Source organism: Takifugu flavidus, chromosome 1 (genome assembly GCF_003711565.1).
Source record: "Takifugu flavidus isolate HTHZ2018 chromosome 1, ASM371156v2, whole genome shotgun sequence".
NCBI lineage: Eukaryota > Metazoa > Chordata > Actinopteri > Tetraodontiformes > Tetraodontidae > Takifugu > Takifugu flavidus.
In genome coordinates this window covers 14207465-14276716 of record NC_079520.1, presented here as the reverse complement: position 1 = coordinate 14276716, position 69252 = coordinate 14207465, and the positions used below count along the sequence as shown (strand labels likewise).

Here is a 69252-nt window from a genome sequence, read left to right as displayed (position 1 = left end):
TGCCAATGCCCGTGCGCATACAGCAGCTAGCTGCAAGCATTTATTTCGCTCTGGAGCAAGTTGGGACTAATGGAAGGTCTAAGGCCGCTCAGAGACAAACCAGCGGTGGAACGGTTGAATTCCCCCAGCGCAGCTCATCGGCAGCCCCCCCTTCCTCTGCTCATGTTTCTTTAGAGCTTGAAGAAATTCATGATAGGAGTCCTACAGACAATTCTCTCAATTCCACGGGTGTTGTTTGTAAGAACACTCATTTGGTTATCCGTCGCCATGACAGCAGCTCGCCGGCAGACACACCCAGCAATCTTAGCCCTGCGGCTGTTACGATGAAGGAAGGAGCACAGATGTTGAAAGTGCATGACGTAACATTACAGCCTGGTACTAACAGCATCATGTTCACAGCTCCAGTAAGTGTATATTCTGAGGGGCATTTAAAATATAGGGATTTTTTTACTACAATTTTCCTCTTTTATTTTCTTAAACTAAAACATGTCCTGTCTTTAGTGTGGACAACCAGGCGTTTACATGCTGCGCCAGCTGTACGCATCAGTCGGCCATGTACAGTTTGTACTCCCTCATATTTACCCATCTGTCCAGTACGAAGTCTATTCTCAGGAGCCTCAACTCACCGTGGAACCTCTCTCAGGTCCGTCTCAAAGCATTTAACCACTAACAACAGCTTTTTTCATAGTTGCAGCTCTAATAGCCTCTTATTCATAGTTATAAATTGCATATCAGTGTGTGTTTCTTGCTCAGGTGGTTGTTTCTTGTTTTCAGAGCCGCTGTTGGCTGGTCTGCCTCAGACTGTGAAATTCACTGTATTGATGGGCCATTACAGTTTAAAGAAAGGAGATGCTCTGCAGTTCAGTAACACAGAAACCATGCCCATCCTGCCCTCCAGCAGCTGCACTGCACACATCAGGAACCCTGCAGCTGGTTCGTGCACCTTTTAAAGCCTGATATAAATGTCTTTGTAACAAAAATTCCACAGTCAAATTGTATTCTGTGCTTCAGAAATGAGGATTTTTACACATTTCTTCATCTAATTTGTTATAATCAACTGAATGGAGGTGTTTCATGTACACTAAATGCTTGTAAAATTAGATTCTTTTAGACATCTGCATACATAAAACATATGTCGTGAAAGTTCTCATGTCTTACTTCTCTGACTCGGTTAGTTTTGGTGGGTGAAAGTGTCCTGTCCATCCAGTCATCTGAAAAGGTGACCAGTATCAGCCTACCTCTCACCCCTCCTTACCACACTCTGGAGTTTAAGCTTGAGGTTCTGTGTGTCATCCCATCTGGAAGTGACCAGCCTAACAATGAGAGGCTGACTAATGGAGAGGTTCGGCATAGACCACGCAGCTACAGTCATCCCAGCACACCCATGACTGCAATCGACCAGACGGTAGGAATCTGTTTAATGTGTGTTTTTCAAGATTACATGCACATTACGTAACATGAAATATTATTTGAAGGAGGACCTAAAGAGTCATTATTGTGTTTCATTTTGTTTGGGTACAAAGACTCGTAAAGATATACGATTAATAAATTAAATAGACATAGTGTTCAGGTTTCAAAATTAAATAATCTTGCCCCTCTGAAGCTCATGTCCACCACAATATTAATCACCGTGCTTTTTTGTCAAGCAACTTTTGTCATTCATTCGGTAATTTTTGAGAGGTAGATGGACCTCATTAATTGTGGAATCTGAAGAATCTCTCTTAAAATTACAAAATGAGCCACGACACATTTTTCCAATTAGAAAATGTGGTCTGCTTCTATACTTCAGATGGTAATAATATAAGTTTAAATTTAAAACCAACATCGGTATTCCAGTCATATATTGGTTTCATGTTGATAAACTGGCTGTGACCTCTTCTGCTTGTCCTCAGATGTCAATTGACTGTCCGTGGTCGATCTACTCCACACTACTTGCACTTACCTTCTACGTACCCTTCAAAACCAAACACTCACTTCTTTCAGCTGGTAACAGGTCAGCTGACATTTTCGTCTGACATTTTAATTGAATAAATCTCAAAGGTTGTGCCCTCTTGTGTTTGTGTTGTTAATAATCTGGCAAAACACTGACTTGAAACATTTGGTTTGACACCACAGGAAGTATATCCAGGTGTGTGTACAGAATGTGTCTGACATCAACTTCAAACTGGCAGATATGAAGCTGTCAGAGAAGCAACATGCATCCCTGGAGCTGAGGTCTCTCAACATCAAAAAGTCACAGGTGACAACACAGAACACGTCTGGCGCTCGGTGTCTCTGTAAAGCTCCATCGTTTCTGAACTAATGTCAGTCTCCTCCCCTCTTGTTACAGCTTTTGTGCAGCAAACACAGTGTGTTCTGTTTGTGGGAGGTGAGGTGGAAGGACAACCTGCCCTCCTGTCTTCAGTGTGTTTTCTCCACTGATTTCTCTCCACTCAATCAAGATGTCTCTCTTTTCAAACTCTTCCACCATCAGTTCCAACTTGAGAGAGTCACTGTAGGTCCATTTAAATTCCCATTTGTTTTTTCTCCAAAAGATTATTGGCGCTGTAATGTTGTTTCTTGTGACGTTGTTTCCGTCAGACGTTGTACAGCGTGCGAGCAGAGATCCTGCCTCCTGCTGGTGAACAGCACTGTCGCTGTGGGTTACTTTGTAAACTGGAGGTGTTCATAAAACGGCTGTCTGAACCTGCAGAGGGAGAGATGGCAGAAGAGAGCAAGACTGACCTTGATGGCCTCAAAACAACCAAACTAATGTATCAAGGTGAGCTTCTGTCTCCCATTGGTGAATGAAAAATTGAAAACTGCCTGTAAAGTCCTTTGTTTGTCACTATGACTGATATGGAAGGTCAGGTATGAGGAAATGCAATATGCTATGGCTGTCTGTGAAATAAAACAATTTCATTTCCAGAAGCAAGCCTTTCGACCTCCTTGTCAGTTCATTTTATCTTTTAGTTGTTGGCTGAATTTCAAACTTGAGCACTAATTTTCACATACCGGTACGTAATGTTGAGTATTTCTCTTCCTTATTGAGTCTCTGATAACAGCAAACTAGTTTTAAAAATAGCTTTAATTTTAGTTTTGTCTTTGGAGACTTCTTTTAAACCAGCACCATAGCAATTTCAACATTAACCTTAAATATCCTTGTGAAAATCATCTTAATACTTTAGATATAAATGCATTGCGTTGTAAATGCCAGCATTCTGAATGATCTCTGAAGCACGAGGCATCCTGATGTGGAATTGCTCTTAAATCTTTTATTATGCAGTGACTCAGTTTGAAGTTTGGAGAGATATGATACTTAAAACCATCTATTTACTGAAGGAGTTTGGCATTCTGCTGCCGTTGATGGGGCCACTTTAGCCTAAATGTGGTTTGGGAAAACCTGGCCAGATGTTACGCTTCAGAGGGAAATGAGAAGTATTTTCCAGAAGTTGCTGCATTGAGGCCCTTGCTGTCATTGCAACCTCTCACGGGTGCTTTGTGAATCAGCATGTCCTTGTTTCTGTTCGTCTCCTCAGTGGCTGATAGCAACAGTAACTGGGCCGTGTGTGGGAAGAGCTCAGGGTTGGTGTCGATGCCAGTGGCAACTGGATCCAGTCAAAAGATGCAGATTGAGGTGATGCCTCTGTTTGCCGGGCACCTCCCCTACCCCAGGATAAAGGTTCTGAAGTACCTGCCTCACACCGCTGGTGTTTTCAACCAGCCAGACCCTGGTAAGCTCCACCTCAGGCTTTGTAAATTGTTGCCTTGTTGAGAAAAGAAAAAAGTCCATTCCAACAACAAATAAAACTGAAGCTGAAACCTCTGCCGAACGTCTTCAGACAGCTGCATGGAGAACGACAGTTTGTCCCTGCTGGATGACCAGGTGGACACGGCAAGCATCCGCAGCCGGGGCAGTGTGCACTCTGTGGGCAGTAGCGACCACCAGCAGAAGGGGATAGCCATGCCGCGGTTGGACTCGTTCGGCCCTGGAGAGGTCTTCAACCACAGCCACATGCAGCAGGTCCTGGTGCTGCCTGCCACCGATGACCACATCATGGAGGTCAACGCCACATGATGGTGCCTCTACAGTGCTGAACTGGGACCTTAAATGGACTCTACTGTTCTCTTGGAGCTTGAGTCCCTGAGTCCATGGCGGACACTGCTGTATCTTACCAGAATGGCTCACATTACTGGAGACATTATAAGATTACAGACTAGACTGTGAAAAGGCAATTCCATCTCCTGATAAACATTAAATGAAGATTTTTCTTTGCCATACTTTGTACATATGTTATATCACTGGATTTATCTTTATTTACACACACAAACACACACAAGCGCTGTATTAATGCATATAATAGCGTATCAGTGCGTACTGGTGGAAGTAGAACACAACCGAGGCTCAGCTGTGTTCCATGAATGGAAACTTTATTTAAGAAATGTATATTTTAATGATTAAATATAATGTTTAAATTTAAAATAATTTAGCATTTACTTTCTGAACAGGTAAAGGTCACATTAGCTGGAACAATCAGCCTCATAAAGCCACACTTGTTCAGATTTTAAAAAAGAAAAAAGGAATGTAAGTCTACTTGTGACTAAATAAAGCTGAAATAGCATCATATGGTACATCAGAGTTTAGCACCACACATTTTGGTACAGTAAACTGTGACCTGGCATAAAGCTTCACCGCAGTGTAGGTAGGCCAGATGGTGTCAGTGTAGTGGCACAGAGTTCATCAAGACTACAATAATGCCACACAAACAACTTTCTGATAACAGATTTATGATAACAGAGCACACACAGTTTGTAGTGGCAGCAAGATCATCTGCACACCAGACTCAAGGGTTTTATTTCCTGAGAATTCCAGCAAACGTTTAATAGTAACTGTAATTTTTGCACAGGAGCAGGTTAAATAAAATAAACTTCTAAAATGATGATAATAAGCCCAGCACTGGCTGACAAATGGACTGTGGAAATGTCATATTGAAATAATTAAAAATGACAGTTACCTTTTAACACAACTTTTGTGATCATTACGAGATTGATTAAGCACGACTTGTCAGTTCACGGTCAGTCAGATTTAGGCCTTTTATTTTTCAGGTTTGTTTCTTAATATAAAGACATATACAGAATAGTATTTTATAATTCATTATAAATTATTTATTATTTACATATGTCATCCATAAAAATGACCCTGGCAGAGTTCCCCTCAATAATGTTACTGTAAAAATGTATTTTATGGAATATGATAAAACAAAATGCATTGCTGTAAACTGAATTCTATAAATTTTACTACAAATTTGCTGGTTTTATTTGAACAAAACATTTTTTCACTCGTCTACGGAGTAATTCGAGCCCTCACAAAGCTCATGACTGCACACAGCAAAGTTTGTGAGCAGAAAATGCAACAAGCGTCTCTTGTGGGGGGGTTGCACACAAACTGATAACATGAGCTGTATTTGACGGCGTCGTTGAAGGACAGTTGAGGGGAGAACAGATCAAAGTGATGCGTGCATATGGCAGATTTAACAACTGCGTGAGCGATCTGTCTGTTGGAAGCTGGAATTCCACGGACCAGCATTCAGCTCCAGATCAGCACGACACCTGCTTCTGCAATTATTTTTATAAGAGACGGGTGAATGCTGATCTACACTTGGGATTTTAAACTGTCATTCTCATCTCTGACTAAAGTTGTTTCTATTTTAAAACATCCAACTGGTCCACTGACAGCAAGAGCAGAATGGAACCCTGGGGGTGCCACCTTTTAGATAGTGGCGGGAGCCAGATAACTATATTAGAGCTTCTTTTTCAAAGGTCTCTAATACGGTAAAGCATCATTTATTCTCCAGTAACTTAGTTTCATTACCTTGACTTGGAGCAGAGATGATTACGAGCAGTCAGTCATTGGTCTGATGAACTCCAGGACTCACGCAAACTTTATCTTAGTCGTTTGTGGGGAACCTCCTGCTGGTGGCTGCTGGGTGAAGGAGGAGGAGGAGGAGGCTCGGAGATAGGACAGAACAAGAAGGAGTATCCGGGAATCCTGGAGTTTGTCTCCATTTCACATCTTCACATCCTGTGTGCTCACAGAACTCACACCAGAACCTCTCATTTCTGCCCCGACCATAAATCTCCCACATATCCCTCACATGCTATGGAAGGACAATTGAGATTGCTTCCTAACAGGCATCTAAGGAGTTCAGTAAAATTTAAAGTTACACATGACATTAAGCCTTGTGTGCATCAAGAATGTTAAATCTCCAAGGGTTTATTTGGAAAAGGGAATATTTTCGTAGAGATTATTAGTCCCATTTGCCAATCGTTATTTTAACAGGTGAAATCGCACAAAAATCTGCAAAAGGAGTGACGTCACAAATATGACACACTTTTATGACTGAAATCCAGGTCAAATTAAATTAATAGATGGAGGAAAGACGCATGGATTAAGCAGGGCTGATCTGAGAACTGGGCCTGGCTCTAACTCTCTCCGCCCCCATACTCACCTTAATCCGGTGTGACCGTCGGGCCGCAGCTCATTATCGCGCACTGCGCTGCAGCTGTGCGCAGGAACAATTCACGGTTTAAACACACGCACTGTGGATGATCCGAGCCAAAACACCCGGACAAAACATGACGCCAACCATGAGGCTTGTGGTCGCGCTCGCGGCCTGTTTGCTGGTGAGCGGCCTCTCACATGTGGAGGAGATGAGGAACCAGGAGCGGCTCTTCCTCCGATCTTTGGGGCTTTCTTCGCGGCCGCGGGCTTTACGGAACAGTCAGCCGTGGCGCAAAGTACCGTCCGCGCTCTGGAGAATGTTCCAGAGGTCAGAAAACGGCCAGACCCGCAACGACCCCTGCACGGTGCCCGAGTATGGAGTCCGTGGCAACATCATCCGATACGTGCAGGACCAGGGTAGGAAACGGCGAGCAAATGTCCCATACTCGGTGCTGAATGAATGAAAACGAAATAAATGCACTGACGACAGTGAGTTTAAATGTATATCGCACATTTTTTTCTAATTAAACATAAAATTTCAAGGTAGGAAAGTCTGAAGAGAGTAATATTCAGATTTTAGCATAAATGGCACTTTCAAAAGAAACTTACTTGTGACAAATTCTGGTTTATGCTTCTAAATTGAAATATGATCAACCTACAAGTGATTAAGATGAAAGCTGTTAAGCTTGCCTGTATCACAGCATGGTAATCTTAATTCTACCTTCTGTGTGTGGTGTTGTGCTGCAGGCCGGCTGGTGTCTGCTTGGAGTCGTAGCTGCCAGATTTACCAGGAGAAGCAGCTTTTCTTCAACATGTCTGTGATGCAGCCGGTGGAACTGCTGTCGCTGGCTCAGCTGGAAATCAAGCTCTACTGGCAGCCGCTGCGGGCTGCAGAGATCCTGCAGGGGCCGTGGGCCCTGGATGTGTCTCTGTATAAGGTGATTCGAGCGGCGCTGAGGGGCACCGATCCCCAGAGCAACCGCAGACTGCTACTGTCCCAGTCTGTCCAGCTTCAAATCGAGCCCACTTCTATCACGATGGATCTGACCTCACTGGCAGAAGGCTGGCGCAAAATGGGTGGCAACTTTGGCTTGCTTTTAGAACTGAGGCCTCTCAGCACTGATCCGGAGGAGCTTCTCCCTCTCCGCTCCAGCAACGCGCTCCCGGTAGAACCGGCCTTTAAAATGCCGCTGATCCAGGCCTTGTTGGTGGTCGTATCCCTCAACCCACACCAGTGTCACTCCAGACGGAGAAGAAGCGCCGTCCACCTGCCTGTTACACCGAGCAACGTGTGCAAGGCCCGACGCCTCTACATCGACTTCAAAGATGTGGGCTGGCAGGACTGGATCATCGCACCTCAGGGCTACATGGCTAACTACTGCCACGGCGAATGTCCGTTTCCCCTCAGTGACAGCCTGAACGGCACCAACCATGCTATCCTGCAGACATTGGTGCACTCCCTGGACCCCCACGGCACGCCGCAACCCTGCTGCGTCCCCATCCGTCTCTCTCCCATCTCTATGCTCTACTACGACAACAATGACAATGTGGTGCTGCGGCATTACCAGGACATGGTGGTGGATGAGTGCGGGTGTCGATGAGCTGCTCCGCACTTTGTATTAATCCTTTATGATCAGCTGTGCACATCTGCATTTGATCTGTTTGGTACATTTATTTTTCAGTGTGTAATTTTAAAAGTAAAATGAGATTTTATATGAAATGGGGCACATTTTAATATCGAGATAGGAGGTAATAAAAGCATGTTTAGCATCGTCCATGGGGTCATTGACTGTACAAAAGAAACCAGCTAATAGACTAAAAGGTTTGCGGGGTTTCCTCTTAAAAGGGTTCACTGACACAGACCAGCTTCTGTGTTATCTACTGAAGGAAGAATCGGCTGTTATCTCATCTTTGTAGATAATGTTTCCCACCTCCGTCACCATGATTTACCACACCAGCTGGGAGAGGACAACAGGATATTGTCCCTTGTTTTAGAACATCAACCACGGGTCTCTTGTTTCTCAGATCTATCGAGGGCTGTGATTAAGTGTTGTGTTCCAGAGTTCATCACCAGACACCCACTGTCACCCAGGTCGTTTGCCCACCATCAGCTAAATGGGAGACTGGTTGGCACTGAAGGCTCATTTTGAGTCTAGAACATTAAATACTATTTGTGGTTTAGCAATGAATAGCAGCTGTCACTGTTTTTATGGTCCCCTATGCAGTGGAATAAATGGGGGGGAAAAACAAACAATCTGTTAGAATACTGCGTGTTAGATGATTTGGTTACCTGTTAAATAATGGTCTGAAACATACAGCGAGTGTTGCCCAGAAATGGTTTAAATGGAGAGCGCCAGACTGATTCTGGATGCTCATCGATTCAAAGATGCGTTTACCACTGATTTGAGGGCAAATTTGGGCCGGGATTTACTGCACCTTATTTTGATGGATCAACACCTCTTCAAGAAGGAAAACAGTCAACCCTTGAGGATCTATTCCCCCTATATAACTTTCTGTCACTCCCTCTTTCTCACTCTGTTGCTCACCCACCCACATATAGAGTGGTGCAAATATGAATTGTTTACTCTTAAACTTTGGGTTTGTTCCTATGGAATGAACACTGTCCTAATAGGAAAAAACATTTTATACACAAACATTGCTTAGATTATTCAATACACATTATTGCCATTAATTCCTATACACAAAAACAATCTAAAATTCAATCCTGGATTGAATTACCGAGTTATTATGACCCTACAATATACTGGGAACATACACAAAGATATGCACATTTGTTTGATTGCCTTCCAAATTCTAGCTTTATGTCCAAATGTTTGAATTTCTCTGCTCTCCCCTACAAATCTACAATTGCCATGAATTATTCTTTGTTTTACTGTTATGTAAATACTATATTTGTTCTATAAATAAAATGTATGAGTTATCGATGAGTACAGGGGTGTTCCATTGACATCGTTTCGAGCCGATTTTTTCCGCCTTCCTTCGTTCGCGGTTCGGTCATTTCCGGCTACTTCCGTCAGCCGCCTTCACGTCCTGGTGAGATCAGTTGTGATCATTGTTGTTGTTGCCGGTGACGCGTCGGAGGTGTAGCCTGACGCGGGCACTTACGTGTCGGCCAGAATAAAAGTGCAGCTTCGGAGGCCCTGGAGCGACGACGAGCGCCTGTATCGGTAAGGACGAAGCGTTTCCGGTGCTTCTGGAGATGCGGCGCGGGTGTAGAGGGTGTCGGTCTTTTTGGGGCCAACCCGGAGGAAACAAAGAGATCATGGCGCCGCGGTGCGTTTAGAGCTGGATGGAGGGAGGGAAGCTGCGGTTATTGCCGGGAATCATGACAGAAATATCGCCTTCTCCTCGAACCAGAGTAAGAGTCTGGAAAATAGAAAGGACGGAAGGACTCTGTGTTTCTGATCCCAAATGATTAAATTATGTCACACTGTCCATTATCTACGCAAAGATTTGCGCTGTTTTTCTTCTTTACCAGCGCGTTGAAACCACTGACCATTAGTCCCGTTAAATAACTACACGTTAATTACAGAATATACATCTCTGTAAGCACCTCCATACATCATATATAATGTCACTCTCGTGGCGATCATTTCACTTCAGTGGCCATTACACACCACTGAAAGCATGAAACAGTCTTAAAGAATGCACAGGCGTGCGTTCAGTTGTGTTTTGGCCGCAGTTATTTGGTTGTTGGTCTCCTGGGACGCGCGCGGTCGCTGTGCGCTGAGGGGGCGTTGTCGGGCCATGTGGCTCCGCTGTCACACACCGACCATCCCATGATAGTGATTTTTGAAAAGCAGAGGGAGAAACGTGTAAAGCCAATCATGCGGCAGTGAGTGGCTACGCACAGTGTGAGATCACAGTGAGCGCGTCCATGATGAGCGCCCAGCGCGCATCCTGAAGCGATCACAGCAGCGTGCGCAAAACACCCGAGGCCCCAACGCTTCATTGGTGCCTATTGTAAGGTTTTAATCTAAAATGAGCCACGACGTTTAAAGGGCGTGAAGCCCGGTTCGCCGCGCTCTTACTGTAAATGGGAACCTACGAGGTGACAATTTAAATGAGTTCTGATTTATTTTGGTTCTCTTTGTCTTCCTGTGAAGTTGTTGTGCTCGTTCTCTTGTTAATTCTCTATTATAAACGCCGAACAACAATAAGAAAATAAAAATAAAACTCACCAGCTTCACATTTATCTTAAAGTATGTTTTTTTTTGTCGCCAGCGGAAGTCCTGGGGTGTTTATGAGATCTCATTAGTATTGGTATTCCCAAAAGCGTCATTTGTGTTAGTTTTTAAAAGAAGATTTATTTATATTCAGATTACCCAACACGCACCCTTGTGGAGAGACTTGGAACAGCATCTCTTTCCTCTCACTTTAGCGTCTGAGCTGAAATGGCAGTGCCGCGCACACTGTGCCAGGAAAGGTCAGTTTTAACAGTTTCTCCCAACATCTTCACCCCTAGTTTAACAAATGAAGATGGAGTCGGCAGTGGAGGAGGCTCAGCAGGGGGTGGAGACTGCTGCGACTGAGACAGCGAGCCAGCAGATCACACCAGCACAGATCGCTGCTTTGGCACAGGTAACAGATGGTGAGCAGCATTACAGCGATAGCTGTCAAAGATAAAGTGGTACCACAATTACTTCTGAATTTTAGGTATCCATGGCGACAGGCCATGCCTCAGCAACAGGTCCCACAGTAACACTGGTGCAGCTCCCAAACGGACAGACGGTTCAGGTCCACGGGGTCATTCAGGCTGCACAGCCCTCTGTTATCCAGTCCCCACAGGTCCAGGCCGTGCAGGTGGAACACACAAACACATATGAATCCAAAAGAATGCCTGTCGACAGAGGAGCACTGTTCTGTTTTCTGTTTTGCATGTTTCATTGTTGTTGTTTTTCCCAGATCTCCACAGTAGCAGAAAGTGAGGATTCACAGGAGTCAGTCGATAGTGTGACTGACTCTCAGAAGCGTAGAGAAATCCTGTCACGACGCCCCTCATACAGGTGATTATTGTGTTGTGTTCTAAATGGACTAATGTGTTTTCCCATGGATCACTGAGCCATGGTGCTGGGGTGCGCTGGAGCCAGATATGGGCCCTGGGCCTGCAGTAACACCACCCTAAAGCTGCACTGGTTTCACAAGTGACTCGTGTTGTGGTTCCATCAACAGGAAAATCCTGAACGACCTTTCATCCGACGCCCCCGCTGTCCCTCGCATCGAGGAGGAGAAAGCCGAGGAGGATTCATCGGCTGCGGCCGCCCCATCAATCACGACCGTCACGGTCCCCACACCCATTTACCAAACCAGCAGCGGACAGTACAGTGGGTGAACTCTGTGATGTCCACTACTGACACTCAAATGCCTCCTTGTCTTCGTTGGGTTCTTGAAAGCTTTGACTGGTTGTCCCCCTTCTCCCCACCATTCATCCCATTAATTGCACAGTTGCAATCACGCAGGGAGGGGCCATCCAGTTGGCTAATAATGGTACGGACGGAGTCCAGGGCCTTCCTACGCTCACCATGACCAGTGCAGCAGCAGCCCATCCCGGGGCCACAATACTCCAATACGCACAGACAAGTGATGGCCAGCAGATACTGGTTCCCAGTAACCAGGTCGTGGTTCAAGGTGAGTGGGATTTCATTGTAGGCTATAGCATATATGCTAACAGGAATGAAGCTGGTAACATCTGGCTTTACTTTTAAAGAAGCATTTTCTTCCTCATTTTAATGATTTGAGATATGTCTACAACAGGGTTCCCCTATATGGGGTGTTTCCTGAAATAATTAGGGCAAAATCAATATTTTTTGGGTTCAATGAGGAATACAAAACGTAAATAATTGATTAGCATAACTGATGTCACAAAGTGTAAAATATTGTTAGTATTTTGTACAATAATTTCTATAGCTAAGGATTCGTTAAAGTGTCTTTCCACAAGTTTAAGAGTAGTAAAGTAGACCAAACCAGGCATGGAGAACAAGAACAAGTGAAGAATGAAGAATAGAGATAGAATACAAATGGAATCAAAAATACTAATGAGCAGTGGGAACCTCTTGTTACTAAACAATGACATCATGGGATGGCTATCCCAGAAGGCAGCCAGTGAGCCTGGCTTCTTCCCCTCTGTGGCTTTTTCTGACCATCATTCATGAATTGGTGGTTGTCTGACAGGTTTCTCCTCCATTTACCCGACAAGTGACAGAGATTAACTGCACACTTGTGCGGCGGGCAGGGAAAGTACCAAAAGGCACATCTGTTGCGCATGTGTTGACATTGGACATCACAGCTGGCATGAACTTGCTGAACTCATGTCCCATGTGCACCCAACTCCAGCACCGCCCCCCTCCCCCATCTAACGCCCTGTGAATTGGAGGAAAACAATGAAGAGATTCATGTAAAGCTAGTAAACTCACAGAATAATGTGGCATAAGCATAAAACTCATAATAAGAAATGTTCTGAATGTTAATTATGGTTGACTAGATCATCACTTTCTTCACTTCACCTCAGATGTGTGACCTTGTTCACGGGGTGAACAGTGTCATGAAACCCCACAGTGGTTGATGTCTGCCAGATCCTAATTTACACTAAAAAAGCGAGCAGACATGGGGATGCTGGCACGTGTTGCAGGTGATGCTGATGCACTTGAGCTTAGTGGGATCATCAATATCACCTTTCACAGCTGCTGCTGGTGACGTCCAGGCTTATCAGATCCGAGCAGCCCCTGCCAGCACCATTGCCCCGGGAGTTGTCATGGCCTCATCCCCTGCTCTGCCCACCCAAGGTGCTACTGAGGAAGTCACCCGCAAACGGGAAGTTCGCCTGATGAAGAACAGGTATTATAAGAGTCTTCCTCCTCCGGTGTAGCTGTTTAACATGTGCAACAGACAGTTTAGGGATCGTTTGATTAAAACGAATCGGTCACACTGACCACCTTCAAACTCAAACCCGAGTAAAGGTTAGAACCTGTAGATTGATCCTGAAATATAAGTGGTGTCCTGCCCTTTCTGCAGAGAGGCGGCCCGAGAATGTCGCAGGAAGAAGAAGGAGTACGTCAAGTGTCTGGAGAATCGCGTCGCCGTCCTGGAGAACCAAAACAAGACACTAATCGAAGAACTGAAAGCCCTCAAAGACCTTTATTGTCATAAATCTGAATAGGTCGTGTCCGGATACACAAGCTGGGCAAAGTAGCACTTCAGTTTATCTTATTTATTTATCCACTGCCGGTGCGATTCTGCCTGCTGGGCCTTTCTTTTCAATCCTGTTCTCCAGTTTCGCTGCCACTACCTCCCCTTCAGTGTTAATACAGCAGGTTTAAAATTTACTGTGATGATCAGCCTTTGTCTTTCAGGGCCGGTCACAGATATCACGGATTCGGGCAAGATGACAATATCAGGACTAGCTGAGCCTAATTTGGAGTGGAATATAAGTGGCTAATGCGGCACTCGTAGTGGCAGCAGTAGTGTGGGAGTTCTAAAAACTCAGTGTCACGACTTCTAATTTGCAAAGTAATGTCAGGAAGCAGCGATGCTGCGGAGGTGGCGAGCTGTACCACTGACTCCCTTCTATCTGACTGCATCCAGGTTAACTACACTTATAATAATAGAATGTTTCTAAAATCCATAATGTGCACTTCGAAATTGAAAACAAAGTCCATCTTGACATTATTACAAATGTACATGCAGATGGGTAACAAAGCACAACATGTCTTCTCTTTCTAATATGTCAGATTTTGTTATTGATATAAATAGAACATGGCCTTTATATGTCAGACACAAGTTACTTGCACTTGAAGATGTGAAAGGCGAAATCTAAAATAGTTTGTAGCACCAGTGCCGACAGAGGTCAATAATCCTATGACAAGCTAAATCTCAAGACCCAACCATCCCAGGTGCTGACGGAGCGGCTCGGCTCATACGATTGTATATTTGCAGTGATGAAGCAAGTAAGATTTTGTTTTTAATTTTATTGCCTTTTTAAAAATCGGTTCAGAACATAAAGGGACTTTGTAGTTTCTGCTGCGTTGCTCTGGATCAGGAGCTGTCCCCCCCCCCCCCCACACACACACACACACGTTTCAGCTCTGATGATCCCGATGGCAGAACTGGGCGGTGTGTTTGCTCCTGTGTTCCTAATAAGGGTCTATCTGACATGCTTCCTCCAGAGCGTTCACGACTTGTATTGCTGTTGTGAAGAGGTCCTTCCTCACCTAGAAACGCCTTTAGTTGGTGTCTGTGGTCTTCCAATCCCTCCGGTCTTGTTGAGCTTGTCGCTAAGTTCTTTTCTTTTATCGGTTGAACCAAACTGTCACTTTGTCCTTCGTGGATGAAAAAAGTGCAATAATGAGATTAACTGCATATAATGTCGGACCGTCTTCGACATTTAAATAAGAGATAGTTACACTTAATAACTTGAGTATGTTGCCGAATCAGAACAGCAATAGTTAAGATTTTTCTCGGCGTGACGGAGCAAAGGGTTTTTCAAAGTTCAAAAATCACATTTTTAATACGGTACTTTAATTGTAAAATGGGAAACTGTTAATTAGATGCCATTATTTTCTATCATTTTTCATTCTTGATTGTTTTACAAGTGAGTTTTGTCTGCCATGTGTTCAGATATGAACTGCTGAGTCATTTTAGACATGTTTTGTGGAATCTCTAATGTAGTTTTAAACTACAGATAAATGGTTACGATCCACAATGTATATTAACATAACAGGTAGTATGCACTTTTTTTATTTTTTATATACCATTGTACATAGCCACTACTGTGTTTACATTGTGTCTTTATTTGATATCAAAAATGATAAATGACTTTATGGGATGTATGAAATGAATTTCCATATTTGTAAAGAAGATAAATAGAGGATAATATATGTATATCTGTGTATTCAGCAGGCTGAACTCTATCATGGCAGCTAACTGTAGGAGACAAAGCCGTTGCTGGACATGTTGAGGATGCACACCGGGGTGCTGCTCTCTGCACCAAACAGTGTGTGTTTGTGTTTGTGTGTGACCCAGAAGACACATCTGTAAAGAGCATTTTACAGTTTATATTTCAAGCACGGTAAAAATGCTTTTAACTATATTTTTCTCATTGACTGGAGTTTACTGTGTGTGACTGCATAAGTTTGTCATATTTTAAATGTTCCTTTCCTTTTAATATTTTTTTTTATCTTCCTGCAAATGAAAGCAGAACTCTTCTGTTCATAGGAGCCTGTTGTGTTTACTTACTGAGAATTGGATTTATTCATTACATTTTTCTTACATTGATAATCGCTCCTCAATGACTGGCTCATTAAACTGGGACTTGAGTTCAATCCTGTCTGAAGTTTTGTACCTGAAGTTCACTCATCTCAGTTTAAAAGCTGAAATAGGTGTGATTTTTGTGATTTTTTCCCTCCCATCTTTATTTTCCTTGTGTAAATGGCTGATACAAAAATAGCGCTGTAAATATATTTAATCTGTTGAAGTCGACTCTGATTGACGGCTCCTTCATCCAATGACCTGCAGCAATACCTGCGATTGTGAGTTTTCAGCCAATGGAAACGTCGGTTTTGTGTAAAGTGGGCGGGCCGTAGCGCCTCCCCAGTTGAATAACGCCTTTTGTGAAGTGTGACTCCGCCTCAACAGATGGCTTCCTCCGCGGCCAGCTAGTCCCTGGAACTGTGACGGGGTGGAGGCACCGATGGGCCGTCCGGGTTAACAACGGGAGTTTGCTCTCTTTTAAAACAAACGACAAGGACAGTACCTGGCCGACATCTGGGGAATTCTTGCATATTTGGATTTTTACCATTTTTATCGTGAGGCTGGAGACACCTCTGACTAGATCCGGATAAACAGTGTTCCGAGTTGCACATCTGCGATTCTGTTGGGAAAGTATCATGGGACATATTTGCCACAATTCTGCGACTGGAGGTTCTAACAAGTTTATGTAGTACGGTTGCAACTCTTAAATCATATTAATTGGAATCAGTGGGCATTATGGAAGAGTTTAGGAGAGGAGCTAACTAAAGCTAGCTTGCTTTAATGCCAGTTAGCCAACTAGCAGCGAAACTTTAGCATCTCGAATGAATGAATTAGCGACCACCGGCAAGTCTCTCCTCGGTGCTTTTACCCGTCATGTATTCTCTATACTGACAAGTTCCTCCCGGATTTAGTCTGACTAACTCTTTGATTGCTAAACTCCATATCTACAAATGGACAGACTTGTGGTTGTGTCCCGGCTCTGCTGACAGCCCGGGGATGTCTAAATGAAGCTAGTTCTTGGCCAGCTGCAACACTTGCACTCTTTGGACGTGTCCGCAACAGTGTGAAGTTTACAGCCGCTTTCGGAATGGGGAACACGGTGTCATGCTGCGTGTCGCCCGAATCCAGCCCCAAATTACCATCCAGGCTGACGGCGGAGCGGCTGGAGGAGTTACAGGCCAGCAGCGAAGTTAGCGACGACACCACGGTGCCCTACCTGCAGCACATCAGCGACCGGGAGGTCCCCGACGGTGGGTGTCCTCGCTGGATCCTAAAGAGTTCGCATTACACACGATTGGGCTTTGCCAGGGTTTGACTCGCAGCAGAAGAGCGTTTGATCGTTCTCCAAATGGGCGATGACGTCCCCATCCCAGAATAACAAAAGTGCACCAAAGAATGCCACTGATATTAAAGTCATCGGAAACATCCAGAATAACCGGCTCCACAACAAACCGAGCTCAGATCACCTCTAGCAGGACTATTTCATGTTAAGGCGTGTAACTTTTAGTTCTCTGGATACCCAGCGGCTGATAGTCGGTGTGTGTCAGTTCATTATATATTATATTATACATCTTCCCATGGCGACAGACATTGTAAAGTACAATGCAATACAGAAGAAGTACGTTCAAGTGAGGACTTCATCTGTAATGTAGATGCCAGCTCAGGCCCAGTGGCCGACATTCATTCCATTCTTGCTGCTGCAGACATTAGTGCTGGAGCTGGCTGAGCAGAGCAGCTGTTGACTGGGTGAGGGTCAGAATGAGAGCAAACATCCTCCTCGCGTTCCTCCGTGTCTTCATATGTCTGACTGCACAAATGCTGCTGCTGCTGCTGTCCTGCACAGTCGCCTGGTCTTTGTTCCAGTCATAACGCTAAGAAGCATACAGTAAGACATGAACTGGTACGGATATCTCGTGTTTGGCTGTTTGCTCGGTTCTACAAAATCATCGTTAGAAGAAAAGTAAATTGGCTGCCAGGAAGACTTGAAAGAACATGCTGACCTGATCTGTACTGGTCTTTGTTTGGATTGTCAGAAAGGTTTTAACTGTAATATTTCTTTGACATACTTTAAATTCTTCTGCACATGCGCATTGTTTTGACCTTGACAGAACTGGCTCTTGAGTCCAACCCATCCGACCACGCCAGAGCAAACACCATCTTCCTCAACAAGTCCCAAACAGACGGTAATTCATCTGAGAGGAGCAGGCTGTCCTGCATGTACCCATCTCTTTAAATGTCTTCTTTTTTTTAATGTCACAGTACGAGATAAGAGGAGAAGCAATCACACAAATCACGTGAGTCATATGAGAACGTTCCCCTAATATTTGCTTTGTATCAATGGTAAATTATTCTGCCAAGTGATGTTTAAACGTATCTACTTTAAATGAAGACGTATGGCTTTAAATCTCTGCTCTGCCAGATGCTCTGGCAGGGTCTTCAAAGCTGAACAATCTGACTTTACCTTTTATTGATAATATGATTTCACTGTCTGAAGGTCTCCCCGGGTCTGCTGTCACGGAAATACAGCTCCTGCTCCACAATCTTTATAGACGACAACACAGTCAGCCAGCCAAACCTCAAAAACACTATCAAATGGTGAGGAACTCTAAACTCAATTCATTGATAAAAACCTTTGCCTCAGCAATATATTAACCCATCCACATGGAGGTGACCTTTTTTTTTTTTAATCACTTTAGGACAGCTAAACTTTAAACTGACCCTCTTTAAACAGTATGTGTAAATACTTTGTTGCATGAAATCACCATTTATTTGCCTCTCCTGTTGAATCTTTCCAGTGTCACATTAGCCATTTATTACCACATCAAGAACAGGTGGGTGTGTTTATAACGTCAGCCCGAACTGATTCTGCTGTTAAGAGTGTTGACAGATGTTTCCCACGTTCTCAGGGACTCAGACAGGTCATTGGACATCTTTGATGAAAAGTTGCACCCTTTATCAGTGAGTAAGATCGGATCATGTAAGCTTAAATTTGTCTCCTATTTTCATTGTTGCAGCATAAAAATGATGGCAAAATAAATACAAATGTGCACGTGTTCTAATCCAGAGGGAATATCTCCAGCAGGGCTTCATATAAGAAGCTACGTATGAATACAGTATTGAGTGATGTGTTAGACATGAGGTCATTCCATCAGCAGCTCTGCTTCCTCAAGATATGATTTTAGTTTAACGGAGAACTTGGCCACTAGGCCAACATCGTCCCCTAATGTTTTTACATTTTAACTTTCAAACAAGTCTTTGTGTTTTTTTCAATGCATTATTCAAAAGACAAATTGAAAAATATCTGTCTTGAAAGGTTTTTCTTTTTTGCCGTATTGTTTTACTCGTGATATAAAGAGACCACATAATAATCAGATCTGTGGTTAATAATTGTAATCTCCACCTGTGCTTATTCTGGGATAAAGCCTGCATACCTGAGAGTGACCCTGCTAAGCTGTAGGTTGTAGTTGTCACATCTTTCAGATGTCCCTGTTATCTGCCCACAGAAGGAGCCAGTGTCGGATGACTACTCCAGCGTGGACCCTGAACACAGGCTGATCTACCGCTTTGTCAGAACACTCTTCAGTGCTGCTCAGCTGACTGCAGAATGTGCCATTGTTACTCTCGTAAGTTTAAATGTCTAATGTTCCTTTTCCCACTGAGTACTTCATTAGATTAATTAAAGTTTTAGCCCCACTGCAGTAAATCTGTGTACCCAGTCACAGTAACGTACAACTGCACTATCACGACCCACCACTAGATGGCAGTAATATCTTGCAAAATGTCTTCAGGCTCTGACAGAGCTCTTCATATGAACTAAAACAGTGATGCTGATCAAAAGAATTCAATAACAGACAGAATTTTTGTAAGCATTTAAATTGTTTTTTTAAGTGCTTCTGGAATAAATACACACCCATGTGCTTTTGACTTGCATGAGAAAAAAACCTTGAGAGAACAGTTAAGTGAACACTTGGCCCACTTATACCTACAGATTATATTTCATTATGACCTTCATATAACCTGAAGGTTTCTTCAGGTCATGCAAGACTAATAAGGGATGGTATTATCCTGGATTTATTCCATATTAACTGTGGCATTAAACATTTTCTTTCAAGGTGTATTTGGAACGTCTTCTGACCTACGCTGAGCTGGATATCTGCCCTGCCAACTGGAAGCGCATCGTTCTGGGAGCCATCTTGCTGGCTTCCAAAGTTTGGGATGATCAGGCTGTGTGGAATGTTGACTACTGTCAGATCCTTAAGGACATCACAGTGGAGGACATGTGAGTTTATTTTCTGTAAGTTTGAAAAAGGGTTAAAAGAGTTTGCCACCTGAATGGAAGATACACCCCATGTTCTTCATTGGAAATAACTCTTATGATAAATCCACAAAGAGAGGCCAGCCGCTGCTCTTGTAGCAGCCAGGCTTTATTTCCCACAATTGCCTTTCCTCGGAACATATGTGCAGCAGAGATTGAAAGTCCATTCTTCCTTTTGTGATATACAGAGCTGTGTTTGCTGCCTGCCTGCCTGCCTGTATGGTCCCTGTCAGCACGCCAGTGGTCTCTGCCTCATTCATTTCTACCTGACCTGCACTCTCTCTGCCTTGTTTTCATTGCTGCCATTGAAGTGCTTTTGTGAGCCTGGTTGGGCCTGGATGGAGGGATGAGATGAAGGGAAAAGAGATAGCAAGGGTCAGAGAGAAATGCAAGGGGAAGGTCTCAAGTGCTCTCGATGCTTCTACATAATGGCCCGAGCTCTCGTCCACTCCATTAGTTGCCCCGGGAAACCAGACATCACACACACATACGTGCACGCTCTCCACCTTTAGCTGACCAACAAAGATGTTAGAGAAGCTGTCTCCATGGCAACCACTCCCCTTTCTCATTGCTGTTATGATAAAGAGAAAAAAATGATGGAGGCTGTCTGGGTAAAATGAGCCCTGGTGCTTCTGATTTCAGCAACCGTCCGTCGCTCGTTCGTTTTAGCCACATTCAGGGACTTTTATGGCTGAAAATCAGGAATCCCAACATTTGTTTTTCATTCTAAGCTGTGCAGTGCAACGCCAACTACAGATGCGCTCATGGATCTGGTTTAGTCTCTTTATGGATCCGGTTTAGTCACATTATAGACGGCAGGGCTTTATTTACCAAAGCATCCCTGCCGTCATCTACAATTGAAGCGCAGCTCTGTGGATGCTTATTATTCTCTCTGATGTCCTCTTACAATTATGAGTGAGAGTAATAATCTGTAAAATCCTGCCCGTAAAGAGAATCCACACAAATACACAGATCTTCAAAGTCTAAATTCACCTCCCATGTCATCAGCTATTATCTGTAGCCCAAAGATGGTTTGTTTTTGTTTTTCAAAATAAGAACAAGTGAAGAGGTCACTAAATGGCAACATGCAATACCAGAAGTGTCTAAACAGCATCTAACTGTGTTACCTAATCCGCTTCTTTCCAGTAAATGTTTCTAACTTCAGTCTGCGTTTTCAATAACTCCCCAGTTAAGAACACGCTGTCAGTTTCTTTATAGCTCACATTAATGAGGCATTTTTGTTTCTTTTTAAACTTTTAATTAAGTGTCTTCATCACTCTTCTTCCCATATCAGCAATATCTTTGAATATGAAACTGAATGTGTCTTCACCCCTCCATCCATCCTGCACAGCCATGTGTGGTCCTGCTCAGATGTTCTTTCCTCCTCCAGGAATGAGATGGAGCGCCACTTCCTGGAGCTGCTTCAGTTCAACATCAACGTGCCGGCCAGCATCTATGCCAAGTATTACTTTGATCTGCGACAGCTGGCTGATGACAACAACCTCAACTTCCCACTGGAGCCTCTGAACAACCAGCGTGCCCAGAAGCTGGAGGTGAGCGCCCCTCCTCACACCGCTGCACATTCAGGTCCCCCTTAACCTGTCCGCACTATTTTCCCTGAGCTCAGGTTTGACACCCGGCCCGCTGACCAAAGAAATCTGATAACTGGGAGTAATCAGATAATAATGTGATCCTGTGCGTTTACATGCACCTCGGAAGTCATTTCTCAGCATCCAACAGCTGCTGTTACCTGTATGATCACATTATGCTGTTGACAGGGTGACGGGACAAATCAGATGTTTGTGGGCCAGATCTGTGTTTTGAGGGTCATGAAAACGGGTCCACTAATACTGTGATCACCTCATATTTTCAGAAGAAATACAATGTTGTCATAGGGAGGCGTTAGTTTTGAATGCATTCATACACAAACTGCAAGAATTTAATCTAAAGACCCAACTGAGGTGTGCAAAGTTCATGTGTCGAGTGTTGTTGCCGTTCTTTTGACCATCTCTAATAATATATGTGTGTTATTGTCCATTCAGGCCATCTCCAGACTGTGTGAGGACAAGTACAAGGACCTCAGTCGAGCGGCCATGAGACGATCCCTCAGCGCTGACAACCTGATCGGCGTGCGCCACTCTAACGCCGTGCTGTCCTAGTCCAAACCGAATCCCACCCAGGCCCGGATGGGGGCAGGGAGTCGTCACCACGGCAGCAGTCTTTGATCATCACACTCTTTAATCTGATCGGGCCAAACGTAGCAGCTGCAGTGCTGCGTGATTCGATTTCAGCTCCAGATCACAGTATTGTTGCACATCAGCACACTTTTGAAATTTGTCTCTTTTGTCCAGGACAGAGTTGTTTTGCTTCAGTTAGTGTTTGTCCAACAGACACTCGTCATCCGTATGTTTAGGTCTTCTCTGCCCCCCCCCTCCAGAACATGGGTTTCCTCACATGGTCACAAGATCATAGACTATTGTTTATGTTTAATCAGTACAGGTCACAATTTATTTGATTTATTTGTTTAATGACAAGATTTTTAATTATCTTTGGGCTTTTTACCCTGTAGATTGTTTTTATATTTGTAAAAATCTTTCAAACAGGATTGTTTTTCCCCTTTGGGAGGAAAACAAAAACAAAAACCTGAATGTTGAGGCTCTGGTGTAACAACTTTAAACTGACTGGAGAAAAAGACCTTGCACACATAACCTGTTTGGAAGTGTCACCTGGATATTCCTCCTGTGTGGGGGATAAAGAGGGTGCAGAAAGTGAAATACTACCATAGTATGTGTATGTCTGTAGTGAAACACAAGGGATTCGTGGCCCCCTGTGTTTTATAAAGAACAAGAATTTGTCTATAGAAGAATCTGTCACTGTTTAGGGAGGTCACGTTCAGTCTGTAAATTGGTGGATCATCCAGTTTCTATTTGTGGTATTTATAAAAAAAACAAAAAAAACAGTGCTGACCTTTAATTCAGGTGAACAAACTGTCTCAGACGAACCGCTACTGAACATTTCTAGACTGTTGTTGAGGTCTAATTTTGTAGTGACATAATTTAGGTTAACTAGTTTAACATTGTGATCCTCAGACTCTGTCAGGTTCTATCTGAAGCCCAGCTATGATGGTTCCAGACTCCACCAAACAGCTTTGAAACAAAATGACATGGATGTTGTGGGGGAGACTCCTGGATGCTCTCCTCAGGTTAAAGTTTGCTTACTGTGTAGGCTGTGAACAAAAACTTGCATATTCACATTTAAAAAAAAACACTAACTATGTAAACATGACACATGTTTTCCTTAAGATTGTGGCTGTTGCACTCGCTGTAGCGTCACTCAGAGGTCAATTTTCCAGCCAATTATCAAGAACATCTCCTCTTCTTGACTGCTATAGCCCTTTGGGGTCATTGGGAGATTGCTGAAGAATGTCCCATCCTACCTTATGTGAGCACTCGGGGGTTCTGTACCTTGCTCAAGGGTACCTCAGCAATGCTCTGAAGATGTCCTGGCACCTCCCCCTGCTACAGAACCCCATTATTAAGGCTTGGTCCTTACTGGGGCACCAGAGAACCCTGCTTCTCAGCCCAGTCAAGAAAATCTTTTAAAATCAATATTCAGTTTTCCAGCGTTTGGCATTTAGAGCTGATGATGTCACGGACTAAGTCATAGACTGTATTTTTATACTGTGGAAGCTGTTCGAAAGGGGCAAATGTTTTCGTCTGATATGAAGCACAAATATGTGGTCATTACCAGTTTTTAAAAAAAATAATGATAATAATCTGATCTCACAAAAGTTTTAACTGAAGTTTCCACCTGAGCTGCTGTCTTCATCAACGTTCAATTTGCAGAGAAAAAAATAAATGTTTTATTATGTTGATCATTTGTATTCTGGTCATTCGGCTGGTAAATGTGTTTCAGGGGTGCAGAAACAGATTTGAGCTGATTCTGCATGCTGCAATTCATACAATTGACTCTGCTCCCCAGTAACTCTAGACATATTTAGACATATTGAATGTTTCCTCATAGGTTGAAAGTGGTCTGTGCATTCTAAATCTCTTAAACATTGAAGCTACCTATGCTGTAGAAATCAGAACATAGGACAAATGCACTACAATTGAGATTTCTTTTAATTCAGCAGCATGAACAAAAAAAGCTACAGTGTTTTTGTTTTTTTAGTGTTGGAAATCTACCAATACAAAACCAGAGATTGCCCATCAGTCACTCAGGCGTTCTCACTCACACACAGCAGTCCGACTGCGTGTCACCCACTGCTCTAAATAACACAATTACAACAACATGCAGGCCCTTACCGGAGGAAAGGAGCTTTGAACTGGCTTCATTTGGAACGTTTCAGACAGTCAGGACACATTTGGTCGGTAATGCGACTGAACCCACGAAGGACCTTTTCTTTCATGTTACATTTACAGTGAATTTCCATCTTTTGGGGCTTCTGCCACAAACACAAATAATATGTCTCCTTTGTAGGAGGAGATGCACCACTTTCTGTTATCAAGGCACCTAAAAACAAATAATGACAATAAACCACATTCTCCACATTGTCCGTGCCTTGCGAAACTTTGCACTCACTTTTTTGAAAAGTTGTAAAATGGTGCTTGTTTATGATAAAGTGCTTAAAATGAAATCCAACTGCGTGTATAGTGATGGAGAACATATAATGTAATGGTCAATTTATGAAAAACCTTCCCATAAACAAATTGACCTCCAAACAGCAGTTCAAAAGAGATCATTCTTGAGATAAAACGTCTTCTAAATAATACTAATAGATTTCCTGTCAGCCATTTTACTTATCTTTTAAACGGATCCATTAATCATATAAAATAGAAATGCTATGAAACGCGATTAGTCTTATAACAGTATATGTTGCTGAAATAATCAGAAACGTAAAACTGTCTGTATATGATTCCGAGTTATTCGCACTTTGTACCAGCAGGTGGTGCTAAAGGTCACGAGTGCTGCAGCTCGGTGAGGTCTGCAAATGTAAAAATAATATCAGTAGTTTTGTCATTCTTAGACACCTTTCAAATATGGGGAAACTTCAAAAGACATAATTTTTATTTTTTGACCTTCCAATGCTACAAAAACACCAGATAGCACACTCACACAACCACAGGAAACATTTATATACACCTTTATACAGTTTAGCTCACACTTGTTACTCTACGTCGGCTTCTGCCATTGGCGTGGGTGGCAATACTAAACATTTGACCCTGTAAGCCATTTTCCCCCCTTTTGTTTTAGAGAAAGAAATATAAGGTTCACAAATATGTATTTTACCTCCGTGGTCCAACAGAAAAGGGTTTTACATTAGTATTCTGACTGTTTGGATGCTTACGTTTCTTCCCAAATACGTGACTATACATAATATCATTCCACTTCCTACTCTGCCACCCACTTTATATATGGGAAGACACGGATTTATGGTAGAACCCTGCTGTCAGCCCAGTTCCTGTGTGTCCAGTTAAAGCAGTACTGGCTTCGCTGTACATCGACGGGGGCGCAGTGGCCGTCTGCAGCCAGCAGGGGCAACAATGAGCCACAAACCTCCTCCATGACTCCAGGGTTTTTCCTGACCAAATCCAGACTCCTGAGGTGATGCCCACAACTAAACACATGAAGTACTTGAGCATGAAGATGGCGTAGTCTGGGCCCATACCCAGGAGCTGCTGCTCAGTCAGGCAGGAGCATGCCAAGGTCTCCTCCCAGCCTGGCCGGTAGTGCTGTTCATAGACCAGACAGGCCACCACCACGGTGGCGGGGACCGTATATAGAACTGTGAAAAGTCCAATGCGGATCATCAGCCGCTCCAGTTTGTCTGTCTTGGTGCCACCCTGCTTGATGATGCTTCGAATACGGAATAGCGAAATGAAACCAGCGAGTAAGAAAAACGAGCCAGTGAAGAGGTAAACAACGAGAGGTGCGAGTACGAATCCCCTCAGGCTTTCCAGGCTCTGGTTCCCAACATAACAGATTCCAGCCACGGGATCCGCATCCACAGAGCTCATAGCCAGAATGATGATGGTTTTGAGACTTGGAATGAGCCAGGCGGCAAGGTGGAAGTACTGGGCATATCCTGCAATAGCCTCGCTGCCCCACTTCAACCCAGCAGCCAGAAACCAGGTGAAGGACAGCACCACCCACCAGATAGAACTGGCCATCCCAAAGAAATACACCAACAGGAAGACAGGGTGCAGAGAGCGGGACCGGTGGTGTCGTACAGGAGGTACAACTGGTCTTCATGCACGCTGCTGCTGGAGCCACAGGCCACCTGCTCATGGCCGGCCACCAGGCGAATGATGTAGCCCAACGACACAAAGAGGTAACAGCCAGCCAGGAAGATGATGGGCCTCTCTGGGTACTGGAACCGTTCCATGTCAATAAGGAAGGTAGCAACAGTTGTTAAGGTGGAGATGAAGCACAACAATGACCAAAGTCCAATCCAGAGGCTGGTGAAGGCACGTTCGTCCGCTGAGAAGAAGGGCTGGTGGCAGGGCTGGGCACAGTTGGGTACCGGGCCGGCGTGAGTGTGGTGGTAGGATGTGAGGGACTCCCTCTTGATGGGGACCAGGGGCGCTCGACAGCGGCACTCTCGGTCACACTGATGCGGGCTTAGGGTTCTGGTCTGAACTTTGGGGGTGGGTTTTGGAAAGGTTGAAGCTAGGGTGGTGGACTCAGTGTTGTTCTGGTCCATGCACAGAACCTCATCACCAAGTTGGGGCAGCTTCTCGCAGCTCATTCTCTCCGGCCACTCAAAGCCATATTGGCTCATCAGAGGAGAACAGCCCTGCTTGGCCCGTTCACACACAGACCGGCAGGGAGGCAGCGGCTTGCGGTAGTCTGGCAGGCAGATTGGGGTGTACATGCTGCACAGGAAGAAGAGCAGGTCCGGAGAGCAGCGGATACGGACCAGGGGCCAGAACTGGTGTACCTCTAGGCCCACCTCCTCCTGGGTATCATGGTTAAACTGGTTGGGCATGTAGGTCAGGTTGTAGCCAATGTCCTTGCACATGGGCACAGTTATAGGCTCACACACAAGATCTTTAGACGCTCCAAAAGTGAGACCAGGAACCAGCAGCAGCAGCACTGCCGTCGTGGATGCCACACAGTGAATCATTTTTAAAAAAAAATAAAAATAATTTTAAGTTAAGTTAAATTCATTACAAAAAAGACGGTGAATAAGAAATGTGGGTGAAAACACACATCATGATATAAAATCTCATGTCAGAATCTTGAATAAAATCTTCCCTCTGGTCCAGAGTTTCATTCTGTTTAAAAAGTCAGTCTTTTTAAAGCTTAAAATAATCAAGTTGAACAGTAAATCCAGGTTGTCCATAAAAGACCTTGCGCTACAGGCAAAGCTCCAAGGTAAATCATTCACTGGAGCTGCTGCAACATGACGGAGAAAGTTCCTCTTCGGCGGTCACCTTCCAGTGAATTTAACGAGGCTGGAACATTTTAACCAGTCCCGTTTGTTTCCGATGGCTACAAACGCAAGAAAACTAATCTAAATAAATTCACGTTGTGATACAAAAACATCCAGCAGCGCAAAAAGTGTACAATCCCCTTGTCTTTATTCTATTTTACTCCATCTGAGGCAGGAAAACCACAAATGTACCAACTGCTTCTTCTGTGCGTAAAATGGTCGATAAACGCCATAAAACAGAAGTTCGTAAAGATGATGATAATAATAATCCAGTGTAAAGACCGAACTGTCACGCACAGCAGCGCGCGACGTCTATCTTCACTGAGCGCGAGGACGGAATAAAGTAGGCTCCTGAGCGCCTCCTCGCCGCACGCGCTGCTGCGTTCAAGTACTGTCGGACACGTCGTATAGAAGTGTCTGAGAATTTTCAAAATGAAATGTTTGTATCTTGGGTAATACAAGTATATTTTCTAATTCTGTAATTGTGAAATTCAACCGTAACACCTATTCAAATTTGTACATTTGCGATTCAAATATAAAGTGTACATTTAAATCGCAATTTCAAGCTAAATTCAGAGAGGAAAATGTTAAAAGTGGTGAAAAGGGATTGAACGAAACACTGCAAATTCTTGCTAAATTACCGTTTTGTGAAACTAGTAAACTCGCCCACTTACAGCACCTGAATGCATCACTGATCCAGCACAGGCATGATGAAATTTGATGCATTTATGGAGATAAGGGTCTCTTCCTTATCTGGCGCGCGCACACACACAAACACACACACGCCCGCAGACACACACACACACACGAATTTTAAGTACTAAATATTTAAGCATAAAGCATTTAACTATTGAGTGTGACAAGACAAGTAGTCATGTCTTCAACAGTGCATAACTTGGATATACCCTGTTTGAAGATGTAAGACAAAGAACTACCATGAATTAGATTTAAGTAATCCATAAGTGACTGATAAGTCTAAGACTGAGAAATAAATTTTCATTAGGTTTTCAAATCTATATTGCTTAGTTACTGGTCTTGTGATGTTCCTTATACGTCAAAGTACACACGCACACACACACACGCACACTTCACATGGGACAAGGGTATAAATCTTAGTTGGGGACAAAGGTCTCGAAGCGTGTGTGTTTATCTGTTTACTCAATGAATCCACCAAGGCAAATATTTCTGGATTTTCTTAAGTCGTGAAACCAGGCAACGGGGAGTTTATTCGGATGATTTCAGAACTAATATGCTTACACATATAGTTCATACTGAATATAATCATCAGTGGGTTTTTTTCTGTACAACTGACCTATTTGACTAAAACAATAACAACATTCACACACGGTCTCTCAGGAATGTTTTTGTAAGGCAACAATGTTAAAGGCAGCACATTCATGCAACAGCCAGGGTGAGAATAAAGCCTTCCATCAGATAGAGGACATACTGAGCACTATATGCAACCTCTTTATGTGCACACAATAAAGAAAACATGGAACTCTTTTCTTTGGCAGTTTTAAGCAGTTTGTGGATTTTCTCATGACTACTTCAACCACCAAGTTGTTGCTCAAACATTCTGCTGATGGCTCAAATCAGTTGGACACAACTTTCCCTCAATAATCTGAAAACAACACAAAAATCTATGTTCCTTTATTTGTCGTGGGCGGTCTTAACATGTGTAAAAATGTACGATTGGTTAATGGAAACAGAAACATCTCTGATTCATATGACAAAGGGCATCAAACGAACGTCTGGATTTCCCTGCATAAAACTGCTGGACATTTAACTACATATTGTAATAAAACAAATGGATTGAAAGGGAGAAGACACTTTAATACTGCCAAAAGCACATCTGTTCAAGCCAACCTCCCTCCTAAAAGCCTGGATGTGGCCGAATAAAACCATGAGCAATTAAGTGACTGGGAACACTGGGGCCCCTGCACCTCTTGTCTCTTTCTGTCCTCTGTCCTCTTTTTCTTCCTTAAACTGTCTTTTGTTTTCATTTTTGTTGGCATTTTTGCTCCATCGTTGTTGGGCTCCTAAATGAATCCTGACTGGTCCGCAGGCCACTGGAGAAGCACAAAGGACTTCGTTCTCTTTGCTACAGTTGATCCATTGTGGCCGTCCCACAATGCACTAATTGGCTGTGACAATTAAGCACGGTGGACACTCAGCTTCAATTTGCCTGCTGCTTGACGTGCATCTCAGCAAATGATTAAGCCTCTGTGGTCTCTTGTCACACAGACAATATGCATATTCACTGAAGCACGTTTACATGCACATTTTAATCACTTAAGGTACTATTTTCCCTGTGGTTATCTGAGGTTGAAGTCCCAACAGGACATTTAGAAGCAAACCAACAGATCCTTGTCTGTCATGTCTGTCCCCTCTCCAGTTTTGATGTTTGCTGTGAATCAAGCTCGTCTCAGATGTAGCAGAACCGCACGGCTGTTTTGCTGTTCCAACGTCGTCACTTTCTTCTGTGTTGCATCAGTTATATTTGAAGATATTGTTGGCACCTGATTTGGTCCTCATGTTGATGACATACCGTTTGAACAGAGGTTACCCATAATGTTCAGGGTTGCAGCCTTAGTTTAAAAGCATCTTTCAAGCTGTGGTGATATGTTTATGTCTCCCCTTTCAATCCGTCCACATTGCCCTTTCCTCCCTTCACATTTAAGCGAATCCTGCTTAAGGTTTCTTCACTTATTCAGAAGCTTTATAAACAAAGCTGAAATGGATTGAACTATCAAGAAAAATGTAATATGTGGGGGGAAATATGGGGCCGAGACATTTATAGTTCAGCAAAATAGAACTTTACCAACAAAGAAACTAACAAACACAACAACAAAATGCCATATTATGTTTGTTTTTATTGGCATTAGCAGACAGCAAACAAGGTTCAATAAATTCAGGCATGAGGAAGGGCTCAAGAACAAAACATGTCAACTTCCGGTACTTGTGTATGAGTTTGGCTGTATTTAAGTGACAAACATAATTTAAATATACATCAAAAAGTGCAAAAGAAATGAGGTCCAGTGCCATGCTGCATTTAAATACTGTCCAATACATTTTCCTCCCGGCATTTCAAGTAAAATCATACTGTGATGATCATCAAGTGGCTGCAGAGAAAAATCCAGCACGATTCGATGTCTCCTGCTGGTCGTAAGTTACTTTTATCACCTGTCAACTCAGTAAAAGATCACAACACACTGGAGCTTGTTGGTGGCTTCAGCAGAAACACTCTTTAACATTTACATACTTCGAATTTAAAAGTGTGCTTGTTGTGAGATTAAAAGAACATACTGCATAAAACAAATAAAAATCAAAAACAATCAGATGTACAGTACAAATCTGCTACTATTGCTACATAGAGGCAAAGGTACTTCCAATAACCTTGACGGTTGTTGTGTGTCAAGCGCTGCCAACTGGTGTGCAACATCAACAACCAAGGATGAGGAACGGTCTCACGGGAAGTATAAAAGGTGGGTTTGGTTCCAAGATATGAAAGTACCAGTATTTCCTCATGTTTGCCGTTTTCGGCTCTAAATGAAGGAAAACTATCTCTGAAACCTGCTCTTGGTGCAGAAACTAATAAATTAAGCACATACAAATGAATAGATAAGCAAAAAAAAAAAGGCATTTTCACAATTTAAAGGATAAAAATGAGATTCAACACCTGCAGTTTGTGTGTGTCACTGAGATACTGAACCTCAACCAGGCGCCGCATCCTAATGTGCTTCAGTATCACCGTTTATTACTCATGATGAGCAGGTGGCACCTAGCTGCCAATAAGGTGTGACCAGATCACTTCTGGTCCATTTGACCAAATACGATTCCACTCATTTTATTATAATGTGGTAAAACTATTAGAGGGACAATAAATGATGGACAAGTGCATTTAGCCTCGGTCTACAGCATCCTACATGCATTATAAACATGAATAACTGTCAGTCTGATCCCAGTTTCCCTGATGCCAACAGCCATGTGCTGATCAGAGCAGCCTTTTTTCAGTAAATTCCCTTTAATAACAAAGAATCAGAGCAGGAATGGAGAGTTGTTTAGAGATAAAAGGTGCAGCAGCAGAGAACAGAAAATTAAAAACAGCTCAACGCCAACCAATAAGAAAGAGAAATGGATCTAAAACAAATGGGTGGATGAAGAATTACCACGGTAACTTTGAGAAGGGAACTTTCTTTGGAAGACAGTTTTTAGGGTTTTTTGCACGGCCAACGATGCTCGGGCAAAATAGGTTTTGTCCAACTACGCCTACACTCTGATCACATCGTGAAGGTTTTTTTGGGAAATCTGCTGTGACATAAAGAAGCGGAACGATAAACACTGGCAGTACAACTAAAGATGAACATTTTCCTCAGAAGCTTTCCTGCCTCCCTCCTTCAAGAGTTACAGGCTAAACGTTAACGTCTTCATCTCTTAGAGGATATGGAGTTATGGGGAGTCCTAACATTACTGGTCACAACTGAAGATACTGTATCTTAAAATGCAATTTCACTGTAACCGCCATGAGTGGACGACATCTAAATCTTTGTGGGGGTCACATGAGAGTGACGAGCGGGGTGATAATTAGTCAGGATTCTCAACATTTAGTCCCAAAGTTAAAGAGCAACGCTGAAACGATCGATTAGTGGTACACATGTTTTTAGAGTGTGGCAACACTTGTAGTAATTACTGCCATTTTGTTCATTTAGCACAGAGATATTCAGAACGATCTAAATATGGACTCCATCTCGCTCCAATGTTGCTTTAAACTAAAGCAGACAAGGAATTTTATTTCATGATGAATTTTTGCCAGTAGGTGCCAGCAAATCCAACAAAGCAGACTTTTAACTTACATGTTAAGTTAAAAAAAAGCTGTAATCTCATAATAAAAGGACAGTGGAAGAGAATAAAACTTCTCCCAAATGAAATTCGACCTATTATCAGTGCTGACTTTGCTTGTTGTGGTTGTGGGACGAGGAACTGCGTGAAGAGATCATGACATTTCATCCGGTCTTGCCAGCCGGCTGCAGCAGCTCTTCAGTTGTTTGGTGGGTAAAGACGAGAACACCAACCTGATGTAGCATCGGCTGCTCCATCCTGAAGTCCCCCCCCAACCCTCTGTCATTAATCCGGGCACTTTGTCCAGCGTGGCCACCTGTCTTTTCCTTTCGCAGCGTGTTTGTGTGTGCTCAGGTGTCTTGGTACGGCAGGTAGAAGCCGTCGTCATCAGCTGACCGGAAGGACGACGGCCTCTTGTGGTGGAGTTCTCGGTGAACGCAGCGAGGACACGGCTGAGCTTTCTGCCGACACTCGGCGTGGAACACGGCGCCACATCCACCGCACCTGCAAAGACAGCAGGTCGACCCCGTTACCTGTTGTCATCAGGGTTCAGCGGGTAAAACCCCAACCCTGACTCCCAACAGGTGAGCAGCAGTTGGCAGCAGCAGGCTGGGGCGCGGATGAAGGACAGTGGATCTTTAACGTTAACACTCATTACAATTATTCCTCATTTTCTGGCGGAGGATCAGTCAACAGCGTCCAGCTCATCTTCAGTACAACAGATAAGGCCGGGGTCATCAAACTTCTTTTTAAGGTTTAAAACACGACGTGCGAAGGCGTCCGTGTGCCGGGGAGTGATGACATGTATCCCACTGGCCGTATCGCTCAGCTCCAGACCTCCAGCTCTTATCTCACCGCTACTTTGCTGTAACCGTGCTTCACTGATGTCGGCATGACTGTGGGTCATGTCAGCCATGGGTGGAGGGTGATCACGGAGGACAGACCGTCTCATTGTCACATCAGCTTGTCTCATTATCAAACAACAGATAAAGCTCTGCAGCAGAAATCAACACTCTGAGCACACAGGCTTGTCTGTTCGCCATGTTCTTCCCGCGACGGTTTACGTCCGCTCCAAAAAATAATCACCCTTAACACAATTTTTTTTAACTGAATTAGGAATAGAGCGATTAGGAATGATTTGTGAGAATCACTACCTTTTGATGGAGCTCTCCTGGAAGGGGTAGAGGACCTGACCGTTGTGGCAGAGCTCACAGATGAAGCCTTTCTCCCGACACAGGCTGCAGCTGAAAACGTGGGAGCTGGCAAACTTGATTACCTTGGACAGGTAGGGAGCCAGTTTCCCATCAATCACCTGCAAGGAGCAGGAAGGATGCAGATGAGTGATGGGACTGCACATCTGTGCCACAACTGCAGGGTCAAAAGCAGATGATGTGAGCGGAATCTTTGTTAAGTCCTGTGGTCTTCAACATCTGTCCAGATGACTGAGCACACCTGAGTCACCTCTCGCTTTCTCACACTGTACCAGATCATTTGCATGATAGAGTTTTATTCAATCTGCACTGGGATGTCCTTGGACATCACACTTCAATCAGAGAGTTGACAAATACCAATTCAACTCGTCAATCCAATTAACATCAACTGTTCTGATAAATCTTTTCAGCCCATGAAAATAGATTTCCTCTGCATAAAAGGTTTGTAATTTCTTAGTAAAATGCCATATTTTGTGTGACCTCTTAAATTCAAGCTTAGAGGCTGCATTTCAAGTTTGTGACAGATCTATTTGAAATCTGCTGTGAAAGAGCGAGACTGTGAGACAGAACAAGAGTCTACTTTCAGACACAAGTGCCTCCACCTGGCAGAGCCCCCAACCTCCCAATTATATCATCCTTCTGTTACCTGACAATGATAAAAGCACGAGAACACGAGACTGAGACGACGGAACCTCGGGCAAACACACCGAATAACTAAAACGGTGAATCATCACCGGAGGGCAACAAGCTTAAACCAACATTAATATCAGAAACTTGCTCCCACATAAGGAATTAAACCATATTATACTGGGAAAATGGCCACAAATGATTAACTGGTAATGTTAGTCAAAGTTTGTTTTTTTAAAATCACCATTTTCAAATGCACTTGATCATAATTATGATAACAGGTTTGTGTTCACACCTCCAGCCAGCGCAGCCAGGACCAGTCTAAGCTCTCTGATCCAGCCCAGTCCACATGACGAATGGAGTTGCTGATGAAAGCTGACAGGCTCAGTAATTAAGGCCTCTATAATTTGACTGGGCACAATCAAACAACTGGCAGAACAGCTCTGGTGGCTGACTGGTACTCCAGAGAGATGGAGGGAAAAGGCTCACAAAGACTGATGGCAACAACGTGACAGTGACTGAACACAGAAAAATGAAGTCATTTCCAACCAGAGTCAGTTGCTCTGCAGCTGATTAGCACATCTCTCTTCCTCTCTAGAAAAAGGCGTTAATCAAATTCCAATATCCCTGTTGTTACCGCTGGCTACTAATTTAAATGGTTTTATTCCCGGTACAACACACAAACGACCAGCATGTGAATTCCTCACATCCATGAACAATGAAGCGAAATATCAGCATTGTTTTGAGTGTCAGAGGCAATCTGTTGCAAAGCTGCACTATTAAGCGTCCGTTTGCCAAGAAGCAATTAGTTTAAAGTTTCAGTGCACAGATAACAATGTTGAAAACATATTTTCTTTTTACATTATAAACAGTTTTTAAAAGGTTTAACCATCATGGTAGAGTGAAGTGTTGTTACTCCTGTATAAACCTTAAGCACTTTATGAAATTCTGCTTTATACGATATAGTTTGCCTTTAGTTCTCCTTATTTTCCACTTGTACTTAGAAGCTTCTTCCACACTGGTAGTGACATCCTGGTAAATGAATCAATGAAGTGGAGGGTCGGTGGGTGGGTGAGTGACAGGAGAATTCTTTGTGGAATCACACTGCAAAGAGTCCAAGTCCTCCATGTGGAGGCTGTTCTGGGGTAACCCCTCCCCTTTTTTTGCTCCACGCAGAGTCTTTGTACTCTGACCCTCCTAATCCTCTAAAACTGCTGTTTAACAGTCGTTTGCCTGCCCTCCTGTCCACGTCCCTCTTCCTCCTCCTAGCCTCTCAGACACGCATACACACACGAACACACACACACACACACACTAGCTATACAGTCATGTATAGAAACAGATAAGGCTGTTATTACACCGTTAACCCTAGAACACCATCATCGGGTGACAACACTACATGCAGCTTCACTGTCTTTCTGTAGCAGAGCCAAAAAGTAAGACAGACTTATATATGTTATAGCATTCATTAATATCGCCTGTCACTTATTATTTCTTTGCTGTATCAAAGTCAGATTAATGTAAAGCATTATTTGTCATTGTAATGTTTCTATCCAAACTGTACATTCCACAAAAAAAAACCTTTGGACTGCAAATTCTGAGTAGATGCAATCACTGTAAAACTTTTGTTCCCCTCTTAATAGTCCAGAATTGACCTTTTTACACAGATTTAACAGGCTTGCTGGGCAAATTCCAAACAAGGCTGTACATCTCATCTTCACCTCACTATCACAGCCACATGCTGAAGGTGGGAAGAGTTCTGAGAACTTTTAACATTTACTGCAGAAGCACGTGTGTATCTGAAGTGTGAGTGGAGGAGCGGCGCACCAGGGCAGCCAGGGCGCCACTGTGGGAGGCCTGGTGTGAACACACGCATACTTTCCTTCTACTTTAGTCCTCGCACAAAACCTCCAGGAACAATGTGTAAAAGCAGCAGAGGAAAAGGGCTGGGTGTCTTTACACAAACATGTGTTTTGCACAAATGAACGTGTGCCTAATAGGGGATCTAGGTGGGGACCATTTATCTGAACATAAGCCGTCTAGTGCGGTCAGCGGTCTAGCCAGGGGTGTTCAACCTCCACTGACCTCTGAACTGGAACAAAAAAAGCCATGCTGATTTAGAGCATCATTTTATTCAGGAGCTGAATCAAAAGAAACAAGCTTGTTAATATGGAAAACCAATTAAGAGGCACAGCACTTCAGAGTCTCCACGAGGGGGTGGGGGGACAAGAGAAGAGGGAGTTAGAGGCTTAGCTTTTATGAAAATGGGTCCTAAAAAAATCACTACTTTGGGGTTTATGAGTAACTAAGAGTTTAAAGGGAAAAGAAAGAGTGAAGAATGTGCGCACACACGTGTGGAGCCTGTGTGAGGCCAAGGGGATGTTGGGAAGAATGGTGGGATGTCACGCTTTGTTTTCCTGCCTGTTGATTCTGAATGTGACCAATTAGTGAAGCAGAGAGTAACAGTGAAGGATGCAGAGGAGGGGGTCCACTTGCTTTTACCATGAGAGATTTCAGTCAGGCTCTGAGACAGGGAGGGGTGGAAAAGTGTGTGTGTGCGTGCACGCAGGCTTACACCACACTGAACATAATGACAAACAAAAGAACTTTTCAGTCATTCATGGCTGCCCTGCCCCTTTCAAAATCTAGAGAGTGAAATGCTGAAAGCGGACATTTTTCTTTAAGATCTCAGAATAAAAAGGATATTTTAATGATTCATTTGGTGCGAAGGAAGAAGAACATTCTCAGTAAAGTTTCCTAAAATCAGAAAACCAAGGAGATATTTTTTGAAGCTTCTACAGTGGTGAAAATATTCCCTTCCTTCTGAGATGTTGTTCTTGGTTTTAGGAAAAGATAACATTTCCTACAACCAAGGGTAAGTCACTGACGTACCAGCTCACTGCCAACCCTTCGCCTAGAATTGATCTACATCCTTACAATGAATTCACTACAATGATTGCATCTTAAACGGCATCTGTTGAATACATATTTAACACCATTAACCACAATATTAACTAATAAATGCCGTTCCTAGTGACACAGAAATATGGACGGTTCCCTCCTTCTGTGAAGAGTTTGTGTCTGTGTGCATACCTGTTGCAGGTCAGCCATAGAATAAAGGTGGATGTGTTGCAGCAGGTATTCCCTGGGGAATATTCTTTAAAAACACAAAAAATAAAATATTACAGCATTCTCTGAGACAGGCAGGACACTTATCCGTGTGAAAATAACAGTGCAAAACCCCCCAAACATAACACAAATAATCCGGGGCATGCAACGTTTCATATCGCCTGTCTATTTAGCACAACTATGATATCAGAGACGTCCTATCTTCCCTCCGTGTTATATCAGTTTACTAGGAAGATTCTACCCTCCCGTGGGGGGCACGTCACCAGCCTACCTTCGTCTGAGGTCCTCGGCAACAGTCGTTCGGCAGCTGAACAGGTAAGCCCGCAGCGACTGAAGCTGCTGACGGAGACGCAGGATGGTGTTGAGAGGCTTGCAGTGTTCATACAAACATGGGTTGAGCTGCTGGACATCCAACAGGGGTTCCTCATAAACAAATTCCAAGAACTCCTTGGCTTGTTTAGATACCTAATGGAATAGATCACAATAAACAAAAGATCCCTGAAAGCATCGCTACAGTTAAGTGCCCATTAGATAAAAACTCTTACAAACCACCAACTAATTTCACTACAACTGAAGACGTTGTGGGTCAGGAGAGCAGTTGGATACCTTGTGTTTGTTGGTATCCCAGTTGTGCAACAGACGAGCAGGGATCAGAAAGGAGTTGTCCTGATGGCAGCTCTGGCAGTAGTACCAGCCACTGTAGTAGCAAACCTTTGCCTTTCCATGGGAAATTCCAACCGGACATTGACACCCTGGAAAAACAGGTACGTGTGTATGGAACCAGTGTTATAACCAGTGTTTCTTGGATTTGGATTGAGGTGCATTTATCAAAACACGGTTAAAAAAAACCATTTGGGCCACAAAGAGATGACTTTCTCCTGTATGATCAGCCGTGGTCCCTCTACTCTTTGCCTTAGCACATGTGGCCAAGTAAAAGCTTGCAATATTTGCAATTTGGATGGTCCTGAAAGGGTTGGGCACAAACATGCTCCATCTTTATCTGGGACAGGCTCAAAAACAAAATGAAGCTGGATCTCAAGTTTTTGTTTTGTTTTGTTTTTTAATGCAGGTAGCTCAGTGGATTGATTTCGTTTCACTACTGGACATATATAATCCCACTACACCAGCAGATGTATGAAAAGAAACCATGAAAATGATGTTCTATGTTTACCAGAGGAAACTGAAAACGGACAACTGTCGTAAAAAACATTTACAGCTGAAATTATTTTCTATTTCTGGTGTGGAACTTTAAATTGAAATACATGTGCACCGCTATAAGCTGAAGTTATTCCTTAGGTTTCAGGGCTTTGGTTCTTCCAGGGGTCACAACGTGGCAAACTTCAGGACGAAAAGCTTTTCTAGAGCTAAGAGACCAAACAGATCCTCATCTCTATTCAGCTCAATCACTGCCCCACTGTTTGCTTTGTCTTCCCGACTCTTTAAAGTTAATTCTTCACCCAAACACCCAGAGCAGCTGTACGGCCACACACAAACGTATGGGCGCTGGGACAGGTGTCCCTTATCAACAGCATCTCAGGAGACGTGCGCGCTCTTTAGCCGCTGAAAAGTGGATGAGGAAAAATACACCAAAGATTGTAATCTAGCTGTTGGAAATCTGAGGCTGTAAAGTTAAAGACAAAGTAAAGGAAGATAGAAATAAAGAGACACGCATCAGCTTGTCTTCAACAAGATGGCCAGGAAAAGGTAGAAAACAGAATCACTGAAAGTCTGCCTCTAAATAAGAAGATAGAAACAAGATTTAACAATACAGAGAAGTTCTCACACACAAGCAATTAATCAAAACTGAATGATCATACCAGAATTGTCTGATGACAAATGAGCCACCCTGACGTATATAGACTCAGTGATTGATTTATCCATATTTATTCAACTATAATTGTTTTTCCACTTTATTTTCTGACTAATAATTAAAAAAATCATTTTTTTTTCAAGAATTTGTTCTTTTTATCCCAGAATAATTTCTATGGCACCTAATGTGATTTTAGCGCCATCTAGTGGCATCGAGTGTATGACATTTGGTTTCTAAGCTTCAACATACATTTAAATCACCAACTCAAATATTGATTACATCTGTGATGCACCCATGATTACACAGGGGTCATCAGGCACTGGAGAAGGTCACAGTTCAGGTCAACCCTGTGCCACATCATTGAAGCCTGCAGATAACTGGAACTATGTCAAATGAAGGCAACAGTATATCTGCATCTAAAAAAAATCTGAATAGCCGTTGACTGTAAAGAACAGTTTATGCTTCTGTGTAGCTTATGAGGGGGGTTTGTGTATGTACTGGCTCATCCTCAACAGCTGCAGACACAAACTACGCAGGGGGACCACAAGGTTCAGGGGAACATGACAACGTGTCACAACTTTTAGCATTTTGGCCAAAGTGGCCTGAATTTATTCACTATCCATTGAAAGTAAACAAAGACGCCTCGTATGGACCCATTTAAACCAAACACAGGGAATTTCTCACCTGTTTATCTTATTACTCACGTGTAGTGTGTTTGACTGTTCTTTGTAATGTGTTGCAGTGTGTGCAGATTGCAAGCCAAACACTTTCTAATCAAAACAACAGCAACCGGCTGTAAATACGATTGTTGTTGTTGCTCCTGTTCGCTTGTTTGGAGACTAGCGAACCAGACGACAGTCCCCTGAAGCATAGATGAACTCCATCGATGTAGGAAACACAGTCAGGTTGCTGGCAGGATACGCAGAAGCATAAAAAGAGCAGAATCCTAAATAAAGGGGAACGAGAAGGATCGCAGGAAGGTCTAGAACTCATATGCCAGTCTCAAGAATTGCGAGCCACAATCAGCCCTCCTTACAATCACATCTGCCCCACAGGATAATTTAAAGCCAACCATTAATGGTCTGTTATTATACAGTAAGTAAACCACACTTTCCATCATTCCCTGCAACAACTGCGGTGCCATTTCCTGTCTGTCCAGTGATTCTGATTAAATGCTTAAAATGTCGAACAGGAGTGAAGGAGTTTAGGTAAATTATATTTTCTCCATCTGGACACTTGCCAAGTACGTATGCTTACAGGACATTTACGTACCACTTTAAGTATCTATGTGGTTCTTATGAAAATTAATCATAATCCACAGCCACTGATCAACAACATTTATGATCACACTCATTATTTATTTTTTTAAACTGTTATACTGTATGTTTTTTTTTACATTTAATAAACAAATCACTAAAAAAGCTCCATTCCTCCTTCAAGAGAAACCACTCTGCTGCTAACTACTTCCTCAACTACTTCCTTTACATGTCTCTGATCTTTTACGATTCTTTCTGAAAAGTAGAGAAAGCGAAACAAAAGCAAAGATGAATGGCAATTCAAAGTGGCTCAAAGGTCCCCAGTTGTACTGCAGCTCTCTGTAGCGATCGAGGGACAGTCTGACAGTGTATGATGCAGAGAGAGGCAGAAAGAGGCAGAGTGGGGGGGCATACACAAAGTGAGAGGTGAGCGATGACAAAAAGGGACTCCAGCTTTCATCTGCCTGCCACATGTTTCAGACAACCACACCTCTGAGAGACCGCTGCAGTGTGTGTGTGTGTGGTGTGTGTGTGTGAATGGAAGTCTAAAGCTCTGAGCTTTGATGTGTCTCAATCGCACCAACTGAACACTCGAATGAAAACATGCACGGATGGAGAGTGCCACAATGACATCGGTAAGCGAGTGCTAGACTGTTTGTTTTTTTTGATGTCAGCCGACCTACACTTTCCCTCATATCTACCAATTAACACTCCAACCAGAGCCGCCTGTCCAACAGGTCCACGTGGGCTGTCAGGGGCCAGGGGCCTGAGAATGTGCTCCGCAGGTCACCAACTCCAGTGCACATTTTCTCCAAAGTGTGTCTGTATGTATGTGTGTGTGTGTGTGGTGTGTGTGTGTGTGTGTGTGTGTGTGTGTGTGTGTGTGTGTGTGTGTGTGTGTGTGTGTGTGTGAGTGAGTTAGTGAGTTGGGGAGTTTGGGTGGGAGTATCAGCCCGAAAGAAAATTTAGAAATGGCCTTCGAAAGGAATCAAAACTAATACCAACGTTTCACATGTTTAATTTTGTCGAATCCATTCTAAATGTGCGCGTCGCTCACAGCGCACGGCCATAGCTCACAGATGCAAAGATAGGTCTTGAAACAAGTTGAAAGAGTAATCTATGCAAATTAAAGGCAGTGTTGACATCAAGGGGTCTTGTTTAGATTAACAGCTCCATATATATTAAAAAGAAACGACAGAATTAATTATATGGGCTCATCTGATTTATATTGCAATATATTCATATATATATATTTAGTGCACAACTCTGGCATATAATTTTAACAATAAAATTCTTATAGTTCAAATCTGTCAATCATTTCACACACGATACAAAATCTGTCACATAACTCAATATAGACAAGCTAAAATTTAAGGTTATTTAAATGACTCCATATCTAAATTTCTGTTTAAGAACCATTACTGTTATGTCAATTCCAAACAGCCAAATTTTAACTAATACAGGTGGGGAAGGAAGTCACTAACAGGGAAAAGATTAAAGAATTATAGCGGTGAAAAAAAACAAATCAAAACAGCAGTAGAAGGGCTGGGACATTTTCTGAACAACGCTGAGGTGCTGCCAGTGATTTTCATATGTTGTGGTGCAGAATTTCACCTCAAAATAAAATAGGTTTCTTTTTCTAAATGAGCCGAGGCAATAATATGAATGAATTTGGCTCCATTTTCAATCAGTCCCACATAGAAATTCTTCCTTCCTTCCTTCCTTCCTATGTCACATTATTCCTGTTAATTATCATCAGCTGCCCTCTGAAGGTCTCCGTCCTTGTTCTTGTTTCCACCGGCCCTTTATTCAGCTCTGCATTAATATGCCAGCTGTTAGTAATAAAGGAGGTTATTATTCAAAGGCCTCCTGTGAGAGAGGAAAGCCCATTTCACACCCAAGGAAGGTAAAAGCAGCATCTATTCATGAGGCTGTCATGAAAAACCAACAAGGCATTAATGGTTCAGCTCACACAAAGACCAGTGCAAACCAAAGGTTGATCGTGATGAATGTGAGGGATCTCCAACACAGGTAAACAGAGATTTATGCTTAACTGGCGGTTAAAATGGCTCCATTCCAGAGAGTTTATAGAAATATGCAGGCCATGTGGTCACTCTGGGTATTGACTGTCAAACTTTAGATGAAAATAGGCTTGATAATAAATATATAACTATAATAATGAAGATGAAGCCCTGCAGCAGTCAAAGCGTGTATAGAATTGTGTGTTTAACTGAAAACCGTGTGATGAATTTACCTGCACACCTGAATCCCTGAGCAGTTAGGCCCTTCTCAGCAGCCAGGCAGGTCAGAATACTGAGGAAACTGGTGGTGACAGACTGACGTTTGGCTCTTTGGGCTTCTTGCTCTCTACCGTCCCTGGACGGTGCTGATCGCAGCAACACTCCTTCAAGGGCCGGGGCAGCTTTACCCGGGGCTTTATCTTCTTTCTGTGGAGGCCTCTGTGCTCCTACCGCTTTCCTCAGAGACTCCACCCACTCCTTGGCCTCCCGCTGGTCATCTGCACAAAGTCTGAGTATCTCTTTGGGGAAGACCATCTGGATGCAGAACCCTCTCTCTGTCCACGGCTCTTCCTTCTCTAGATCTCGGTCATGCTGCACAGCCATGCAAGAAGCCAGGGAGTACTGAAGGACCGGCTGGAAGACAGTCCCACACCCCTCAGCAGGGAAGGCCTGGAGCGTCGACGTCGTCAGAGCAAACGTGAATGTGAGCCAGTTATTCTGATCCATCAGCAGGTGAAGCACTCCAGCTTTGAGGATGCCCTGACAGTGTTGCGTTAACAAAGGGAGCGTGGTTGGCCGACACAAATTATGAACGTTCTCCTGGAATGGGGACTGCACTGAGGTGGAAATGTCACATTCGCCATCAGGCCCTGATGGAGAAGGTGATGAAGAGGGTGACATGGGTACAGGAAATCTGGTGACCTGTCGGTCTTCCACTCCAGAATTATACTGGCGGTTCTTCTCCCTCACTGGTCTGGCGGCCTGCACCTTCTCCAAAATCAGCCGTCTCCACTCAATGGCCTCCCATTTGTTAAATGCCCTCAGTTGGAGACACATGTTGTCAAAGAACAAAGCCTGGAGCGTGCGCTGATCAGGAGGTTGAGGCATCTGTCCATGTTGGCTGCATGGCGCTGGTAAGACGACGCTCTGGCAGTGTGACAGGGAGTAGGCCGTGAACAACTGGCGGTTGGCACTACTGTCCAGAATGTACAGCCGAAGTTCACATGGTGTCAGCTCAACGTGACAGGGTGTCCAGCGGCCCCAGGCATTCTCACGCTGCTCCATTTGAGCCTGCCTGACTACGCTGCCGCTGCTGCTTTTGTCTACTAAAGACACACACAGAAAGGAGAGGAAAAATGAAAACAGTCATATTTATGACTGATTCAAGTGTTCAGTACTTCGCCATACCAATTAAAAAAGGAAATTCCTTCCAGCAGTCATCAGAACTAAGTTTGTTAGAGTTTCACACACCATGCATTTTTGAGAATCCTGTTATGTAGATGCTAGTGAGTAAAGCACCTCATCAATCAATGGTGTCAGACTCGGACTGTGCATGTTAACAAACCTTTGCCAAGGGAAGAAATGAATATGTAAATAGGTTTACTTGAATCACTTTCGGCTAACTGGCAATCTTCATGCACGGGTGGGTTTAGATGAGAATTAACCAGGAAAACTGCTCTGTTCAATAAGCTGTCTTCAATGGGAATTTTCTCTCTGCATCAGAAAGACCATCCATTGTTTTTAGCTTCATCCGTTTTCAGTGTGGTGCGAACAATTTAGTAAAGAATTATAGTAAATTTGGTTTGACGCTGAAAGAAAGTGTCAAGGTTTCATGGACGCCTGAGTCCAAAACACTGCACCTTTTACAATTCTGGTACTGCAGTTTCAAATAGACTGTTTTAAATCTTTTTGTAATATAATAGATATTAGTCTTTACAAAGTCACAGTAGGTCAGATGTGGTAGGTCAGCTATCCCAGCAAGGTGGCAGCGATACGAGATTAACGCTGAAGCACGAGACTATCTGCACAGACTGAGGAGGACCAGGGTTCACAGTGAACCTGAGTAATGGAGCTAATGCCAACTAAATACATGTTATTCATAGAATAAAAACTTGGCTTTTGTGTCTGCAAGTGTGCCCGATGGGACATCACAACCATTTGGCAGAAGCCTATTTTCACTGTGGGTTTCTCAAAAAAAATAAAATAAAAATCCAAATGTCCTAACCGCAAAGCCATAAAAAAAACAACAACACACACACACACACACACACACACACACAATGTTTACTGCTTTCTTCTTGGTGGAGCTGTTAAAGCTGAACTTAAAACAACCATTTTCCATTTACCACCAAAACAATAACTAAGTAACTTTTTTATACATTACATGAAAGAAAACATACCAAAGCCTGGCTAAAATTGCCTTCTGCTTTTTATCATTGATCCCGTTCTCTCCTCTTGGGTACACTTCAAAACAGCCCAAACTAAATAGTCTGATGCCTTTTCACACATATGCTAATACAAAATAATCCTGCCAGTATCAGAAGGCGGATAATTGGGCTGCCTCTTCTCTCGCCTCATTTGAGTCCATTTGCTGACAGGATTACAGACTATTATCTCCAGTATCCCTGAAGAACTCCTTTGGACTTCAGATGGCCAAAACACACAAACAAATGGTGTGTGCGTGTGTATGTGTGTGCGTGTGTAATACTCTACCTAAGTGCAAACTGTCAAAGAACAGCTGTGTCGATTCAAGTTATCATCATTATTGCTTCCTCTGAGGACGTTTCAAGAGCATACAACCTGATCTGCAAATTTTCAATTCACTGAAAGCCTCTCGATGGCTCAGCAAACCTTCTGGTAAATGGACAGTAGATCAGAGCTCAAAGAAAAACTGCCCACATGTGTCTCACAGACATGGACCAGAAAGATTCTTTAAGATTAAATAAATTAGACACAAGGATGGATGAAGGGACGTAGCATGATATAAATGAAGTAAAGAAGGGGGCAGCCATTTAAGCAGTTCTGGAGATTGTGTAAAAGGGAAAGAAAGAGAATATCTCCACTCTCCTTTCCTGTTTATATCCCTTTATATCCCCAGCTCCTCACTGTTAGTGGGTACTATTTTATTCACATTGGTCTCAGTTACATGCTGGCATAATTGTGTCTCTCAATATAAGTCACTTTGGACAAAAGAATCTGCAAAATGACTGGAACATAAATGTAAATTGATTACCGTGACAGGAATCATTGTTATACTGTCCATGATTTTGAAAAAGTAAATTAAAGATGAATTTTGGGATTTACATCCTTTTTAAACCCCCCCCCCTTATTCTACCAACTTGAGTTGTTCAGTATATTGTAGATAAAAACTTACCCCCTTGGAAGCTGAGCATTATGTTCTTTAGACTGTTGCAGTCCACCGTCGGGAGTCCATTGTCTGTGTATGAAGACGGTTGGTGGTAGACATCCGACCTGGAGCGATTGTGTCCTTTCTTAAAAGCAGAGTTGGATGAGGCGTTGGTGCACTCATTAATATGGGTCGCCAAATCATTGGTGGAGCGTGCTCGGCTTCTCTTGCCATGTCTCAAACCCACCCCGAGTCCCAACGCACTGAGGCTGTTGGCCCAGGCCAATCCTAAAGGTCCCACTTCTAGCTGTTCTCCGGCCAGTAGGTTCCACACCCCACTGGAGTTAAGTTTTCCCAGCGCTGCACTGGAAGCCTCTTGCAGATTTTTGGGCTGCATGGAAGCCTGATAAGTTCCTGTCTGATCATGACTCACCCCTTGGCCCTGCATCCCATCCAAGCACTGAATAAAGTCCTCAGTGGCCTCAAGAGCTGGACTGATATCACCCACCATATCAAGCTGGTCAAAGTGATCCATGATGGTGCTACAAATCTTTCTACGCAGTTTGTTTTTAAAACCGACAATAACGTTTTAAAGGTAGCAGCCACATATCTAGCAACACAAACCAAATATCGGCTGAATGCAGACAGGACCAAGTCTTCAGTTATATAGCCAACAGTCTGGGATCCCACATTTTGACCAGTTTGGGTGGCAAATAAAGAAACATTTAAGGATTCTCCAGAAGTCATAAATATTTCTGTTCTTGTGGCCCCTCATTTGGAATGTGATGTCATCAAGTGGCACCTTCACTGTAAGACAGGGGAGACAGGAAAGAGGATGCATCAAACAAACTCTCTCTCTCACACACACACACACATGCAAAAATGGCTGCCACCTAAAAGGCTGTAACTTCTGTTAAAATCTGACTTAACAGAAAGGAGATCTGAGTGGGATTACTGTCATCCCTCCACTTTTAGCTTTTCCTCTTTCTTCTTCTCCTGCTTAAGTGATTTTTTGTATAAACAGCTTTATATACACTACAAAATGATTAATCAACAATATCAAATGAAGTAGTAAACAAAAAAGTGTGAAATAAGTCAAAAGATGTTTTAGCTTTTAGATTCTTCAAAATAGACACCCTTCATGAGGGAGTCCACTGAAATGGTGTCAGCAAAGCAAAGGGTGGCTCCGTTGAGGAATCTAAAATATAAAATATATTGAGTTATTTCACAACTTATGTTTGCTACATAATTCCATGTATCAACAATGTAAAAAGTAATAAAAAACACATTGCAAGAAAAGGTGTGCCTAAACTTTTGTCTGGTAGTGTATATATAACATTAAATCATTGTATCATTACAGTAAATGATGGTAACATCACTGTAACTATAGGAGACGACATCTACCAGCTGACAGGTCAACACTCTTTAGTTAGGCATCATCATTTTTTTCCCCCACTCAAACTTTGATTATGTTTTCGAGATTCCAATTTTTATTTGATCCACGTGGGAGAGATTCATCTATTTTAAAAAGCAAATTTATACTTATATTATATAGAAATGCTGGGCAATTTTTTCTAGAATCCAATTTTACAGATGACATGCATTGTCCTTTCAGTATGTGTAGGTATTGTTTAAATATTATCACTAGTACAATTTACTTGCTGGGACCGAATTGTAGTTAAATATAAGTATAATATAAAATGAAGTTACATTTTCAAATGTATTACGATGTTCTAATGCTATGTAATTTTGCTATGGGGACGTATACTGATTCAGGCCTCAATACCTTTATCACCCTCCCATAACATGCGGTCAGTAGTTAGACACAAAAACCTGCTTTTTCCGTGTAAATACAGTATAAATAATCGATCGTCCAAACTGAAAGAAGTCTACTGTTATTCCGGCATTTCAAGAATCGATAGCCGGCCGGAGTCGGTAAGCTAGCAGCTAACAATGGCTGATCTTGGCTCTGGAGAGACAACTACAACTTAAGACAGAAATGCTGCCACACTAAATCCAAAACTGTCTAGTATCAACACGCTGTAGGTAAGCTTCTTTGGCGACACTGGTGAAGCAAGGTGTGAAACAGCGTGAGACTCACCTTACAATGTTTACCTATGTCATTTTGACAGTCCGTCAGCGAAAAGCTTCACAGATAGGAACAAAGGCTGCAGGATAAAGGTTCCGCCCTGGGCAGCATCCTCCGCAGAGCGTATCGACACGTCTTGAAATAATACGTCTAGAAAATTGCTGTATTGATACAGAGCTCAATCTACTCAGATTAGATGTTTGGCTGCTTTATAATTGTGCGTTATGATCACGTATTTGTGCTTTTATATTTAGTGACACCAATATTGTTTTGACGCCATGTATTTTATAGGAACTAGGCGTGGCTTCCGGTCACAGCTGTTAGTCTGCCATCCATTTCTTAAGATTCGTTAGATACTATATATTCAAAACAAAATAAAATATTTATTTCTTCAAAACTGACACAGTTCACCAATTGGCAATATCAAAATGTAAACATTTCTGTTCATCCTCAGATGTCTTAATTTCTGTTTTCCTAAAAGATTTTTCATCAAACCAAATTAATAGGATTTCCACCTCTGCACCACTGTTATAGAATAATATACTCCAACTATAGCTTTATACCTCAGCCATCTATACAGCACCCTCTTTAATCTGAAGATGGGACCACCATTGACAAGCTGCGGGGTAAAAAACAAACCTGCATCTACAGGAGGCGATGATGATCCTGCCTTCCTCTCAGGGACACACAGCAGTTCAAGATGTGATTGTGTGAGACCATGTTAAGCTTTAAGGTCTGAATAATCCTCAGAAACAGATGTGAGATTGGAAGTTGATGTCAAAGGAGTTGCCTGGAATTTCTTTTGCAAATTGGAAGACACACAATCATTTATGATGCGTACACATTTATAATCACTACACTGTCTTTTGCTTGGAGTGAGCTGTGTTTATCCAGCCATCACGGGCTGTTCACCTGGGAAATGGACATTTCTCAGACAGCATTGATATTTTTTTCATTTTGACAAATTAGGATTGCAGAACTCCCCCCAAGGTTATTAGCAATTCATTCAAATATTTATCTAATCCAACAAACATAAGCAAAAGCCTGAGAATGAGAGCTAATTGATAAGGTCAGGTTTTTGGTAGGTTTTTGTGTCAACTGGACTGTTTTTCTTCTCTTTTGAAGACGTTTCACCTTCCATCCAGAAGCCTTCTTCAGTTCTAATTGATAAGACACATGTCTCTTGGGAAAATAGGAAATTCATTATTTATTTTAATCATTTTATTTATCTGTTGAGTATCAATATTCCTGCATTTTGTTGTCATTTCATTGTTTACACTATTTCATATTTTAGAGAGCTGGGAAAGTCGGAGTCTGGAGTCTGACATTCTGAGTACAGCGTCTTCATGGCTGAGTTTTGGAAATCCTTTTAACCAAAGTATCCTTAAGTATACTGCAGTGTGCTACAACAAAGAGGAGTTGGCTTTATAAGTCCATGCCTGTTCATAAAGAACTACCATTTTCCAGCAATCTCACATCCTCCATGTCTTTACTCATGCACTCAGGTCTCTGTCTGTCCCGTCACTGCTTTTTTCATATTTGTATTGATCATGTCATTATCTGTCGATGCCATAACCATGATTATATTTAAGCATGTGCATTGCTTTCATCTGTCTTGCATGCGTTTTAATGCTGCTCCTAGTTACTCACCCACCCAAACGCTCTTAAAAACGTCACCCTGACCTACAAACACAGCCAACACAAAGCCCCAACAAAGCTTTGTCTCTCTCACCCACCATTTGGGAGAAGAGTGCTTGTGTAGTTCCCATGGAAATGTGCGTGCGATTGGTTGTATGTGGGTGTGGGTGTGGGTGTGGGTGGGTGTGTGTGCAAAAGACGCATTAAAAACACACAAGTCTATCTTCTAATATGCACATCATTAAGGTTTGTATAATTGCCGGCTCTGCAGCATGTACAGAACATACAGAGGATTAAAATACCATTACTCAAACCCAACATCAGTAGTCCAAAATAAACAACAAACAACAGAAATTAGCAAAAGCAACATAGCCAAGCTAAGAATAATAAGACAGAAAAATCTGCAAATGTGCTAAATTTGGCAAATAAGAGATATACAATTTTAATTGTACATTTTTACAACTTTCATATGACTTGAAATCAGAAGAGTACTAATCCAGCACCACAATCTATAAAGTTAGTTCTTTTATTGACAGATGGTGTTGATGTAAAGGGATTTTTTGGAAAAGTGTAAAATAAAGCTTGTTAATTACTCTTTAGGATATTTATGTCTTAACTCCCTTACACAGTTCAGACCAGGACACACTTAAACCCTGCTCACACACACACACACACACACACACACACACACACACACACACACACACACACACACACACACACACACACACACAGTGACACGTGTTCTTGTCAAGTGTTTTTGCACCCAGATGTAATGACCATGTTAGCTTCTAACCCTGAACCCAGAGCAGGGATGTATTATCATTCACACTTTAGAAAATATAAAAGGATCCTTTAAAAACGTGCTCATTTAAATACCTTTTAACAAACAAACACCAGATTTAGAAAAGCTTACAGTTGTGTAAATCAATCGATTTCCTTTTTTGTATGTAATGACGGATGATCATAGGAAAAACTAAAGAAGACAACTGGATTAGGTAGAGTCTGTCATTTAAATCACTTTCCATTTCTGGAAAGATATTACATATGAAAAGTTTTTATTTTCTTTACACATGCATCTGTGTGCCTGTCATTGTATGTGTATTAAAAAGTACAATTCACAACAAACAATACATCTCAGATCTCAGCTCTTCGGGTTGTATTCACACCTGATGATTGCGGTCTCTCTGGCAGCCATCTCTCCTCCCAGACCAAATCCAATTACTGTGGACAATAGAACCCAACCGAAGGCCCAGGACTCTATGAGCTCTTCTGTGCCACTGCTGCCTGGCTCAACAAGTGGACACACAAGAACACACACGCACACACACACACACACACACACACACACACACACACACACACACACACACACACACACACACACACACACACACCGATATGTTTGCACTTCTATCGTCAGGATTGTTGGCATAATGCTACCTCTAACCATAACCATCACTGCTAAATGCCAAACCCTAACCGCAATCTTAACCTGGACCCAACTTTAACCTTTAAACCCTCAAGCAGCCCTTTGAAGTTGTGAGGACAAGCAAAAAAGAACAGACACACACACACACACACACACACACATGCATGTATTTGTCATACACTTGTTACTGTGTGTGGCGTTCTTCATTTCAATAGTCACAAACAGTCACATACGTATATTTTAGGGGTTAGAAAGACAGAGAGAAAATGTATCCCAGGATTAAAGTGTTCTCTTTGTTACGTATGTGTTAAGATCATTTACAGGAAACGCAGGAGAGTTTTCGTCATCAGCCAATAGTGCTGAGCCTATTGGAATTCTACCTGCAGATCAACGGACAGAAGAAGTTCTGTATATTTTTAACAGACACAATGTAACCACAGATTCTTACTCACACGTCACATGAACCATGCTGCCTTATCTCTGGGCTGTACTGACATCTTGTGGACAGTTAAGCTACAACAGACAGAACCCGACAACTGATAGTAGGGCTCTAAATCGTTATATGAATTTTTATAGAGATATCAATGCTTGTGTATACATGCTTTAATCCCAGAGAAATACAGGAGAAAGTCATTTTGCTGCTGTTTCAAAAGAAAATTATTGTCACAAATATTACATATGATTTGATTTGAGGTTTCAAAACCAAACAGAAAAAAGTGAACTAGTAAGATAACTATATCTTATAGAGTCTTCCCAATCTTGCTTGCTCAGGAGTGTTTTCCAGTATGTTGACAGTAAATGCTCTCATCCCTTAATTTTTAAAGATGTGTATGAGAACCTGACTTAAGTTTTGGAAATCCATTTATCCACTTATGAAGATAAAGCTAAGGCTCTGAAAATCAGTCCTTTATTTTAAAACTGTCAATACCAAGTGTTTTTGATAAGAAAAGATGCACTCATTGTCCTCTGAATGTAGCCTCTTATAATGGTTATTGATAGTCACTGGTTGTTTTCCTTTCAGATCCACAGCTGGAAAAATATATTTTAAGTAAATAATTTGTGTTTTCAAAGAAAGAAAGAAAAAACACCCCACAGAAGAGAGCAATTTAGAAATTTTATTGAGAGGTTGTCATAGTGATGCCACTGTATACTGGAGTCATTGGAAGGACGGGAGAATGTGCTGAGCATCATTTAGCAGTAAGATTTACAGCAATTATCGCTCAAAAGCACCAATCAATTACATCCAAAGCTTATCTGAAATAAATAATCGCAATCCTTTTGGGTTTGTTGTCACTCAAACCTTGATTTCTACCAGAAAGATGAGACATTTGTGAGAGCAAAGACAAGAAGCATCGTAGATGAGTTTACTAACCTGGTTAAAAACAACCACTGGACTAGTTCTCTGGTGTATCCTTTCAAAGTGGTCAATTTTAAAGCTAATATTTACTTTTCTTCTGGCTTTGTGCCCCTTTTATTTGGTACTCGTTCAATAAATTGACCTGATTGGTGTGGCGTCTAAAGCAGCCTGTTCTCTCCCTTTTTAGACAGTATCAGGCACAAATCCTGGTGGTCACGTCCAACAATCCTGCACACGTGCTGGGAAGGCTGTGTATTTTTATTCAACTCCTCTATTTATAATTCTATTACATATTTCCAGTTACATCGTTCTTCCACCATTTGAAAAGAAATCCGCTGAATCACTTGATGGTAGAAAAAGTTAGTAGAGGGAACCATTCCACTGGATATGGGGTTATAAAACTAACAGTTTTTTTTAGAAATCACATCTAGTGTCTGAAGGGTAAAAGGGTGAAGCGGATTGCAAACGCTGTTAATTAAATAGGAAGTTGCCGCTGAATTCAGTTTGCAGCCCTTCTGTTACAAGCTTTGTTAAGGCTGCTCGGTTTAGCGTCATCAGTCCACTAGCGATCCTGCGTAGCCCTCGTCAGGTCTTCGTCCTCTTGCCCCTCTTCCTCTTCCTCCTCGTCCTCTTCCACTTCTTCTTGCTCCTCCTTCTCTCTCAGGTCTTCTCCAATCATATCTAACCAGGCCTCCTGCCTGTTTGGCGCCTCTTCCTCGTGACGAAGGCCTATTTCTTGCAGCTGTAGGCGTCGCTCTTCAACCAACAGGAGGCGCTCTCTGATAACCTCAGCAGCTGATGCCGCTTCAGTGGGACTCCCAAAGTACTGTTCACTCCTGAAACCACATCAAAGCTTCTCATTATGTGTGCTTGCCTACGTGTATGTCACAATGTGAGGACAAACGGCTTGCCAACACACCTGTCAGCTGAGGACATGAAGCTGTAAAACATGTCACTAGTTCAGGAACATATAATACTTTTTGGTTAATAACTGTATGGTTACTCGCTTAGCATCAGAACTGCAAAAAGCCTTCACTAGAAAAGTTCTCCATCAAAGTTTTTAACCCTTCTGGGCCTTGAACCTAGAAACTACAAACATGACAGGCCAACATTCTGGCACAAATGCCAAATTTTCGTTTAAAAAAGTCCAGGGATTTACATTTTACTATAATAGACACTATGACACTAAAAACATAACGCTAATATTTAGTACCTCAATGGGGTATAAAAATAAAGAATGAAGCTGCTACTGCACAAGGATTCTTACATACCCATCAGGAAAGATAACAGGCATGGTCAGTCTGTCCAGCAGCGTTTTCCCTGAAGAGTCAACATCATCCAGGCTCTCCATGTCTACACATTCCTGTTGTAACACCTGAAACAGCAATAAAACTGCAGTAGAGACAAAGAGGGGGTGGAACTAATCATGGTACAAGAGAGTACTCTCACATTTTCAGCAGCGGTGTGGAACTCCAGAGCTAGTTCCAGTCGCTGCTGTCTCTCCTCGGAACTGACGCTAAACTGTTTCCAGACTCGGTTGAGGCGCGGAAGAGTGTCCCCAGATGATCGTGTTGTACAGCGCAGAGACTGACAGAGGACCACTGTTGCTTGCAGCAGCTGGCGGCCGTAATCATAGGTGCTCTGAAGAGCCAGAGAGAGATTTCATTAGTATCCGCTTGTCAGTGCTTCTCTCAAAATATGTATCTAAATCTTTCGCATGGAAATATGCATGGAATTGTAACGTCAATAAATTTGGTTTCATTTTGCCAAAAACATGGTGATCACGATGAGCATGTCAGTTCTTCACCAATTCTTCACCAATGCAAGTCTGACACACTGTGCAAAAGCCAGGGTAGCAATCAGAAACCTATATAGTAGTATTTTACACACCAACTAATACCAGTAAATAGAGGTCAAGTCTTTCAAGCTTTGTTTCTATTGGTACAACAGACATGTTGAAGCTTCAAAGATCAATTCTATGGATCCACAGCGACCCCTGGTGGTGGAATGAGGAAACGACACAACTGTATTCTGATCGTTTTAGGCCAGTCTGGACCATGTCTGCCCGAACAACCAAGAAACACCTGCACATATACAAAAGCAGGTGTGATGCTTTCATGTAGGAATGACTATGTACAAATGCAAGTTTGAAATTAAAAGGTGAAGCGCTTAATCACACTTAAACGGCAAGTTTGGAGAGCTAGAATAATTAACTGGCAGTTAAAATGTATGTATCCGTTAGAAGCCAAAATATGTTAAATTAAATAAACAGAAGAGCAAATGCAGCATCTAAATACTTAATGGACAGCTACACCAAGTCAAAATAAAAGGTAGTATTTATAAAAACAAATGTTCAGCATTTGTTTTCTTTCACATAAACAGCAGATAGTGGTTTAATTCTAAGTCCCTACAGTCTAAACCTTCCTCTACGTAAGAACATATTCCTGAAATTGCTCCTGATACTGTTGTTTGTTTTAACCATTTTTTATTTATATTGGACAGTAGAATTCACCTGGGCAACTTCCACAAACTTTCTATGTTTGTCCAGCATGTTCCTGGTCTCCTGAGCATCATCACCCAATCTGATGTGAGTCTTCAGCAGGGCATCCAACAGCTCCCCGAGCCACTGTACTGCCTACACACACACACACACACACACACGCGCGCGCGCACACACATTACAGGAATTGTTTTTTATCAATAGTTTTTATGTCATCATGTTTCAGTACCTGTAACGAATCTTCTTCACATTTAAACAACTGAACCATCTGCAGCATCTTCAGTCTCCTAACATCCACCATGTCCTCACATCTGTAATCACACACACACAAACACACACACAAAACAGAGTGTTAAGAGGCTGGATAGAAGCCCGACACTGCCCCCTACAGGCTAATACGTTAAACTATGAAAAATACTCAGCTTTAATTAATCTAATATATCTGAACTTGCTGCGCTTTTTGCACTTCTAATTAGATGCTAAACTGAATTTTGTTGCTATGTACCTGTACATGTGCAATAACAATAAAGTTGAATCTAATCTAATAATTACTTAGTTTCATAATTAAAACTATTCTTAGTTCCCGAATCATCTTGAAAATCAAAAGTTTGTCTAATTGCTTTGAAACTATTCTTTTTAGATGCAGCATAACTGGAGTCACTGACATTCCAGGAGAGGGAGGATTTTCTTCCTCGACCTTCGGAAAAACAAAACATGATTTGAGTCACACTCTGTACTGTCCTTGTGCAAGAGAGAAAATCCCAAATGGCCATAATTAACTTAAAAGTTGAAAACATTCATTCCTGTAACCTCTTTCTTACTTTTTTGCTTTCCTCTTTTTGGTAAAAATCTAGAAGAGGTGAATTTGGCCCAGGTGTCAGGAGGATTAAGTCCTTCTGGACCAATAATATTTTTTTCAGTCTGCTCAGTCAAGTGAATTTTTCCTGGACTGCTCATCTATTTCAGCAGTATTCTGTGATATTATGTTGTTCATTTTTGCCTGGTCAGGAGTGCTTTTGTGGCTCGTTCTGCCATTAAAGGAAAAGTACGATGAACCAAACCATGAAAAGCAGAACAAAAACAAACTCTGTGAGTCGTTTTATCAATAAAATATGAAAATCTAATTGACAGATAAAAATAAAACAGAACTTTTGAAACTTCATCTTCAGAAATTTGTTTCCCAGAAATGGGTCGACATTCTGCTCCACAGAGAATCTGTGGGAAGACTATTTTTGATGGGAACTGTGTCAGTACACATGGAGTTGGACTGCACCACCGGGGAACCTTTCACAAATTGTGAAAAGAACCTCACTCCATGTTCAAAAGACAAGTGGGTTACCTCTGCTTACGCAGCTGCATCTCTTCCATCACGGCCTGGATGTGCTGAACATTGTTCTGCTGCTCTTCAGCCGGACTCCCGGCTTCCTCCAGAGGCCAGGACGGCTGGTTACACATCAGCTCCATCACCATCGTCCCTTTCTGCCGCAGAGAAGCCAGACCCGCCTCTGCACGGAGGAAAGACAGGCCGACTGTGTCCAGATCACAAACCTCAGTTTATTTCTCAATATCTGATTTCCGGGAGTGACGGTTTACAACTGTATGACAGAGATCAGATTAGACTCGGCTCTGGCCAGACAAAGAGTCACAACCTGCTGTGATGATGCTGGAGGATGTGAAAATATATCTTATTGCCCTCTAATCAAGGCAAACAGGAAGTAATTAAATTCTAAATCCAAGGTGAATATGGCATAAATGTGTTTCATCCTGGCAGCCTGCACAAGGCCTGGATGACAGAGAAGAATTCAGAAAGGTTTCATTTCTAGCATCTATAAAAAGAAGATGTTTACAGCAAAAATCAACAGAAGGAGCACACACCGACACTCTGCAGCTTCTCCTCCAGCAGTTTAAGGTTCTGCTGTATCGAGGCTCCGTCCGCCGGAGCCACGTCAGCGCAGAGCATGCCCAGTAGACTGTCCAACTGCTGGGACAACTGGAGGGAGGGAGAGAGGGCGTTGCCCCTTCATTATTCCAACACAACTGCATATGAACCTGTGTCATTGCGCAAATACTCTAGGACCTAACTGCACAAAAAAGCTCCTTATTAGGGGCAAACCCCTCTTATCTCATTATAAACTGTATGGTTGACCACACTGAATACAGTTTTGACAGAAGGCACCAGTGTCGAACCTCTTGGGAGGTGCTGTGGAAGCCCTGCGCCGCCTGCAGGACGTTCTGTCGGCCCTCCAGCTGGGTGGCCTGTCGGTAACACACGTCACTCAGCTGCTGCTGCAGTGCCTTCAGCTCCGCCACATCCTCCTCCTCCCCGATACTGAGCAAGGTGGCAATTTGCTGGTTCAACTCCACGTACACAGCGAACCACTCCTGTAGACACAGTCAGCCTGATTTAAAAGCACTGACAGAAACAGCGGAGTATTTTTGGAAACAACTTAAAGAGTCGGTGGCAAAAGTCTGCAGAACCAAATTGTGTGCATTTTCCACGGCACTTGGAGTATGAGAGTAGCAGTGGCACATGGTTTTAAACGATCATGTTGGCTGTTATAATTATTAACTTCATGCCCTTTGTGTGTGTGTTGCATTACACTGTGTTGGCTCTCAATCTCCTCGTGTTTCTGCTGCAGAGCCTGAGCCGCTCGCATCGAGTCTCCAATCTCCTGCTGGGTCTTCAATAGTTCTGAACCTGGACCCTGAAGCCACGTGACCACCTGAGACACAGTGTAAAGGACACAAAGTGGACTTTCAGAACTCCTGTTGGGGTACGTCATTTTTCTCCAACGCTTCGCTGATTGGATGGACATTCATCGAAATTATGTAACATGAAATAATCCTGGCAGCAGCCGGAGCAGATGTGGTGATCTTTCCATGACCTCTTCTAAACAGATTTATACATGTGCCACATTTTCCCTGATCTGAAAGTCAGTTCAGAGAGTTAGGTCTATATTTATGACTCAACCCTTTGTTTAATAAATTTAAGACTAAATTTTTCTCTTGCTTAAAGCGAGAATATTGTTAAATCGTAAGTGAACTATCCAAAAACATTTCTACACTATAATCTCCTGAAACACCTCCACTGCCCTCACGTCATCCCTATTTGACGAAATCCGGGATTATTCACAACTGGCTGGACTAGTGCTGAATGAGGTCAGTTAGTCTATTTATCAGGTCAATGATGCTATAAGTGCTAACACACACACACACACACGGATCCAGAAATAGGCCATCCTTCATATTAAATCCTTCAGTCTAGTTACCATAGAAACCCAAGTTTTCCCAGAGAAGAGCCGTACTGCAGCCACAGGAATCAAAGTGACTTAATAATCCGCGAGGAGGCTCGCTGACACGGGGTCAGCTGGTCAAAAGAATATGCAATGAAACCAATTTCTAAAAAAGGAGTGTTTAAGAACAAGAAGGTGGAAACTGCAGCAGGAAGCAAAAGAAAGACCATAGTGACACCTTGTTGGTGTCTCTGTGCCAACTGCAATCATGGCTGATACATCAGCCAATAACATGGCTGGGATTTATTTTATGTTGTCCAACACTAACTAAAAAGAAGAATTATTCTTAAATAACGAAGAGGTTTTTTTCTGGTTTTACCCAGCCAATCAGATTAGTGGGAGATGACCTAAAAAAAAAAAAAAAATCAATGGACTGCAGACCATAATATTTCACATTCCTTTGGTCGAATGGTTAATGTCATGCTACATATGTAGCTAAGCTATCCACCATCATCCCCAACGCCTCACAGAGGGAACACAACTCCAAACACATCTTAAAATACTGAACATTGTGACAGGGAAACGCAGCTTAAGCCCACAGGACTGAATGAGAGCGTTTACACGTGCACTAATAAACGATTATTGGGAATAATCCCATAATACAACGCTTTAGACGCATTTACTTACTCTTCCTTAATCTGTTTTCCGTAAACCTCTCGTTTACATGAAAACTGCAGATAATAATGACATTCTGGGTGTGCATGTGAAGCCCAGCGTGGACAGACCTGCATGACTTTGGTGTGGATTTCGTCCAGTTGCGTGCGCTTGTTCCGCTGCCTGCACAGCTCCTGGTACCTCGTGTATTGTTCCCTGAGTGAGTCGAGCAGCTTTATCACCTGAGGCTGAGCCAGCAGCTCCTCCTCCATGGGACACCAGGCTGGACCTGAAGGTCAGGGGCGGACAGGGGACACGGAGCTTTAGATCCCGCACCGCCTCCGTGTCTCACGTTTGTGATTAATTTACACCTAATATAATCTCAGACACTCATACTAGAAACCCATGCAGATGAGCCCATAATCAACTAAAGCTTATGTGAGATGGGAAATGTATGCCAAGGTTCTTCTTCTCACCTGCCTGCCCCCCGCCTCCTCCTCCCCCTCCTCCTCCTCCACCCTCGGATCCATTAAAACGGCGCTGCTGCAGCTCCGACAGCAGCTCGTGACCTGCAGAGAAGACAAGCAAATGCGAGGTTCTATGGAATAGTTGGGGTTGGTCTTTGCTTTTAAAAACAGAGCCGCACCAGTGTCTGCGTGCAGCCACACACACCTTGGAAAAAAACTGCGAGATGGAAGAAGCTGGTGCCAGAAATATTTTTCTCATTCTTTCAGAACTGACTCACGTCTACAGGTGTGTGCGCTCAGGCTCAGTATTTGTATGCAAACAAATTACATTTATATTAATACCGTGACAGACAGGATTGAAACCTTTATGTCTTGAATAAACACATCAAAATTGTTGCATTTAATGTCAGGCCTAATCCCTCCTCTTGTTAATACTGGTCAGACCTTCTAAGATAAACAGTGTACATTAGATGGCTTCTAGGCTTTACAAAAATAAAGTCATTCTTTGTGTTTTCCCTGTTGAGCTGCAGGGACGGAATGTTAATAGGTCACAGACAAGGGACACATTCACACAGAGCAACAGTGAGCAAGTCTGAGAGCATCTACAGTGATATGATGATATTTACCAGTCTGAAGAACAGTCTCGGGGTCAAAGGATGGCAAGAGAACAGAGTCAGCTGATCTGCAGGGGACAGGAGCAAAATACTGAATTTGTGTGTGTGTGTGTGTGTGTAAGTGTGTGTGAGGGGTCTCTTGTTTACTAAATCAACTGATTGATAATAAAAAAGTTTCTTTTAGTTTTTTTTTTTGTAAATAAATGACGTGTAAATAAACCTGTACTGTGTACATACTTGTCCTTGTTTGTTGAGGTACTCTTGTCACTTTCATTAATAACCGACAGCTCATCCAGCAGCGATGTGGACTCTTTGGTGAACTTCTCAAAAATCTGTTAAAGTGGGCAGTGAATTCATTTCTGACACTGTTACCATAGCAATGCACTTTAAACTTAGTAGAAAATGAATGAAGCAGTGACCAGTCGCTTGTTGAGCCAGTCGCTATGGTCGTAGTCCAAACTTCCCCCAAAGTCATCCGTCAGCTGGCACGGCTCGATGTAACGCGTCAGCTTATTGGCTGAAACCAAGATCACCTGATAGGACACGCACGCAACAAGAAACAATTTAGAGTTATACAGAATAGTTTCCTGGCGGGTGAGGGGAATCATTCAGCGCCGTGGGTTGCAGTGCTGAGAACAACAGCACAGTTTCTACTTCACAGCACACCTCCCATGATCATGTGATCCATGAGTTCAACAATTATTAGACAATAATGCATCACAAGGTTTGTCCATTTGAAATGTCTGAGTTCTGCAGCATCTGTGTCACAGCCTGTTCCCAACTCAGGAACCCTCAGTGTTTGTGTCTCAGCAAAGGTTTATCCTTTCAAAGTAAAAGAATTCATAAAGCAATGTGGGCAGACAGCAGCTGCCGGCTGTCTCCGGAGCGTCTCCTTTTAGAGCAACTGGACGTGACGCAAAGCGCACGTGTGTGACTTTTACATGTTTGTCATACATCAGAGCAGCTGTGAAGTGCACGCCCTCCTCTGACACCCGCAGACATCTGCTCTCACAAAGCTCACCTCCACGACCATAAACGCTGCTCATTCATATCACTGCAGTAAAAATCACTGCACGCGCAGGGATTTGAAATGCCTGAGGTTTTATAAACCATTAAATATAACTAAGGGACGGTACCGTAGCCTGCAACCGATACATTTATTACAAATTTGAACAAGGACAACGATCATCCCGGCTCAACTGTAAACACGAGTCAGAACAAACTCAGGAGGGCGGCGATGCCACTGGCGCCCTCGACACATCGGACAGGTGACGTAGCTTTCTGAGAGAAGCTCGATCCAGGTCAGAACCACTATCATTCCATCAGTCCTGTGCACATCTTTGGCCAACCAGAAAACAAGGAGGTCTACAGGAAAAACATCACCACAACTAACAGAACTCAGTGGATGGAAGAAGATCAAGACTATTTGATTTACTAGCTACAGTAATCTCAAAAAGGACTGTGACGCTAATGGTTATGTGAAAAAACATTTTAGTCAATTCATGTATCCCTCCACTTCAGAGACCAAAATAAATAAAAATGGCCTTTCCTGGAGCAGCTTAAGGAGCGGCAACTCACCTCAAATCCCAGCCTGTCTTTCTCCTTCCAGAAGCAGAAGTGTGTGACCTTCTTATCCCAAAACTCATCTGGCTTCACCACACACACGAGCGACACTTCGGCTGGGATCACGTTCTGAAATAGCATCGGCAGTGTCAGAATAAAGCCTAATAAACATTGTTTAGGAGGTAGGAGGGGTCCTTACAGGCTGCAATGATCCGCTTATACACTAAAAGGGTCTCTAATGAATTGTGAGCTGCAAGCAACTAAATATGCAGCGTCACTGGGATTTACAATGAATTCTATGTTGCTGCGTGGAAAGAAAGCTGGTCAAAGTGGCATTCATTTGAACAGATAAAAAAAAACAACAATATATCCATCATCCCTGCTGTGTTTCTATTGGTCGGCTGATTGATGTACTTTGTAGCAAATTAGATGATGATGCTACTTTATTGTTATAACATATTTTTGTAACGTTGGTTTCCAACAGCAGGGAATGTAGGACCAGTGGTTCCAGCAGAAATGAGGCACAAACGACCATCTTTTGTGAGCAGCAGCCCAGAAATCATAACATCTGGACCTGGCATGATGAAGCCATCTATATTGCTGTTAAAAGTCTTTAAATATTTATACCTGCAACATGAGCACCACGGTCTTCACGGTGTTCCACTGAGACTTTCGACCGTCCACGATGACAGTGAAACCCCGGGCCTTACACTTCTCGCTGCGAGACAGAGCGGGTGAATGAGGGTTTGATTGAAAGAGTGACGGATGTTCCGTTTTAAAGGAGGGCTGCTCAGCAATACTGTTTTCTGACGTGCTTTTGCAGGATCACATCACCAGGGTCAGTAAAACATCACATGACTCCAAGATTCACCTGGGAATGCTGAGCAGGTAGTCGAGAGTAGTGCTGAGCTCCTCCAAGCTGGTCTGATCTGAGCTGAGAGGGATGGTCAGGATCAGGCCACTGCGTCGATCCTTCCCCCCTGAAGTCGTATCATTAGAGACGGGACCCATCAGGTCACAAATAAATTGATATGGCAAATCTTATATGTCCGAGTTTGTGTTCTCACCTGACAGAAAGGCCAGTTTCTTCTTCAGGATGGGGAGGATGACGGTTGCTTCCATGCTGACGATAGACATCTGTTGGGGACAGCGTGGCACCACTGAGCAATGGCAGTCAGTCTCAGAGATGGAACTAGCTAATGTAACGCTCACACTGCCAATCCACACTAGAATTATAGTATGACTGAACCCTCACATAGTTCAAAATGTCCAAAAATAACATAAAATCTTAAATATTCACTCTAAATCCCAACAACGCTCTGATGCCAGTCAACAGTCCAAAACATCTGATACCTTTTTAGACCAAAGAAAAAAAACGCCTCTCACCCCAGACCATCGGTTTAGGTGGTTCCTGGTTCTACATTTTCTATTTAAACTGCCCAAAATCTCAGTCTGTTTACTCCTCAATATTGAGACATCAGTACAAATGCATTGATAACAATAGTAAAAATCAAAATCCATCTTAAACACAAGCCCAAGTTTTCTGGCAGCGGATAAACGTGACTTCAAACAGCGAAATGTAAAATACCACATCTCAGTTTCACAAACATTAAGTTTAGAATTGACTAATGTTTACAGAAATGTTAGTAATTTATGCTAACATCAGCAAGCTCATTCTTGTGTTTTCATTGGTCGAGTAGATTGATGTTTAACCTGGCGTGCCTGAATCTCACCCCACCATGTTTCTACGGTAGCTCAGAACACACAAAAAGATCTGAATAAAAATGTATTGCTATTGCTCATCAACAAAATCCAGCAATATAAAAGCTGCACTTTAAGAAAAAAACATAATTGAATGGCCAAATTTTAGTAACTATTAAGTCTCTTAAATAATTATACCTGACATTGAAATCACAACACACTTCTATAGTAATTGTAAGATCTGTAATGGTGTTAAGTAATTATGCCAGTAATGCTCAGTATTCAAACGTATCTGGAACCTGGTCTTCCAGAGGTTCAGTGGGAAACCCCGAGCAAACCTGCTCAACATCAATCCAGCTGTGTACAATTCTGATTATTGCGTAAAGTAGCCATTTAATGTTCTTAAATTCGGAAAATGACTCAGATACGGTGGGTGAAAATCCACCATCTTCCTGAGTATTACAGACAGCAGCATGACATTCCCAGGGAATCTGTCCTCAGCTGGTAGCATTCAGGGCAGATTTGGATTACAGGCGTCATGTACACATCCTGTTATTTGCTGTCAGACAACAGTCAGGCTGAATCTGAGGCAATCGATTGTCATTAGTAGCGTCTTGCATGATAACTGTAACATAAAATATTAAATGTTGATGGTACTGCAATACTGAGCTAAGAAAAAGGCCATTGCAGACCTTTTTGGTAAATATTTTTACAGTAGTACTTGGGACTTTTCCAATGTCTGCAGTGGCCCAGTAACCAGTGACCCACTTATTTTCCCCCATTTTTGTGTTGCAGGGGATTTGTTCAATGCAACCCACTTTCCCCTCAGTTGTGTCCCTCGGTTCTGTTCATTAGACATCTCTGCATTCAGCCCCTGATCCACAGTCTGCTTGCGGCCTGCCTGCCTGCCTCTAGACTGCAGGAAGGACGACACCAACTCGGTTTGTCTGGGCTTGGTTCGGTTTGGCCCGGGGCCACAGTCATCTCCAGTGCAGACTGTGGTGGCTGCGGCTCCGACCACCCTAACCCAACTCATCACCAATCAGCTTTAAATATTGATCGGGTGAATTTGCTTACCTTTGAGTCAAATCTGCAGCATTCTAATGTACCGATTCTACCCTCCTTGTGTCCTTCTCCTCTCCGTTTCTTCTTTTGTGGTTTATTTTCCTTCCTCCTCCTAATCTTTTTTCCCCTCAGTCTGATTATTCGAATGTATGTTAAAACTGATTCCCATCAGAAAACGCTGGAGATCTCAGCTGGTTATCACTTCTCTTTGAGTGCAAACAGTGAACGCTGGCAGCAGCGGACCTCGCGGCTCTGCGCAGACGCAGTAAAGACCGACAAAAAAATCGACTTCCGGTGATGCAGATTTCCAAATAAAAGTCTGGATAAACATGGAAGAATCAGCCTGCACACTAATTACATCCACATGATTGACACATTTATGTATCGAAAGTATTCTGCACAGTTGTTTTCAGGAGATCACTTGGAATAATGTGAAGAAGGAGGAGGAAGAAAGAAGAAAAGAGCTAATATTTTTGTTGATTGTATTTAAAAGGCTAAACAATTGCACGTCACAGATTGCAGGGGGTGATCTAAAGGAGTTCTAATTTGAAATATTGACCACAAAAATGATCATCATTGTCCAGTATCAACACTATAGTCACCCTCGGTAGTGGCAACATTGCCTTGGGGTGTTTTTCTCCTCAAGGATAAAAAGTGAAAACACAGAAACACCACATTAATGACAATTCAATCATTTTTTAATGAAAATACATAAATTCCACAAATGAATTTTGGAGAGGAAAACATTGAAAATGTTCCACCTTATAAGTTTGTATTTGCATATTTCCCACATCTTTTTAAAAAACAAGCGCAGCGGATAGAGCACATTAATAAATAAATGCAACCATCACCTGTTCACATGAAGCTTAAACACTGCTGTTCTGAAATCTAAACCATGGATTTTTTTATTTATTTAATCAGCATCTTGAATTAGATTGATTCAATCTGGACTTTAATCTCAGACAGCAACTGTTCCATTAAATGTTTCCTAATGGACTAGAAGCAAAGCAGTTCAGGATTGCCACTGAGTCCCTGTAACAACACTCTCTGACCCCCCCAGCGTTGTGGAGAAGAAAGCTACCAGAAGAGCAGCGGCAACAGCTGAGCTGCACCTTATTGCATCACGATGACATCATCAAACAGAGGTTTAACACTGACACCAGCATCACTTTCATGACATTATTACAGTTGTGCGTTGATGTGCTCAAACACTGCATAGATAAACACACACATGTGCTCTCCTCAGGCCTGGCTGTCTGTTATTGGAAGACTCTGGATTCAAGTTATTCAGGAGGAAGCAGGACGACCTTTAAAACCACTGAAAATAGCATTTAAAGCCACTGTTGAGTATTTGTCCCTGTATCATTATCATAAGGTCTTCAGGCTGTGGTCCTTCATGTGATCCAAGTGCGCGCTTTTGTCTTCCGTGCGGTTTTAACAATCACTTTTCAAATGAAGACTGCCTCCGTCAGTTACAGTTGCAGTGCGGTCAGCCACACCTGATACACTGTGGCTCTCTGACCCAGAGTCCCAAAATCTTCAGGGGAAATGTTGAGTAACAAGAAACATTTACCATAGACAGGAAGACACTGATTTCTCAGAAACTCCATTCTGTACATTCAATTTCAAATTTCTAAGCATTTGAAGACATGTACACTTTAAAAATATACCCTGTAGACTCACTTAAAGGTCCAGTGTGTAAGATAATCAATAAACTTATATGCAGGGACCCTTTTTTAGTGTCAATCTTGATATTGATGTAAATCCCCTCCAAAGATGTGATGGTGTTTTTATGCAGTGTTTTTACAGGAGCTTGGATTGGACAAAGCAATCTAAATAAAACTACAGTATTAGTAATTGTTAACGTTATCAGCTATAACCTGTCACACACGCACAAAAGAAATAAACAAACTTCAACACCTAATACTAATGTTCCATGATATTGACGTCACCAAATCTTTCACAGTAAAACCTTAAACACATCTTGTAAATTTTCTTTTACATAATTGGGCAATATTTTGTTACCTCGACTGTACACTGAGTAAAATTTACTTATATTTTTGGAAGTAATACATCATTTTAATCTGATGCCATTTAGTTCAATGTGGCTCATTAGCTCATCAACAAAGGCAATTAAATAATGTCTTTACATCATTGGTCCTCATCCAAGATTGGGATTCAATCTAAAATGATAACAGTGATTTTCTTCACTACAGAACATTAGATCAAGAATTAAAAGTTAAGATGGTGCCCTCTAGAGACAGGTGTGTTTATTACAGTCGTCTGTGGGGAAGTTTTTTTCTTATAAATGTTAAATCAAATCTGTTTCGATTTTATTAATTTAATGTTTTTAGAAGCCTCAGCTTACAGTTGCAAAATAAACAACTTGTTAACACACAACACTGTTGACAAGTTGTTTAACCTTTAAGTTAACTTTAGTTAGTCAGAGGAAAAGGATGATTTGCTTTTTCTTTCGTTAAAACTTCCCCTGACTGTGATAAAAGGTTTGGCTATGCTGGAGGATCCGCTCATACTGGGAGAGAATGGGAGCTCACCTCGAGTAGAACCCCAGAGGAGGACAGAGAGATTGTTGGCATGACTTCTCCATGTTAAAGGTGGCCATTATCTCAGCGTTTACTTTTGTTACCTCTACTGAAGTAGAACTGGAGGATTTTTGGTCTAAAAACTCTCCAGATATTCATGAAAGCTGATTTTTTTAACATATCATATAACAATCTTTAAATGCTGAGTTTCTTTATGCTACATCCTGACAAATTTGGCACTCTGGACCTTTAATGAGTTTGGTGAATTTTGCTGTCCTATTTTTTGATGAACTGTAGCTCAAGTTTTTTGAGGTAAGGATGGATTTGGTTGTGAAATGATGCGGATGGAAAAACCAAACTGTTGTGCCTTGAGATCTACACATGGTTGAAAGGACGCGTGAAAATGCATATATCTATTTTTTTTTAACAATGTTACACCCTGTTTCCGTTGTCACAAACGAGGCCTGAAGCATCTCCACTGGAGTAAACGTTTTTCTCCTGTTCTTCAGGATCTTAGTGAAGATTTCAGCCTCGGCTCTGATCGGCTTCAGGTCTGTTTAAAGCAACAAATCCATGTCACTCTCAATACGAACACCAGAGATGGAGAACAAGTCAACGCGTGGTGGAGACGGGATGCATCAGTCAGGATAACGGGGTGCAGTCCTGGTGGTCTAGCTGTCCCCTCTAGAATGTCGTCATTAGTACGGCGCGAAGAGAATCGATCCCTGGTTAGTTCTGATTGGCCCAGGAGCGGGACGCAGGAAGGAGGCTGCGAAGAGGGTCGAGGGGGCCGCCGGGCGTGGATGGTGAGGCATGGCAGCGGTGAGAGGTGAGGGGTTACTGAGGAGGGGGGTGGAGGAAGAGAGAGATGAGGAATGGACTGAGATGGTGGGGGTCAGAGAGGATGGTGCTGGAGTGAAAGGCGTGGAGATGAAGGAGGGGGTGAGGGGGGGCTTCACCAACTCCTTCTGAGGAGACAAGGAGAGGAACAGTGAAAACAGGGTGGAGCAAATAACAGAACAATTGAATAACATCAGAATTATTCATTTGATGCTTCCTGCATGATGACTGCAAATATAAGGGGACATTTGGAAAAGCTGTTGATCGAGGATGATTAAGAAGTCTGAGTGAGGACTGAGCCCACTGAGCCCATCTTGCTGAGTTAACATTTGAGGAGACTTTGCTGGAGTTATTTACCGTGACCGAGCTGCGCTGCTGTTTGTTGTACGGGCTGTATTTGGGTTTGCTGGGTTTTCCTGCTACTCTGTCCTTGTGCCTCCTGCTGGAGATGTGCTGCAATGACAACACAAATCATCCCACAGTTCCCTTTTGGGGAGAAATTAGCCATGTTATTACTACAAGTATTACTACAACATGTGTGTACATGCGTACATGTGTACATGACGCCTGTATTAGCCTTAGTGGTACCAGATACTACACATTCATGGAGTAACAGCTTGGGGCCAGAATAGATACATGTGAACTGATGCCCTGCTAAAGAGGTTAGCTAAGACACTGTAAACCATCCTTTAGTCAGTCCAAATGCTGTGTTCGACCTCTCTATCACACCATAAATCACAGATTCTTGTCACTATTGTGGAATATTGTGGCTGGAATATACTGTAGCTCAACAGAATTCTGAATTCAATCTCATCATCATGTAAGAGAAGAAAGTTGGGTCAATCAGCAGCCAGACATGTTCATGTTGCACATAAGTCATGCCACAGCTTTTTTAGTCAGATTCTTATAAGTCTACATGGTAGATGTGTTTGGGCTGAGCAACAATATACTATTTATTTCATGATTGATTGTTGATGATAGATTGTTAAATTTGTAATTAGAGAGTGAGCAGCGTAGAAATGTGGCTGCTAGTGTTTCTACCTGTTTAAGCTGGATCTCAGAGTTGACATGGACATCGCAGATTTGGCAGTGGAAGGTTTTGTTCTGTAGGCCAGAACCCTTGATACTGGAGGTGCTGCCGTTCTTCAGCTTGGCTCCAGGTCGAGGGTAAGCCTTGATCGGCCCGGCACCGCTTCGGGCTTCCAGCATAGTCTTGTGCTTTGAACCTGTACAGAGGGCAGATATCATTATTTTAAAGAGGCAGAATTATTTCTCTGACACTTTTCAACCACAGCTTAGCAAATAAAACAAAGAAAGGATGATTAGCAAATGTCACCTGCAGAGTAGTTTTACAGTATATTTTTCTTTTTTAGGCCTCTGCTGTTGTCAGGAGGGAATAGAGATTAAATACACCCTAAATAATACCTCTTTACCTGCATTGTGAGCCTCCAACTGTGACAGAGAGTTGACAGCAACTTTACAGAGAGAGCAATACAGCAGCTTCTTTGCCTTCTCCTCCTCTGACTCCACGGGGAGAGTTGCATCCTGGGAGGAGACATGTGAAGAAGGAGGAGGAGGAGGAGGGGACAGGGAGGATGTGACAGGCGCTGGGGCAGGGAGAGCAGAGGGGGGACTAGAGGGAGGAGGTTCACTGCCTGCTCTGCTAGACAGGGGGGAAGGGGAGTAGAGGTGGGGGGCTAAAGTCTTGAGATGAGAAGAGGAATCGGCGAGACTGCATGAGAGTTCTGGAGAGAGCGAGAGGACAGAGGGTACGAAGCAGAGAAGAGAGGAATAAATTAAAGATGCCTGAGGTATT

The 69252-nt window shown here is 42.7% G+C and overlaps 8 protein-coding genes across 12 annotated transcripts in view; 4 read left to right on the top strand and 4 right to left on the bottom strand.

The window, feature by feature from the left end:
• trappc10 (trafficking protein particle complex subunit 10) overlaps window positions 1-5284 on the top strand; it is a 14142-nt gene extending 8858 nt beyond the window's left edge. Inside the window, exons 14-23 of the mRNA XM_057048543.1 lie at window positions 1-404; window positions 502-643; window positions 775-933; window positions 1176-1405; window positions 1893-1993; window positions 2116-2239; window positions 2330-2494; window positions 2581-2761; window positions 3519-3713; window positions 3822-5284. The exon at window positions 1-404 is cut by the window's left edge and continues 123 nt beyond it. Of these exons, the coding sequence (XP_056904523.1) occupies window positions 1-404; window positions 502-643; window positions 775-933; window positions 1176-1405; window positions 1893-1993; window positions 2116-2239; window positions 2330-2494; window positions 2581-2761; window positions 3519-3713; window positions 3822-4057 (1937 nt within the window). The 3' untranslated portion in view covers window positions 4058-5284. The remainder of the gene's footprint in view (window positions 405-501; window positions 644-774; window positions 934-1175; window positions 1406-1892; window positions 1994-2115; window positions 2240-2329; window positions 2495-2580; window positions 2762-3518; window positions 3714-3821) is intronic.
• A 1231-nt stretch (window positions 5285-6515) lies between these two features.
• gdf3 (growth differentiation factor 3) lies at window positions 6516-8256 on the top strand. Its single transcript, XM_057048662.1, has 2 exons — window positions 6516-6898; window positions 7229-8256. Exons 1-2 carry the CDS (start codon window positions 6586-6588, stop codon window positions 8080-8082), a joined length of 1167 nt encoding a protein of 388 aa, XP_056904642.1. The 5' UTR covers window positions 6516-6585; the 3' UTR covers window positions 8083-8256.
• A 1256-nt stretch (window positions 8257-9512) lies between these two features.
• Window positions 9513-15819, top strand: creb1b (cAMP responsive element binding protein 1b). The gene is made up of 8 exons (XM_057048710.1): window positions 9513-9669; window positions 10968-11083; window positions 11159-11305; window positions 11408-11508; window positions 11675-11826; window positions 11948-12130; window positions 13183-13336; window positions 13514-15819. The coding sequence occupies exons 2-8, from the start codon at window positions 10976-10978 to the stop codon at window positions 13656-13658; spliced, it is 990 nt and encodes a 329-aa protein (XP_056904690.1). The 5' UTR covers window positions 9513-9669; window positions 10968-10975; the 3' UTR covers window positions 13659-15819.
• A 295-nt stretch (window positions 15820-16114) lies between these two features.
• ccnyl1 (cyclin Y-like 1) lies at window positions 16115-23937 on the top strand. Its single transcript, XM_057048676.1, has 10 exons — window positions 16115-16998; window positions 17857-17931; window positions 18008-18042; window positions 18243-18343; window positions 18544-18579; window positions 18655-18706; window positions 19252-19371; window positions 19861-20027; window positions 21454-21616; window positions 22106-23937. Exons 1-10 carry the CDS (start codon window positions 16836-16838, stop codon window positions 22220-22222), a joined length of 1029 nt encoding a protein of 342 aa, XP_056904656.1. The 5' UTR covers window positions 16115-16835; the 3' UTR covers window positions 22223-23937.
• A 232-nt stretch (window positions 23938-24169) lies between these two features.
• fzd5 (frizzled class receptor 5) lies at window positions 24170-27835 on the bottom strand. Its single transcript, XM_057048600.1, is given in 2 exon segments — window positions 24170-26262; window positions 26265-27835. Coding segments are annotated over 2 exon segments (1716 nt in total). The 5' UTR covers window positions 27193-27835; the 3' UTR covers window positions 24170-25474.
• Window positions 27836-30354: 2519 nt separating this feature from the next.
• Window positions 30355-47979, bottom strand: plekhm3 (pleckstrin homology domain containing, family M, member 3). Of its 3 annotated transcripts, none has more exons than XM_057038529.1 (8): window positions 47842-47979; window positions 45768-46547; window positions 42628-43719; window positions 37914-38059; window positions 37579-37772; window positions 37272-37335; window positions 33495-33652; window positions 30355-32844 (listed from the first exon to the last, which is right to left on the bottom strand). In XM_057038529.1, exons 2-8 carry the CDS (start codon window positions 46273-46275, stop codon window positions 32691-32693), a joined length of 2316 nt encoding a protein of 771 aa, XP_056894509.1. In that variant the 5' UTR covers window positions 46276-46547; window positions 47842-47979; the 3' UTR covers window positions 30355-32690. The 3 variants fall into 3 exon arrangements, with proteins under 3 accessions (XP_056894509.1, XP_056894526.1, XP_056894517.1); XM_057038546.1 differs by having other exon boundaries at window positions 47856-47878; XM_057038537.1 differs by lacking the exon at window positions 47842-47979 and adding an exon at window positions 47527-47826.
• A 4021-nt stretch (window positions 47980-52000) lies between these two features.
• Window positions 52001-64329, bottom strand: sestd1 (SEC14 and spectrin domains 1). The gene is made up of 19 exons (XM_057042889.1): window positions 64066-64329; window positions 62355-62424; window positions 62159-62267; window positions 61915-62005; window positions 61303-61416; window positions 60144-60257; window positions 59962-60056; window positions 59737-59792; window positions 59120-59212; window positions 58775-58932; window positions 57357-57479; window positions 56944-57138; window positions 56632-56746; window positions 56096-56261; window positions 54986-55067; window positions 54769-54891; window positions 53706-53897; window positions 53528-53631; window positions 52001-53092 (listed from the first exon to the last, which is right to left on the bottom strand). The coding sequence occupies exons 2-19, from the start codon at window positions 62422-62424 to the stop codon at window positions 52819-52821; spliced, it is 2274 nt and encodes a 757-aa protein (XP_056898869.1). The 5' UTR covers window positions 64066-64329; the 3' UTR covers window positions 52001-52818.
• Window positions 64330-66730: 2401 nt separating this feature from the next.
• znf385b (zinc finger protein 385B) overlaps window positions 66731-69252 on the bottom strand; it is a 22879-nt gene continuing 20357 nt past the window's right edge. For all 3 annotated transcript variants that reach the window (XM_057025181.1, XM_057025190.1, XM_057025199.1), the window contains 4 exons: window positions 68870-69181; window positions 68478-68662; window positions 67794-67889; window positions 66731-67564 (listed from right to left, as the gene is read on the bottom strand). In XM_057025181.1, the coding sequence (XP_056881161.1) occupies window positions 67295-67564; window positions 67794-67889; window positions 68478-68662; window positions 68870-69181 (863 nt within the window). In that variant the 3' untranslated portion in view covers window positions 66731-67294. The remainder of the gene's footprint in view (window positions 67565-67793; window positions 67890-68477; window positions 68663-68869; window positions 69182-69252) is intronic.

What these genes read in the sequence shown, in the direction of transcription:
- creb1b (XM_057048710.1), top strand. Translation starts at nt 10,976, where the DNA reads ATGAAGATGGAGTCGGCAGTGGAGGAGGCTCAGCAGGGGGTGGAGACT. An exon ending in CACAGGTCCAGGCCGTGCAG is followed by an intron (nt 11,306 to 11,407) that starts GTGGAACACACA and finishes TGTTTTTCCCAG; the next exon opens with ATCTCCACAGTAGCAGAAAG. An exon ending in TAACCAGGTCGTGGTTCAAG is followed by an intron (nt 12,131 to 13,182) that starts GTGAGTGGGATT and finishes CACCTTTCACAG; the next exon opens with CTGCTGCTGGTGACGTCCAG.
- sestd1 (XM_057042889.1), bottom strand. Translation starts at nt 62,424, where the DNA reads ATGTCTATCGTCAGCATGGAAGCAACCGTCATCCTCCCCATCCTGAAG. An exon ending in GAAACTGGCCTTTCTGTCAG is followed by an intron (nt 62,268 to 62,354) that starts GTGAGAACACAA and finishes ATACGACTTCAG; the next exon opens with GGGGGAAGGATCGACGCAGT. An exon ending in TCCACACCGCTGCTGAAAAT is followed by an intron (nt 53,632 to 53,705) that starts GTGAGAGTACTC and finishes TTGCTGTTTCAG; the next exon opens with GTGTTACAACAGGAATGTGT.
- plekhm3 (XM_057038529.1), bottom strand. Translation starts at nt 46,275, where the DNA reads ATGGATCACTTTGACCAGCTTGATATGGTGGGTGATATCAGTCCAGCT. An exon ending in GCCGAGGACCTCAGACGAAG is followed by an intron (nt 37,336 to 37,578) that starts GTAGGCTGGTGA and finishes GTGTTTTTAAAG; the next exon opens with AATATTCCCCAGGGAATACC. An exon ending in CTATGGCTGACCTGCAACAG is followed by an intron (nt 33,653 to 37,271) that starts GTATGCACACAG and finishes TGCTCCTTGCAG; the next exon opens with GTGATTGATGGGAAACTGGC.
- ccnyl1 (XM_057048676.1), top strand. Translation starts at nt 16,836, where the DNA reads ATGGGGAACACGGTGTCATGCTGCGTGTCGCCCGAATCCAGCCCCAAA. An exon ending in CAACAAGTCCCAAACAGACG is followed by an intron (nt 17,932 to 18,007) that starts GTAATTCATCTG and finishes TTAATGTCACAG; the next exon opens with TACGAGATAAGAGGAGAAGC. An exon ending in TATTACCACATCAAGAACAG is followed by an intron (nt 18,580 to 18,654) that starts GTGGGTGTGTTT and finishes CCACGTTCTCAG; the next exon opens with GGACTCAGACAGGTCATTGG.
- gdf3 (XM_057048662.1), top strand. Translation starts at nt 6,586, where the DNA reads ATGATCCGAGCCAAAACACCCGGACAAAACATGACGCCAACCATGAGG. An exon ending in CCGATACGTGCAGGACCAGG is followed by an intron (nt 6,899 to 7,228) that starts GTAGGAAACGGC and finishes GTTGTGCTGCAG; the next exon opens with GCCGGCTGGTGTCTGCTTGG.